The sequence below is a fragment of the Perognathus longimembris genome, chromosome 2 (assembly GCF_023159225.1).
Source record: "Perognathus longimembris pacificus isolate PPM17 chromosome 2, ASM2315922v1, whole genome shotgun sequence".
Lineage (NCBI taxonomy): Eukaryota > Metazoa > Chordata > Mammalia > Rodentia > Heteromyidae > Perognathus > Perognathus longimembris.
In genome coordinates this window covers 93,859,251-93,925,069 of record NC_063162.1, presented here as the reverse complement: position 1 = coordinate 93,925,069, position 65,819 = coordinate 93,859,251, and the positions used below count along the sequence as shown (strand labels likewise).

The following is a 65,819-nucleotide window of genomic DNA, read 5'->3' as shown; positions in this document are numbered from 1 at the left end:
AAATTCTTAGGGTAGGAAGCTTCATCACTTTGTAAGAAAGGGCATACAATCAGCCAATAATTACCTTCCTCTAAGACAAAACTCATCAGATCTATAGGAACAGAAGTAATATTGATGTCTGTTTCCCTGAGAAGAAATTCTGCAAGCTGCTCAAACCAAAGAAGAAAAACACAACATAACCTGCTTCCTTAGGGTAGGCATGAGCAATTTATTTGGGTAAAGAAGCATTTCAACAGAAGAAAGGTAATATAAAAAGTGATACTATAGACTGGAGGCAGGGATCAAGTGAAAGAGCACTAGTCATGAGCAAAAGAAGCTGAGCAAAAGCAAAAGGCTTTGAGTTCAAGCCTCAGTGTAGCAGTGTAGGCACACACAAAAAAGTGATTTTCTCAGTTTTGCCCTCTTTTCTCACTGGAGACTTTCAGGGCCACTCTGAAATTCAACCAGACCTACAAAACCCTGTTTCCTCATCTGTGAAATACAATCTTATCTATCCCATAGGACTCTACAGAGGACAAAGGGCTTGCTCAATAGTGGGACCATTATTTTATATTCAGAGCAGAACAATATAATTCATTGTTACATTTCTAGTATCTAGATTGGAACTATAGGTTACTATTAAAGATAAACTGATGTAGCCAAACCAAATGACAAAAGAAAACAGACAATATGTTTCCAGCAATCCTTCTAAAAGCCCTGACATTCAGGAAGGTATGGGTTGTGTTTGTGTTTGGTTTTTGTTGTTAGTTTTGTTTTGCAGTACTGGAGAGCGAACTCGAGAACTCCTAAGTGCTCTACTAAATGCTCTACTACTTGAGCTATGCCCCAGTAATTCTAGGTTTTAATTTTCAGATAGGGTCTCTAGCTAACTTTACTTGGGTTAGCCTTGAACCTACATCCTCTGACCTCTGCATTCTGTGCATCTGGGACCACAGCTGTATGTCACCAAGCTCTGCCTGTTTTTTGAGATAAGGTGTCCATAATTCTTGCTTGGTCTGACTTCCCCAGAAATCTTCATGTCTGTACCTCAGAAGTAGCTGCAATTACACATGTGTAATACCATACTCTGTTTGTTTAGTACTTTGCAATACAGGGCCTAATTCATGCTAGGCAAGCACTCTACCAAAGCTACTTCTTCAGCTCTCAGGGCAATTTAATTTAAATAAGTTATTTAATAAAACCCCACAAAATGGCTGTTTTAAGGAATTTATATCTAAATTAAGGATTAAAAATGATTTGGTGGTTGGGAATGTGGATTCGTGGTAGAGTGGTTGCCTATGCATGCATGAAGCCCTGGGTTCGATTCCTCAGTATAACATAATCAGAAAACACTAGAAGTTGAGCTGTGGTTCAAGTGGCAGAGCACTAGCCTTGAGCAAAAGAAGCTCAGAGACAGTGCTCAGGCCCTGATTTCAAGCTTCAGGACTCGCAAAAAAAAAAATGATTTGGCTTCATGGTGGCTATAATAAATAAGTAAATAAATAAATTTTACAAAGATATTTAAGGTACATTTATTAAAAATAATTTATATGTATAGATTCTTCTAAAACAATCATAGAAAGCCATACATATGTTTAAAAACTTTCAGGTTTCTAATGACAATATACATAAACATATATATGTAGTAGATTGTGTTGTTTCTAAAAAGTCTTCGTGTCATTGTCCATAAAGGGGAGATTAACATAATCAGCAACCAACCCCATACAGGGATTCCCAGAATTGCTCAGAAGGAACATGCAGAGGGGAGGAAATTGACCCCTGGAGCCCTGTGGTTCAGATCGGGCTGGCTGATGCTTTCCTTCCACTCTGACAACCATGTCACACTTCTGCTGCAGTGAGAAAATGTCAGGAGGAACGACTGTCCTCATTCCTGCATTTTCACATGGAGAACTTAGGAAAAAGTCACCTGCACATGGAAGCATCACCAAATTTGAAACCAGCTCTGCTTCCACAGAGAAGCACCATCCCACAATACTCTCATAAAGCTATAGCATAAAATTATTGTACAGTTTATCAAGATTAAATGTATGAAGCCGGACACCAGAGGACCATACCTCCTAGATACTCATTGGGCTAAGATATGAGGATAATTGTTTGAAGCCGGCCTGGGCAAGAAAGTCCATGAAATTCTTATCTCTAAAAAGCTAGACATGGAGATGTGGCTCAAGTGGTGGAGCACCAACCTTGAGCAAAAAAGCTAAGAGATAGTGCCCAGGGTCTGAATTCAAGTCCTAGTACTAGCATTAAATAAATGATTAAATGTAAAAAAAAAAAAACCTGTAAAGTGCTTAGAATTACTCATGGCTTGTAACATGATTCAATCAATGTTAGGTGCTGCTATCTTCTCATATCTTCTGTATTTTCTTGAGAGAATGATGATATCCACAGACCTTCATTTGTCAATACATGACATATTGTTCCCACCTTGTTTTTTTCATTGGCCCAGGGCCAATTAAAGTGATGAAACACAGCATAACCTCATTCCCCAAGTGGGCCCACAAGTATCACATGCTAATGAGAGCTACATGCATATTGCTTGGTTCTCTTTCATTTCATCTTCGGAATAAAACTGGTGGATGTCTCAGAATACATCCACTCACTTCTGTTTTCCATTTCCAAGACCTACTTTGCATGTGCATGCATGTAATGCCACTACTGGAGTTTGAACTCAGGACCTGGGCTGTCCCTTAGCTTTTCCACTCAAGGGTGCTGTACCACTTGAGTCACAACTCTACTTCCGGCTTTTTGATGGTTTATTGGAGATAAGTATCTCCTAGCTTCACACTATGATTACAGGTGTGAGCAACTGGCACTCAGCTTCAGAGACCTATTTATATAACTATCACAGTTTCCACTTTTAAAAGAATATATGACAGATGTGGGCTATTTAAAATAAGAATTTTTATTGCTGGTGGAGGTGAATTCTATGTTGTGTCTTTTTTGCCCACACAGTAACTGGTACATGACTGAAAGTTATATATCTCTAAATCAAGTCCCAGAGTCACCAAAGGCAGGGAGAATTAACCAGATTGGCAGTATTGAAAGACTGCAACACCAAATTGTGAGAACCATGAAATAAAAACCTAACCCAAAGCTCCAGAATTCCAGGTAAAGAGCATTTATATAAATCTAACTGTGACTGAAAATTGAGATCTGATTAAATGGCTCAGTTCATTACCTGTTCTGCTCAAACCCGATTTTTTTTTTTACAGTTAGATTTTCTTGTTATTAAGAAGAAATTCACCTTGGCCTCAGGATTTAGTTGGGTTTGACTACTTGGAAACAAGACTAGAAACTGCTGCAATATCTGGCCTCTGCATTTTAGGGTGATGTGATGTGATGATCTCAGGAGCAAAGCCTGAACTCAGGAACTGGGCACTGTTCCCTTACCTTTTTCACTCAAGGCTAACACTCTACCACTTAAACCATAGCTCCACTTAGGGCTTTTTTCTGGTTAACTGGAGATAAGAGTGTCTGATTTTTTACCAGGCTGGCTTCAAACATGATCCCGACATCTCAACCTCCAAAGTAGCTAGAATTACGCGAGTCACTGGCACCCAGATGTGCTGTGGCTTTCTTATTCTTAAATTTAAAACAATCTCATTGCCACATGCCAGTGGCTCATGACTATGCTACTTAGGAGGCTGAGGGCTGAGGATCCCGGTTGGAAGCCAGCCCAGACGCCTGTGAGACGCATCTCTCCAACCAGCCACCAAACAGCCAGAAGTGGAGGTGTGGCTCAGGTGGCACTGGGCTAGCCTTGAGCAAAAGAGCTCAGGGAGAGTACCCTGGTTCAAGCCTAAAGCCCAGCACACACGCATACACCCTCACACAATCTGCTTAATCATGCCTGCAGGCCTCAGCATTCTCATCCCAGGGCAGGACAGCGCAGAGGCTTGAGGTCACGCTGATGACACCTGTGCCAGGTAACAGGTAATGGGATTCTGCGGGCAACTCCATGGGGAAGTCCACTCCGGGGCTGAAAGGAAAACATGGCTCCTGGCTCCTTCGGGCGGTTCCTTTCCTACCAACCGGCGCGGCGGAAGTGGGGCAGGCGTTGCACCGAGGAAAGGAAAGCACCAAGGAGCAGATTACTAGAGAGGCGGTGTAGCCAGAGCCGAAGGGTGGATGTGGAGGTGTGGGCAATTCCCTAGCCTCTCCGCAGGTTCCTAGCTCCGTCCCCCTCCTCCCCCACTCCCGGAGGCCCTGGATGTAAAAACCTCCAGGCGGCAGATTACAGACCTAGTTCTGTGCCCTTATAAAGAACACATCTAGCCAAGCGCTCCCGCCACCCCAAGTGGGGGCAGGGAGCCGCGAGAACTCCAGATCTTGCGGCCTCCGGTAGTCGAAAAGCCCGGTGGACCCCAGCCTAAGAACCCGAAACAGCCAGGCCTCCAAAGTGGGTCTCCAAGACCCACCCTACATTGGAGGAGTTTTAGAGCATGCACTTTACAGAGACCCACAACCTGGAGACTTTCATCATAACCGGAGAGGAGGAGTAGAAATCTACATTTCAAAACAGCTAATTTAGAGGACAGGCCTCAGACACCTCGGTTCCAATCCCAGCAATGTGTCTTCTATCTCTCCCGCCCTGCAAAACTAGGCCCTGGACCAAAGGGAAAACGTATTTCCAGGTCTGAAGCTCATTCTAGGGTCACCAGGGCCTGAGGCTTCCCCCACCCCAATATTCGCCACGCCCCCTAGCCAGGTCGGCCAGGTCCTGGTGGCTAACCCAGTAAGCCCTACCTTTCCCGATCACTTCCAGTAGCTCCTTTTCTTCCTCCGTCAGCTCGCCTTTCTTTATGTGAACCATTGCTCCCGCCAGCTTGAAGGTTATTTTGTTTCTTTGGAAGTGTTAAAAGAGAGTGGGAGAGAGAGAAAAAGAAAAGGTGTGTCTGCGTTAGAAAGTCAGCTGCAATGTGGCAACTTGAGAACGGGACACAGAGTAGCCAACTACGGAAGCAATAGACTTTTCCCCTAGCTCCCGCAAGCCGGCGGGCTCCAGGCGAGCTCGAGCGAGCCGGGCGGGCGGTCCCTGCAGGCCCAGCTGCGAGACACCGCCCCCCACATGCCATTGGTCGGGCTCGGAGGCGGAGTTGCAAGAAGAGTCAGCAAGAGACTCCAATTGGAGTATCCTAGGAGGACATAACCAAATGGAGAAAAGTGGAGGGGGGAATTAATTTATTCTTATATGTGCTGCCCTCTCGATTCTATCCTGTTAGGATATTTTCGTACACATAATATTCTTTCTTTCAAATCTGTAACTTTGTTGCCCGGGTTTAGCTTCTGGGTGGCGCGCAGAGGTCCTCGGATGTCGCCGTTTCTTCGAGGACAACCCCCAAGCAGGGCGCATTCCGGGAGGCGGGAAGGGCGGGTGGATGGGGCGGCGCAGGGGGCGGGGCGGAGCCGGGTTCCGTGTGTCTATGTCAATGTGTCTGTCCTTCACTCCTCCATTGTCTGCCGCCGCCACTGCCGCCGCCTCCACTGCCGCTGTAGGGACCGCCGCAGCCCCCAGCCCCGCGCGTCGTCGCTACCTCCTCGGACAGGTAAGACGTCGGCCCAGGTGAGGCCGAGACAACTCGAAAGGGCACCGGGACCGCAGCCTCTCGGGGTCTTTCACACAGAGCCAGACGTGGCGGGGAGGAAGCATGTGCCTCCCTGGGCGGCTGCCTGCCTCTCGGTGTGGAAGTGCCCGCTCCACCCCAACACTACCATAGACACGATCTCCATGTGCTCCCACAATGAAGACCCCCCACTCCTCCCCGACTCACCACGTTTGGCCGCCCGCGGAGACCCTGGGACCGCGCGCGCGAGGAGGGTGAGGGGATGGCCACGCGGTGGGGAAGCGGCACATGGTCTCGTGCGTGGCAGTGCCGGAGGCCGCCTCTTGGAGGCCGGTGCTGGGGCTCTGGGGTAGAGGTGAAGGGGAAAAGCACCCCCTTGCGCGCCAGGGGAACGCACGAGGGGAGGCTCTGAGAAGCTAGTTTTCTTTGGGCAAGCCCTCTCCTTCCCCCACCTCACCCACTGAAAACCGCCCCCTCCCCCCAACTACTTGTCATCTCCTCTTGGCCTCTGGTAGCTATAGACGAAAACCGGACCGGATTGCCCAGTGGTTCCTGTTAGGGATGTTTGGGAAGCAAATTACACTTGCTCTCATACTTCGTTTAGGAGAGACAGCCTGGAGGAGGGGGTGGGGAGGTAGGGCCTCTTCGCTCCGCGAGAGTTCCCAGCCTCTTTGTAACTCAGATCTTGAGATTTATGGAAATCGGGAGGGGGAGTGTGGAGAGGGCGGAGATTAAATTGGTGTTGCTGTCTATATATAGTCTTAGATTAGCCTCTTAATCCAACCTTCATTCAGCTGTGCGGCTTCAGGGTTCCACCACAGGTAGATGAGGGATAAATATCAGTGTCCCCTCCTGTGATTCAGGCGTGCTTGTTAAAATGTGTAGGTCTGCCCTTCATAGAAGCACTTCCACCACATATTTGCATCCGCCTTGAAAGCTTTTTTAGAAACTATTATTTACAGTTGCATTGTTGTTTCTCTACAGGCTAGTATTGATGTTTCTCTGGAGACCCATCTGTGTCAGAGAAATATTTGAATAATTAGGTAGATGGTTTTTGTTAAACATTTCCTGGGCCTCTCTTTCACAATACCATATATAAAGTGAAATGTATTTTTCCTTTTGCCTCCAGCCTTCCTCCTTCATTTTACTCAAAGCCTTTACTGGCCATTCTGAAAAACACAGGGAAGGTGTTCTTTATTATCTCTTGGTTTTAATTTTCTTTTTTTAAATCTTCCCATCAGCTTCCCATCTCCCTCCCTGCCCCCAACCCCAGCTTCAGCTTTGGGAAAGGGAAGGGAAGAGCAGATCTTTGCCAGAACATTTCACATGAAAATGGATTGAAATTATTCATCTCAATGTATAACAAAGCAACTTTTGTTTGATGATGCTTTAATAATGAAGAGGCTGTTCAAATCAGTAATGGGGCTTTAGAGAGTGACCAGTATTTTGTAACACTTAAGACTGCTTATACTACCAGGATTACAATTGATATATAATGTATCATGCTAAAGGAACCCACAAACCTAAGAAAAGGCTAGAGGAGTAACCTCAGCATGTGATTTAATAACATCTAACCAGCTGAGGCATAGGCAGCATTGAGAACTTTACTGCCAGTATTTCCATCTCTAATGCCAAATCTGGGCCATGGTTATTTGAAGGTCACACCTGTTTGTCTCACTGGGGTTATCAGTTCCTAGAGGATAACAACTTATTATCTATTCCCTTGGTGCTTTCTTCACACCTGGTTGGTATTCAGTCTTCTATGCATACAGTGACTTCAGTCAAGTTTGCGTCAATGACATTTAAGGACAAAGGAAATCTTTTGCCTAGAGATGCAGATAAATCCATGTGTTGTTTTTGGATTTCTAGAAGCAAATTCTTAAAGGATAGTAGTGTTCATCAAAGGAATTACATGAACTTGTACACCGTAAATATTTAATGTAGGAATCAGATTAGCTAATGAGCTTATTAAAATGTATTCACAGCAAAGAAGTTTTATTGGTAATAAAACAGCTCATCATATTGGGTATTTAGTCTGTTACAGATACTCTACCAGATGCCTTGCGTAGAATTAGTTTAATCATTTGTCTTAATAACCCAAGAATTAGCCAACATTATCCCTATTTATGAAAATAAGAGAAAAAAATAAAAAATCAATTTGCTCACAACCACCCACAGTTAGGTGCTGAAATTAGAACCTAGATTGGCTGTATTTAAAACCTTTTGTCTTCCACTGTTCTGACAGTAAGGGGAGATCATACATTCTTCTGACTGGCAAATGTCTTTGTAGCATATATGTAATACTTCTGAGTATTTTTAACAGAAATGAGGATGGACATATTAACATATGCATAATAGAAATTGAATTATACACTCTTCTGAGTCTTTATCTTTCAAAAAATAATTGTTTTTGGAACGTCTGGAATATTCTTACATGTGTCTTGTCACCTCTTTTTCTACCAACACCATCCTAAACTTCCCCTGACCTTTTGTTGGGGAGATTCCTTAGTACCCTGGCTTCTCCCTCACATCTCCCAATTGGGACTAGTTCAAGGAATTCAGTAAACACTGCACCCATCATCCTGTGAGTAGTCTCCCCTGGCCTCTGGCCCCTTGGCCTGGGAAGGGGCTCCAACTGTGGTCCCCTCATGCATTTCCAGTCAACCAGCCCCTCCTACACTTTGTGCCCTAAGGTCACCACACCGCTGCTTCCCTAACCTGCCAGTAATTTCCACCTCTTTGTTCCTGATTTCTCTTCCTGGAAAAACCTCCCTTTTCTTCCTTCTCCCAGCTGATAAACTAGTCATCTTGCAACATTCTATTTAAGTGTTGGGGACTCATTCAGATTTCATGCTCACTTTTCCCACCCTGTCCAGTGAAGAGGGTAGGGGAGATACGCTAGAAAACACATTTATTTGTGGTTCTCAACAAGGACAATCTGCACAGGAAATGATATTAACAGTATTGACATACATCCTGCTTTCTTGTGGACCCTGGCCACACACACCCCCTTACACTCCAATTAACATCATTGCTTCTGAATTGCTTCTGAATTCCTAATATAACAAAGGTACCTTTCATATCATATTCCATTGGGGTTTTTTGCTTATTTTGGGGGGTCCTTCTCATTGGAGACTTACAAATAACTGGGTTGAATTTATTTCTTCTCACAATACAGCCGTTTGGTGAATTTAGTGTATCAGGCAGTGCCTGCTGAGTTGTAAGCATTTGATCTCTTAAGTTATTTTAGGTGAATTTATTTGTCATCTTGACTAATCCTTCCTGGCAACGTGAGATGATGTGGCACTAAGCACATTCAGCCATAACCAAGGGCAAAAGTTGTGAAATGTTTTGAATTTCAAGCTTCTTGATTTTTTTTTTCTAATGAGTGCTGTCAAGCAAGAAAAAAAAATAATCGTATGACATATGTGAGAATATCTGCATATTACTCAGTTTCCTGCACTGAAGCTCCTGGTCTCCAGCTCCCTGCTTTAAGAGAGTACTAGTTCCTTTTTATTTTAGAGTTAAATTTTATTTTATTACTATTACATAGTTGTATAAAAGTAAAGTTCATCTTTGAGGCTCGAGTATATCTTTTAAGGTATTATTTTTCTTGACATTTGACTTTGACTTACATTTAATACATCTGACTGGAAACTTGGTGATGTTAAGAATCTTGAAAATAGTTTTATACATTTTTGTATCTTCAAAAGGTCTTTTAACAGAGATATGTTGTGAATTATTTCAGAACAGAATATGACATTTGAGATTCACTGTAATATAATTCAGTGACATTAGGGGACAGAAACGAGTAAGAATACAAATGAGATACAGTTGACTATATTGTGAGTGTGATAGCTTCGTTATACTATTCTATTTGGGCATAAGCTCAAAATTTTCCATATGTTTGGTCTTTTCCATAGGCTTTTAAAATGAAAATTTAGAAGTATTACAGCCCCTTAAAATGTGTTTTGTGTGTTTTATATAACCTACAAAAACATGAATACAAATATTCTTTCTTTACACTTAGAGTTTAGCTTCTAATATACAATTATTCATTTTAGCAGTAACACAGTGATACATAAATCTACAAAGGATTATCTTATGAACAGTGAATTCCCATAAAGACATCACATCACATGTTAATTTCTAAACACAACTAAAAGCTAGGTGGCCTTACCTAGTGCCTGTTTCATAGGTTTGACTATCAACCTAGCAATTGCTTCTCCAACTTTTTGGGAAATTGACAAAGTAATTTGTAGATAAGTCTGAAGACAATATGCAACATGTCTTGGTTTAGCTGAGACAGTCAAGATGTGAATACAGTGCTGGTACTGATTTTCCTATCACTTTGTCTAATCAACAACTCAGAAGGCATTCTCAGAGGAGTACAGATCTATTGTGAGCAAAATCAGCATTGTTAGGATAAGAACATGAAAGTGTGACTCAGTGGTAGAAAGCTTACCTAGCATGCTCAGCATGCTCGTAGCTTGGGTTGGATCCCTAGCACTACCTCAAGCAATTATTTCATGTTTTAGATAGTTTCAGCATTATTTTTCACATGTCTTTGTGTAAAGAGTTCTCAGAGGACATTATTTAATACAAAAATCTACCTATGTAAGCAGGGCATTCTCAAGAATACTCCCATTGTCAGCCGTCCCTGCTGTCCCCACATTGAGGCCATAGACATCGTCAGCAAGATCTTGTGGGCAGTTAGTTAGGTGCCACATGGAATGATTTGGCTTGTTCTAAATTTGGCATGTGTTGAGTGAAGAGTGCCAGGAATGCTCAGATAGTCATATTTGTAAGCTATCTGCTTTGAAAGAAAAATAGATTAAGATAGCTCACTGCACCATTCCTTTTTCCAATACGAGAGACAAAGTTCTCATGTTCCTTCTTGATTTTTATTTAATATTAGGTGTTCCTTGAGATTTTTCTGTTTATATCAAAAACAAGGAAAAAGATAATGATGTTATAAATAAGGACGTATCATGTCCCTTGTTTGTTTGTTTTGGCTGATCATGGAGCTTGAATTCAGGGCCTGGGCTCTATCCCTCAGCTCTTTTGTTCAAGGCTAGCATTTTACCACTTTGAACCACAGTGTCACTTCCAGTTTTCTGGTAGATAATTCGAGATGAGAGAATCTCATGGAGACTTTCCTGCCCAGGCTGGCTTTGAACTGTACTCCTCCGATATCAGCCTTCTGAGTAGCTAGGATTACGGGTGTGAGCCGCCAGTGCCTGGCCAGGATTACTACTTTAAAACATTATTAGATATACTGTTATTTTTAAGCAAAGCCCTGGGCTACAGAAACACTTAACAGTAAGTCACTATAGAGTGTCCAGTTTTATGATATGCTATTCTATAGTCATCCTTTCCTATTTGTATCATTATATGAAGGGCTTTGATGCTTTTCAGATCCATCTGTACACTTTCCTTGATTTATGGCCCTTTCTAGGAAAGGGGGGGGGAGCATGAATGTTTTTCTCTCTATGTACAAGGTAATTGAATGGGTCAATTATAAACAGGAAAGGGGACGCCAAGTAGATAGGGCAGAGGAAACTACTGGCTAGAGAAGAAAGGATGTAGCACTGGTGTTTGAGAATGTGAAGGTTGTGGTTTTGTTCATGTTGAGCCTATGCAGGAAATAATTTAAATAAAAATGGAATCCGACAGTGTTACAGCAATCATGGTGCCATAAATTTCCTAATATTTGTATGCCCCTAAGAGACAGTATTTTAATTAAATCCTTTCACTAAAGTTAAGTGGCTGCTTTCCTTAATAACGCTTTATGGAGAGCTATCAGTATTTCAGAGGCAGCATATGCTAATTCAATTCATCTAAGTGCTGAACTAGACCTTGAATTAATATTTATGCTCTACTCTATCTAATTCCAAACTACAAAAATCTGTGAAGCAAATAATGAAAAGGCTGCCTTCAGGAATTGTATAAATAACTTTCCAAGACAGTGAAATAACTTGGGCTCTTTCAAAGAGCGCTGAGTCCAGACAGTGCGTCAGGTTCTGGCCCGCACTCTCCCATCTATGTCATTTTAATGGGCAGGGGTCTTTCTGCTTGCATCTCACCTGTTCCACCAGCTCAAAAACTAAGTGCATCACCTCAAACAAATGGTTTGACTTTGCCAGTCTTTATCTGAGGTGTCAATTTGACAGCCTAAATGCAGGACAAAGTTTCAAAGTGCTCCATTCTTTATGGGTGTTGGTTTTAATTACAAAAATAAAACCACATGGTTATTAAAGCATTATTAATAAACACAACTGCAACTCCAATGTGTGATGGGACATATTCTGACATATTAGAGATCATTCTGCTTATATCCTCTTGCTGCCATTTTTGTTGTTGTTGTTGCTACTGCTTTGGACAAAATTTCACCTTCTAGAAAGTAAGTGCCACTGGGCACCAGTGCCTCATACTGCAATCCTAACTCAATCAGGAGTCCGAGGTTTGAGAATCATAGGTTGAAGCTAGCCTGGGCAGAAAGTTGTGAGATAAGAAGATCTTATCACCAATTAGTCACCAAAAAAGCCATAAGTGGACCTATGACTCAAGTAGAATAGCAAGAGAGAAGAAACAGAGAGCAAACACCACGAAATTCACCCGTTTTGGTTTCTGTTGTTCCTAGCACCAAACCAGATGTATTTCACAAATAATACCTTGTATATTTGAATTGTGTTAAAAATGTGAACAAGTTTTAGTACTCCACTAGTCTCATCACCACCACACACCTTTAAATTGAATTTGTAGAATATTTATAGGATCTACTCCTATGAAATGGTTTCAGAGAAAGTAGTCTCTTATTATTGGTGGGTGCACCCCATTTAGTATTAATTCATGTTCTTATTGTGCAACATGTATGGCGTGTGTGTGTGTGTGTGTGTGTGTGTGTGTGTGTCTAGCTTTTCAAGTCCAGTTTCCTTTGCTAAACAGGCTTGAGCAGGGAGGATGGAGCAGAACTTTATTGGTTGAGAGAACTAATAAGTGAGTAAATGTTTGGACTCGTGCCCCTACCACCATTATTGGGCTTTTTGAAAATCTATTATCATGGTCTATGGATTTGAGTGAGTTTTTTAAATTATTTATTTGTTTGGGGCTTTTTTTGTTTTGTTTTGTTTTGTTTTTGGTGCTGATAACTAAAATCCGAGCTCCACCTTGTGCATGCTAGGAAAGTATTTTACCATTTGAGTCATCTCCATCTCTTTTTTACTTTGGGTTATTTTTCGAATAGGGTCTCAGGTTTTTCCTTGGACTACTTTTCTCCCACCTGTGCTGGGACCACAGGGATGGCCTTGAACCCAGGATTTTCTCTGATCCTCACCTCTTGAGGACCTGAGATTAGAGGCATGGTCTACAACCATTACCATGGGGTTTGTTTTATTTTGTTTCTTCCATTGGTTAGAGTGTAGGACTTTTTTTCTTCAGAAGATTCCATTTTCCTCTCCTCTTTAGTCAAAACCCTTCTTAGTTTAATAGCTTGTCCTCTGACTTCCCAATTGAACCAAGATACCATATTAATGGAATATTAGAACTGATAGGTTTTTTAAGTAATTTTTTTCTGTTTGTACATATTTCCCAAAGAATGGGTTTTCATTTGTAAAGCAACTATTCTCTCTATAAGTGTTTACTTTCACATTGTTATAATTGTTGGGGCTGGGAATATGGCCTAGTGGCAAGAGTGCTTGCCTCCTACACATGAAGCTCTCGGTTGGATTCCCCAGTACCACACATATGGAAAACGGCCAGAAGGGGCGCTGTGGCTCAGGTGGCAGAGTGCTAGCCTTGAGCGGGAAGAAGCCAGGGATGGTGCTCAGGCCCTGAGTCCAAAGCCCAGGACTGGCCAAAAAATAAAAATAAAAAATAAATAATTGTTAAGCATTATAATTAATGAATTATATAACTTATTTAATGAAATAAACCCACACAATAAATGCAGTATACCCAGGTTCTTGGAAGATATGAGCCCTCAAGTCAGCACTTTGTAAAATATGTGTTTACTCTATTGAAACTTTAACAATACACATACTTGAAATTGTTTTTGAAAAGTGTTTATTACCTTTCAATGTCATATATGGAAGACAGTCTTCTTGGTTTACAGTCATCCATCATTTTTTATTAAAAGTACTTAACTCTGCTCGATTACTTACTCTTGCTTCTTGTCTATATTTTTAAATAAATACATAACAGAGCCAGGCACTGGTGGCTCATGCATATGATCCTAGGATACTCAGGAGGCTGAGATCTGAAAGACCTTGGATTGAGGCCAAGTGAGGGGAAGAAAAGTTCAATAGATTCCATCTCCAGTTAGCAGAAAAATCCAAGGCTAGAAGTGAAGGGAAAGAGCTTCAGCCTAGCAAGCATAAAACCCTGAATTCAGACTCTGGCAAATACATAAACACACACACACACACACACAATAATGTGTGTCTGGAGATAAGATATAATTGAATGTAGAAGTAGAGACACCTCTTAGCCTCAAAATGAGTACATAATTTTTCTTAATAGATTTTACTCATAAATATAATTTCCTAAGACTAAACCCTCACACACTGATATTCTCCTTTTGTGATCACCATCAAACAGTGATTAACTTAAATAGCAGAAGTTAGAATTCTTTTTCTTTAAAAGCCTCATGTCTTATTTTACACGAATACTTTTCCCCCACTTTGACTTCATTCTTTTCATGAAGTTTCATTTTTACATTTCTCTATGGACATTGAACTGTGGAGAAATAGTTCCATGGCAGGAATAACACAGGTGGTACAGAGTGTGGATAAGCCAATCATGGTTGGCTAACACCAGGATTCAGGTAGTTTAGGGGTGTGTGTATTAGGTTAAAGAATCTCCTTTTTTTTTTTTTTGCCAGTCCTGGGGCTTGGACTCAGGGCCTGAGCACTATCCCTGGCTTCTTTTTGCTCAAGGCTAGCACTCTGCCACTTGAGCCACAGTGCCACTTCTGGCTGTTTTCTTTCTTTTTTTTTTTTAAATAAAACAAGAAATCTAATTGTTTTTATACCTAATGTTGTTTCAGAGTAAGTACAGCTATGAACACACTTTAATAAATGGATGTTGTATTGGTGGTACATTGGCCAGTTTTTCCTGCATTCTGCTCATGTGTTACAGAGAAAATATCCTGTCTGGCTGTTTTCTATATATGTGGTGCTGGGGGATTGAATTTAGGGCTTCATGTATATGAGGCAAGTACTCTTGCCACTAGGCCATATTCCCAGCCCGAATCTCCTTTTCTGATATAGCAACAAAGGCATTAAGTATTCTTTTTTCCTTGTGTAAGGAAAAATAGAAGAAAATATGTTAACCAAAGTATTTATTACAACCAGGTTCATAGAGTTAATTTGCTTTTTCCTTGAGTATGTTGCCACATAGCTGAGTTATTTCTCACATTACAGCTAAGCCAGTTCTGAGGGGCTTGGAGAGTTATGGGGTTTTATTTCCTGGGCTTTTCCTGTTCCCTAAATCATTCCTCATGTTAGACTTAATTCCCTAAAATGTCTCTTGCTTCCTGTGTTTGCCTTTGCTTCTTGACTATATACATACATACATACATACATACATATGTTTAATTTCTGAGCAATTTGAGATTAGGTTTTATATAATTTATCTCCTGTTTTAGTATGTGTTTCCTCAGAATAAGGTACTTATACAACCACAATTCAACAATAATCAATATATTTAATATGTAGACAGCATGGTTATATTAATTATGTCCTTTGGGGCCATCTTTTAATTTGAAACAGTTATTTAGTCGTGTTGTTTGTTTTGGTTTGGTTTTTTTACAACCATTGCCATTTTTGAAGAATACAGACATATTGATTGGAAGAATATTCCAAGGTAGACATTCATGATTAGATTCAGGTCTCATGTTATTCCGTGTGCTTTATCATATATCATGTTCTTCCCAGTGCAGATCCTTTGAAGATATCTGAAGATATGAAGTCATTGCCTCTTAAGTAAGGGCTGATCTTGTCTCTCTAATGTGTGTTGTTTCCTTTCCTAGCTTGTAGGAAGGGACTTTGAGGCTATATAAATATCCTCTTAGTTAACATGCACTTGTGCCCTGTGCTGGTTCTTCCAGATTTAGCATAAAGCTTGCATGAATCATTTTTTAGTGTGATAATTGCAAAATGACAAGTTTTTTAATTCATTATTGCCTCTTTCTGTTAATTAGTTGGCTTTCTTCTGAAAGAAAGGCTTTCCTTTCTCTTCATTTACTGCTCTTTGTGTAGTGATAAGCTGTTTTCTTTAAATCTGGATTCCATTACACTTACCCTTCTTTTCTAGAAATGACTAAAGCTGCCTGCAGACATTGCCATATGGTCCTTGGGGGTGAAATTATCAATTATATTTGGGTGAGACTACTGTTTACCTGACCAATAAAAATACTGTAAAATATGCATCAATAAGTATATTTAAGCCCCAGCTGGACATTTAATCATTGAATAATTGCTTGTTTCTTGGCATTGTTTACTCATTTTTCAGGCTTTACTACTTCAGTCATAACAATGTTACAAGGTAGACAAAGGTTCTGAGGGTCTTATCTAGGGCCAACGTTTTCAGGGCTTTTTAACATCAAAATTCACTCATTTAGTTTGAGGAATAGGTTGTCTAAATACCAAGGATTCAGTGATGTGGGTGTTGTGTGGGTTTCAATGTTTACAAGTGTTGAGAAACAGAAGAATGACTTGAACAAGAGGGGTGTCTAGGAGAGTGAATGGCTTGGTCCTGCTGGTAGGGACTCCATCCAAGGAAAGAGTAAAGACTGGAGAGAGTGTGCACCCTACCCTAAGCGTATTCTTACAGATAATGAGGAGTTGATTGGTTAAGTAAAAGCACAAATTAGGAATTGAGTTATAAGCAATTTTTTTGAATAATGTTTCATTGGAAGCAAGCAAGTGACACTGTGTAATTGCCTTGTTTCTGTATCTGAAGATTTTACACAGATTATTTTTTTGGCCAAACCTGGGTCTTGAACTCCAGGCCTGAGCACTGCCCCTGACCTTTTGTTCTCAAAACTAACTCTCTACCACTTGGACCACATCTTCATTTCTGGCTTTTATTTTTGGTGTGCTTCAGTGGAGATAAAGAGTCTCATAGACTTTACTTCTCAGGCTGGCTTCAAACCGAGATCCTCAGACCTCCACTTCCTGCGAAGCTAGGATCACTGGTGAGCCACATGGAAACTTTAAGGAACTGTTGAAATGTTAATTATATCATTTTAAATAACTCCCCCCCCCCAAAAAAAACATTCAGAACGTAGGTTTATTAGGAAATGGTTTGGAAACACGAAAATGCACGCTTTGTCTTGATGTGTATCTTTTCTTAAGAGAGATTTAGTGTAATGTAATTTTGTGTTTTTTTAATATTGTTTTTATAGCCAGATCAGAATTCCTTTTTTTAATTTAAATTTTAGTAGAACATAGCTAGTTCCCTTGGGCTTAGGTTTAGATAGTCTTTCCCTTATAAGGTAATGTGCTTACACATTTATTTAAAAGTCCACCACTGAAAAATGTGTTTGTGAATTTTAGAAGAATTTATTAAATTTCATACTTTCTAACAAAAGTATTTTTTATTTTCTATTAATAAGGATAAGAATGAAAATGTGAATGTAGCAGCAATATTTTTGTACTAAAGGCTTATTGAGAGTCTTTCTTAAAATGCTTTTTCTTTTTTTTTTTTGGCCAGTTCTGGGCCTTGGACTCAGGGCCTGAGCACTGTCCCTGGCTTCTTCTTGCTCAAGGCTAGCACTCTGCCACTTGAGCCACAGCGCCACTTCTGGCCGTTTTCTGTATATGTGGTGCTGGGGAATCGAACACAGGGTTTCATGTATTAGAGGCAAGCACTCTTGCCACTAGGCCATATCCCCAGCCCTGCTTTTTCTTTTAAACCTAGACTATCTGCTATTTTAAGTCTGAATTTTTTCCAATACTATAACTTGAATAGAACTTGTTAGGATATTTGATGAAGCTTTTTGCAGAGGCTAGATGATTTTGATTATGAATATGCTATCATTTACAAAATCATGATAAAGACTTTAAGCAAGTTAATACACTGTATTAATATGGGCAACACCTTGTGCTGTGGTATTATAGGCAGATATTTAATTGATTGGTCTAGAGTGTTAATAATTTAAACCTTTAGTGCCAATATCATTGTTTTTATTTCATTTGAGAGAACTTGGCTCCCAGAGGTATCCTGGATCTGACATGTTCTGTAAAGGATTTCTTGATGCTTATTCTGGCAGTTTTAGCCTTAATAGAAAGGAGAATTGCTTATAATTATGAGTAATTTTAAGTTCTTTGTGTGGTAAGTTGATTCACTCATTTAGAGTATGGAATAAAGAGTTCTTGAAACTTGCTGCTGAACACAAAGTATTTCTTCAGGGAATGGCTCATTATTTGTTGAGCATCTGTGTTGGTGAAACATGTTCTACCTTGGCCGTAATGAAAAAATTCCTATTAACTGATCCTGGGGCTTTACCATGGGGGCTTGAGTCGTGTCCATGAGCTTTTTTGCTCAATGCTACTGCTCTACCACTTAAGACAGCTCCACTTCTGGCTTTTTGGTGGTTAATTGGAGATAAGAGTCTCATGGACTTTTCTGCCTGGGATGGCTTTGAACCACAGTCCACAGATCACTGCCTCATGAGTAGCTAGGATTACAGGTGTGAGCCACCAGTGCCTGGCCAGGATTACTACTTTAAAACATTATTAGATATACTGTTATTTTTAAGCAAAGCCCTGTAGTAAGGGCTACAGAAACACTTAACAGTAAGCCACTGGAGTGTCTAGTTTTATGACATGCTATTCTATAGTCATCCTTTCCTATTTGTATCATTATACGAAGGGCTTTGATGCTTTTCAGATCCATCTGTACACTTTCCTTGATTTATGGCCCTTTCTAAGAAAGAAGGGAGGGAAAGCATGAATGTTTTTCTCTCTATGTACAAAGTAATTGAATGGGTCAATTATAAACAGGAAAGGGAACCCCAAGTAGATAGGGCAGAGGAAACTGGTAGCTAGAGGATCGTCTCCTAGATGACATATGAAGTGCTTAAACCGAGGGGAAGGGGTTTGTTTGTTTGTACTAGGTCCTAAGAACAAACCCTAGCACTGTTGATTATTTGCCTGCTTGTTTGTTTCTGCTGGTCCTGGGACTTTAATTCAGGCTCTAAAACCACAGCTCAACTTCCAGCATTTTGGTAATTATTTGGAGATAAGAGCCTCATGGACTTTCCTGCCTGGGCTATTTTCCAACCATGATCCTCAGATCTCAGCCTGCTGAGTAGCTAGGATTTATAGGTGTAAGCAACCAGTGCCCACCTACTTACTTTTAAGACAGGGTCTCACTAGGTAGCCCATGGAGTTGTTCCATTTTGGTGGATTGGGAGGTTATGTAGTTTCCATGTGTTTAGTGCACAAGGTGTTTTTTTTTTTGTTTGTTTATTTTGCATTACTGTTTAAAATGATATTTCATCACTATTAGTAGAATGTTGATGGGTTTACCATTCCATAAGTCAGGTAATGAGTACATTTTTTACTTAAAAAAAATAGGTGCCAAAACATGATAGTTTATACTCCAGAAGAATTTATCTTTAAGGATTTGATTAAACGCGGATATATAACATATGAGTCTTTACTTAGTTTATTTTAAATTTTAGTGCAATGGAATAAATACAAGTTCTTGACAGTGGCCTAATAAAATTGTCTTGATTAGTGTTTTTCTTTGTTATTTTTCAAGGCTTTATCTAGCCCTGTTTCTATTATTATTATTATTCAGATTGTCCTGGCTTCTCTGAGGCCCAGGCTTTTATAATGGCTCAGTAAGGACCTTATAAAGGCTGACCCTTGCTGGAACAGATTACTATGTAGTGTGGAGAGCTAAATTTAGAGGGAAGCTGTGCCTCTGCCCCAAATAGTAACAGCTAAACCTTAGGTACTGTTGGTGAATAGATGGTCTTCATTTAGTCTTTACATGATGAGTTTTTTTGTTTTTGCTTCAAATTTTGTTTGTGTTAAATCTTTGCATTTATATTTATATGTTATTATACTATTCTTCACATAGAGTATATGAGAATATGAAAAGTAAGCCCCTGTAATTGAGCTATGAAAAAAAACTTTTGCTTTTCCATCTGAGGAAGTATAAAAACTAAAGGTTCTCTCCCATAATGTGGTGACATTTCTGCATTAAGTTTAAAAAGAGAGATGGAGAAAAAACAAGGCAGACAGGTAGAGTTAATCAGGAAAATCTGAGTTAGTATTCTAGATCAAAAGCAAAAGTTTTAAAGAGATCTCATATTTGAATTCCATGGATTTTTTTAAATTTTTATTGTGAAAGTGATTACAGTGGGTAAATTGAATTCTTTTTAATTAATTGGGAGGGGGGAACCTTTTGCAAACAGTAACTGCCTACATTTGTCCACAGAAGCCATGCCTGGTTGTTTGGACTCTGTTTTGCTAAAACAATACCTTTTTGTGGTATGGACATATACAAGGCATCACATTTGTACCAAGTAAACATATTTTGGATTTGGGTGTGTATATTTGTGTGCTAGTCCTGAGGCTTGAACTTCAGGGCCTGGATACTGTTCCTAAGGTTTTTTTGCTCAAGGCTAGCACTCTACCATTTTAGCCACTTCTGGGTTTCTTGGTAGTTAATTGGACTTTCCTTTCCCTGCTGGCTTCAAACCCTCTGCCTCCTGAGTAGCTAGGATTAAATACATGAGCCCCTGGTGCCTGGCTCACTTTTATACGAAGTAAATGTTTACTGATCTAAATGTGACTGATGAAAACGGCAACAGGAAAAATTTTCAATAAGTGTTGCAATATCTGCATTTGTGGTGCATACATATAGAGCCATCACTTTTTCAGGTCTTGAATTGTGATGATTTTATTGACACATGTTTTCAGGGTGTTGATTCTGACGTCAGTATCTCAAATCAAGATGTATTAAATTTATTTTACTTTGTAGTAAACTCAGCTAGTTAAATTACTTTGATGTTTGTCACTCTATTTGTAATTGCCTTCCATTTTAAGAAATGGTTAGGGGCTGGGGATATAGCCTAGTGGCAAGAGTGCCTGCCTCGGATACACGAGGCCCTAGGTTCGATTCCCCAGCACCACATATACAGAAAACGGCCAGAAGCGGCGCTGTGGCTCAAGTGGCAGAGTGCTAGCCTTGAGCGGGAAGAAGCCAGGGACAGTGCTCAGGCCCTGAGTCCAAGGCCCAGGACTGGCCAAAAAAAAAAAAAAAAAAGAAATGGTTAATTTTCCAATGATAGAGCATTGTATAGTTTTGTCTGGGGAATAGAGTCCAGGGCTGTGAACAGGCTAAGCAAGTACAGTACCATTGAGCAAGGTCCCTGGTCCTGGAAAATAAGATTGGTTTTATAAACTGAATACTAAGCTTTGAGAAGCAATGAAATAATTTATTTGAATACAGCAAATTTTCTTGATGGTGTGGTCTTCATAATTTAAGCAATCTAAATATATTTTCAGTTTATAATATTTATACCAACAAGCTCAATTGTCAAAAGGTACATCTTTCATCTGTTTTTTTAATTCTTCTGAAATTTCTTTGCAGAGTAAAGCATAGTATATATACCCCCAGGCTTTGCCAGAGCTATAGTTTCTACTCTTTATACAAGTTGTTTTTGTCCTACTAACTGTGTGCCATCTATCTATCTATCTATATCTCCTTATATATCAGTGTGTAATTATTAGATATTTAATGAATTAATCATTCATTAAATGCTTAAACTTCTCATAGATTTTAGATGTTAAACATACATAATTGAGTAAAACCTGCAAAGTTCTTATCCTCGTTAAGGTTTACACTCTGGTAGAAGAACTAGACAAGCAAAAATAATAATAAAATGACCTTCAGTGCTAAAGGCTATGAAGGAAAAGATAGCTACAGAGAGAGTGGCAGATGGTAGTACTATTGGCACAGTCAGGGGACCTCTCTGCAATGGAGACATTTGAAGGCAGACAGTAAGTCATGTTTACAGGTGGGGAAAAATCCATCCTGAGAGAGATACAGAACCTCAGAAACTGAAACTTGCCTGGACTCTTAAACAAGACCAGTGTAGCTAGAACTCAGTGAATGATGAGGAGAGATCTGGATATAATAGACACCTAATCAGAGGTAGAATCTAGGACCAGAAATGCAGTGCAGTTAAATTAATTCTTTTGTAAGGTTGTATTACAACTTACTTAGCCCAGTGCACTTGAGTATTTTTTTTAAAGACACTAGCAATAGGCTCCTCAAATCTAACCTCTATCAAAGTTGATGTCTGAGATTATTTTCTCTGTCATTTTCAATGCTGCTAGCTCAGTATTTTAAAAGTTAGTTTAGCTGTGCACTGGTGGCTCACACTTGTAATCCTAGCTACTCAGAAGGCTAAGATTTGGTAGAATGCTATTTGTGTATTCTTTTGGATGGGAATCGAACCCAGGCCATTGCACATGCTAGGCAAGTGCTCAAGCACTTGAGCTACCAGCCTCGTTGCTTATGTTTTGCTTTTGAGTTAGGGTCTCCCTAAGTTTGCCCGGTACTGACCTCAAATTCTCTAAATGTATACTTTTGTTTTTCAGAAATTTTATGAATAAGCATCAGAAGCCAGTGCTAACAGGCCAGCGGTTCAAAACTCGGAAAAGGGGTAAGTTGTAAAGGGTGTGGGTGTGGGTGTGGGTGCGAGCGCACACACACGCATGCACTTAAAGTTGGATTCTTTTGTTGTCTTTTAAGTAGTTGTACAGAGAGGTTTCATTTCAACATGTCAGTTTATGAGTACATTTCATCTTGATTAATGTCACCCTTTTCATAATTCTTCCCTAGCTCTTTCAACTCTACTCTTCTCCTCAATTTTCCTGAGTTTTAAGGTTCTGATCAAAGTATAATACTGGAGTGGGAAAATTCTAATATTCCATATTTAACCTCATTAATCTTTTGTACTCTGTAGAACCTAGTCCTCTACTCCAGCAATAGAGCTAACTTCCAGTTGCTCAAGTATTCAATGCCATTTAGCCTGAGTTATGTATCATTACCCCTAAAGTGAAGGCAACTAATAAAATAACTTGCTGTTAAAAAAAAATACAGCTAGCCATAGGTCGCTCCCGCCTATAATCCTAGCAACTTGTGAGGCTGAGATCTGAGGATCATGTTTCAAAACCAGCCCCAGTAGGAAGGTTCGTGAAATCCTTACCTCCAACTAACCATCAAAAAGCTGGAAGTAAGCCAGGCACTAGTGGCTCACACCTGTTATCTTAGCTACTCAGGGAGCTAAGATCTGAGGATCGATCCCAGTTCACAGCCAGGCAGAAAAGTCTATTGAGACTCTTGACTCCAATTAACCACCCAAAAATCAGAAGTGGAGCTGTGGATCAAACCAGTGGAGTGCTAGCCTTGAGCAAAAAAGCTCAAAGGCAGTGCACAGGCCCTGAGTTCAAGTTCCATGAATGACCAAAAAAAAAAAGCAAATACAGAAAAAGCTGGAAATGGAGCTAAAGCCCAAGTAATCTTGAGCAAGAAACCAAGAAACCTCAGGGACAGTACCCAGGCCCTGAGTTCCAGAACAGGAACCAAAGAAACAGAGAGAGAAAGAGCAACACCAACAAAACCCTAGACTAGTTTTTAACATCAGCGTTTGCTGATATTAATGGCAGAAGTGGCAATACTAAGAACAGTACATTAGGAAGGGTGATGGTAAAAGGTTGTTTTGTTTATGTGGTGCTGGGGAATTGAACCCAGGGCTTCATGTATAAGAGGCAAGCCTCTTGCCACTAGGCCATATTCCCAGCCCACAGGAATATTTTAAACATGTGTTTGTGTTAAGTCACTTTTGCAAAAATGCATGGTTTGCACAAACAAGTGCTTTCTATGTTAGATAAAGTACCATCTTATATTGTGAGTTTTTCATAAGTATGTTTTCTGGGATATAAACATATTAGGGAAACACTTTCAAGAGGAAACATGAGACAAAATTTTAAGATGATTGATGTTGAGACTGAAAAGTGTATGAGAAATAAATGTTGTAGATAGTCCCAGGTGAGAATCTGTGAGTGCTGAGCTATTTCATTGATAACCCCCATTCTGTGAGCTTGGCATTACCAGTACTGAGGCAGCCCCTGCAGCCCATGTTTCATGCCACTTAACATAGAAAGTCTAGTGCCATAGTAAGACCCCAAAACAATTGATGCATTGAATCAGAAGTGCTTTTGAGTTACTAGGTAGCAGTAAGACTGAATTTAACTTTTTCCTGTCTGCTGAGAAAAGCTACATGTGCACAAATCATGAAGACATTTGAAAGTTAACCAGATATAGTCGCTCCATACCCTCTCTCTTTTTTTTTAATCCCTGGCTATAAGTGCAAGTGCAGTTATGCCACCTCTCTCTCCCTTTGGTTACACTTTGTGTGAATCTCCCAAATTGTGTCCTTACTGCAGTTCCTTGTTGGGATTTGGAAGCATATAGTAAGGTGGTCCAGCATACATATACATTCTCATTGTTCAAGGCAGTCTTCAACAAACACACACACACACACAAAGGCAGATGAGTTATGAAGAAGTTATCAGGAGTGAGCAATTGAGTTCCAAAACCTTATTGTATGAAGATTTGGGACAGCCTAATAAAATAAGTAGGTGATCATTCCAGACTTGGTCTCCAGAACGATCCTCAGACAGTTTGGTGCTGATTGACTGTAATGTAACCAAACCTCACAATCTTGCCTAACAGCAGGCATGATTGAACAAGCGAACCAGACCTTGCCATCGTGCCTTTAGATTGGCATGAGAAGGCTTTTCTCTAATTATGAACAGATTTGCCTCTGATTCATTTGATGGTCAAAATTATGCCCCAAGAGTACTTAGAGAGCATTAAGGAGGAACTATTTATTTGCCAGTTCATCTGAGTTCATAAATCTCAGATCTGCTGGGGGGTTTAAGCAACACTTCAGCCATTTTGTGCCAAACTGCTGACAAGGAGGAAAAAAATTGTGTGAACTTCATATTCTGCTCTTCATTCTGGTGAATTTCCTCCTGAGTATTTTGCTTTGGCTTTTCTCTGCTGTTATAATACACTCTGCTGTTACAATGGGGTAGGTTATTGTGACCTGGGAGAACCTGCATGTTTGAAGATTCCTCCACTGGCCATTGCTATGCTTTGCTAAACAAAGTACTTAATAGCTGAAATGGCTTCTGTGGTTTTTGTTTTAGAGAAATTGCATCAAAAACCAGGAGAAATAGGAAAGTAAGGGAGATGAATAATAGCAGACATCCAAAGTGACCATTGTACTCAGATTAATTTCTGAGGATTTTAACTCTGTGCTTTTGGTTTTAAATCACTGGTAGATTTCCAGGGCTGGGGTATGACTCAATGGTAGAGCAGTTGCTTACCATTTGCATAAGACTCTGTTTAATTCTCAACACTGAAAAACAAAGATTTTTTCACTAAGTGGTGTTAGGAACTAATTGGGAAACATGCGTGTGTGTGTGTGTGTGTGTAGGAGAATATGAGTTTATACTTAGGAAAATATGAGTTTGTTTACTATACCTTAGTGACCTTTTAGAAGTTACAGGTTAGGTTATTTATCACTTTTATTAGTAGGTCAGACAAATCATTTACTAACCAGTTATTTAGTTCTGATATTAAGAATGTAGGTCAGGGGCTGGGGATATAGCCTAGCGGCAAGAGTGCCTGCCTCGGATACACGAGGCCCTAGGTTCGATTCCCCAGCAACACATATACAGAAAACGGCCAGAAGCGGCGCTGTGGCTCAAGTGGCAGAGTGCTAGCCTTGAGCGGGAAGAAGCCAGGGACAGTGCTCAGGCCCTGACTCCAAGGCCCAGGACTGGCAAAAAAAAAAAAAAAGAATGTAGGTCAGTAATGCACAAGTGTAGTTGAATATCAGGAGCAGGCCAGTTTCTCTATGTCAGTGTAAGGGCTATTATGATTAATGATTCAATGTCACATTTGTGACTCACCAACACAGTATAAATGTGAGACCCTAGCTATATTTCTCCTAATTCAAGGGAGTTTTGATTTGCCAAATTGATACAGAAGGGGGCATGGCATATTGTTTTAGGATGTTAGCATTTCAGCTCTTTTACATTTAAGTGAAGAATACAAACAACAGGAATACATTGTTGTTTCAAATGAAAAGGAATCTTTAATTGTCAATCTGTAAGTGACCTAAACCTCATTTGACCTGATGAATGCATCACTGTTGAAATGTCCTAAGTCACGATGGTTATCTTTCTGCTTTTGCCTTTCCTTTTTCTTGGCATTCTCTTGGAAAATTATAATAGAAAAATGAAGGCCTTTTTTTTCTCTCCACAAAGACAAATTTTTAAGTTGTCTCAAATTCAAAACAAAAAGTCTTCTGCATGGATTCTTGGCACAGCCGAGACTTTTCCTCATTTACCAATTCATATTTCCCAGTGCTTCAGCTTGTAATTTTCAAATCATCAAAATCTGATCTCCCACCTGAGTCAATACTCAACTATGTAGTAATGTCATGGTGGAGATGGCCTCAATTGAAGCTGGTCACAGGACTTGTGGTCTTTTGATTTCCTGTGTTCTGGTATTACAGGAAAGACAACATCTTTTTCCTAGGATGAAGAATTACCCTTTGGCTAAATCCGGAGGATAAAGTTTTCTCTGCTTACCAGAGGGTTTCTATAGCTTAGAGATATATTTTCCTTCCTACAGCCCTCTCTAGAGTTCTTAGCCATTTCCCTTCCCTCTCTACCCAATAAGACCCTAATTATACTATTTTATCCTGTTGTGTTTTGTTTGACTGCATGATGTTGTGTTTATGGAATCAAAAGGACTTTTTCTCTCTTTGTGGCGATTATTGTTCTAGTTAGTTTGTGTATGTCTTTATCGTATCTTAAACCCTGTGACTCCAACTGGTACAAGTAATACCATTCTCCTTGGTTCTGAAGCTGACGTAAGTGGTGTTAACTGCTTACAGCCCATCCTGTCTGTTAGAAAACTGCAAGCCGTCAGTCTGCACAAACCAGACGGTTTGGTTTTAAAATGTAGTTTTAATTTTATCAAAATTATGCAAGCACATGGTTTAAATAGTCAAACAGTTCTGCAAGACGTGTTCTAACAGCAGCAGGTCTGTTCCTCCACAGACTCTTTCAACTCTCCTAAGTGCCGCTTTTGATTTTTACATTTGTGCAGCCAAAAAACATTCTTGTATGATTATTTCTTGATCCTCAGGGCTGGGAATATGGCCTAGTGGTAAAGTGTTTGTCTCATATACATGAAGCCCTGGGTTTGATTCCTCAGCACCACATATATTTCTTGATCCTTTGTTGAGGTACTAAAGACACACTTTGATATCGGGAGTTGAACATTTCAGTTCCCTTTTTCCTATCACTACTCACTGGCATATTTCCTGTCCCAAGACCTGCTGTGTCCTCTCAGCTTCATCTAGACAAGTGTAAATAGTTCATATTATTATGACTTTGTACATGCTTTTCATAGTTGAGCTCTTACTTATATCTTCCTGAATATCATTTTGTAATCCCTGGATTAAACTAAATTAAGTTATACAATTTATTATCTTTGGACTTTGTTTTCTATGCCTGGAAACTAGTCAATGTTAGGTTGGCCCTTCCTTATGTAAATCTTATAAAGAAAAGCACCGTAGGAATTCTAGCACGGAGATTATAGGAATTCGTAGAGCAGTATATCATGTCACGTTTTATTATTGTATTGAGTTGTCATGGTCTGGCTACTGTCGAGACCTGCTGTTGATTTGAAATGCTGGAAATACCCTTTCTCATCATGCACAACAATACTCCTTGCCCATCTCTTATGTTTTTGTTTTTTTGTTTTTCTCCTCTACCCCAGCATCTCATGGCTAACTCCCTAGTTATTCCTTACTGTGAGGCTCAATATATGCTTACTTTGCTTTGATTCTTGTTAGTATTTTGGCTGAACATTAGAATGCTAAATATTTTCTTCAAAAGAAATTTTCTGTTTCAAGAATTGGAATAATTCATGTTATTCAGTTTCTTAATATTTTTTGTTTGCCCCATATCTTGTTTCTGTTTTCTATATCATTAACCTTTTAAATTTTTGTTTCTAATTTTTAACAGGTATACTTGGCTTTCTCTTTCAGTTCTCTCTCTCTCTCTCTCTCTCCCTCTTTCTCTCTCTCTCTCTTGTTTCTCTGTGATATTTTACATTTCTAAGACTTTCATTTTTTGGCTTTAGAATTTCTCATTTGACTTTACCTCCTCCCCCTCACAGCTAGATGCTCTACAACTTGAGCTACAGCTCCACTTACAGCTTTTTACTGGTTAATTAAGATGTTTGAGGATTTGTCTATCCAGATCGCCTGAAGACCAGAATTCTCAGATCCTAGCCTCCTGAGTGGCTAGGATTATGGATGTAAGCCTTTGGCCACCAATGTTAAGAATTTGTTTTTATCCATGAAATGTATTTATAGTATTCTTCCATCCCTCCACCTATGTCATCCTCTTCCCCTTTATCTTCTCTCCCTCAACATCTAGTTCCAAATCAACCTGACACAAAGATTGTCTCTAGAGTCAAGACCAGAGCTCCTTCCATTCTCTGACTTTCAGAAACAACATGCTACATCACCACATTTGCATATGCAACTCATTTATACATTTAATGAATGCTCCTGTGGTTCTGTATTTATCTAACCAATTTTGTCTGAGGATAAAAAGTTATCCAACATCTCTTTTCTCTAAAATCCTCCGAAGCGCTTTCAGGTGATCCACAAAATACTCCAAATATTTACTGTTTTCCCATATTCTTATGAGTTTACAGTAGAGATTTCCAGATCTGTTGGATGTGTGCTACTTCAGCAGATTGAATGTAAGAAGTATGAGAAGTTGACTTGTATACTCACACACCTATACATGGCTCATGCCTATAAACCTCACTCAGGAGGCTGACATCTGAGAATCAAAGTTCAAACCTATTTCAGACAGACAAATTCATAAGACTCTTAGCTCTAGTTAATCAGCAAAAAGCCAGAAGTTTAGATATTGCTCAAGTTGTAGAGTGCAAACATTGAACAAAAAGCTAATCAAGAGCAAGAGGCCTTGAGTTAAATCCAAGCCACAACTCAAAAAACATAAAAAGATTTACATGAGTGCAAAAGAATACTACTCTTCTCACAATTCTACTATTTTTCACGGTTTTTAACTTAATAAATAAATATTCTAAAATATTCTATTTCTAGTAAAATCAGTGTCCATATGTGTAAACCCCATGGACAAAAAGCTATTTGGAATCATCGGTTGAAGAATGTTAGAGGGCCAGGGTTCAGAAAGTTCATATCATCTGCATTGAGGCTATAACTTCATGTATATAATCTGTAACGTATGTTTTATATTTAAATAATCTAGAATAGTATATCCTATAAAACAGCCATCCCTTCTTAATTTCTATTTCTCAACCTGCATATATATGTGTATACTTGAAGAATTACAGGAGAAATTTGGGAAATTGTAGGATCTCTGAATCATTTTCTTTTGTGGGTAGAGTCAGTAGATTACATTGGCCTACTTATAGTTGTCATAAATGAGCAGTCTTGAGTATATTGGTTAAGATATGCTTATGTTTCCTTTGAAGGGAAATATACTATTTACTTGACTAAGTGTTTAAACAAGGGTTTTCAGGTTATGGAAATCTGATAGGAACACTTACATTGTCCTTGTGCTTCTACACAATCATACCAAGTAAGGACCAATGAGCAACAAGAAGGGTACCTGATCTCTATAGGGAACATTGATGTATATATAAAGGACTAATTTTATGAATTCTTTTTTTACATTTCAGATGAAAAAGAGAAATTCGAACCCACAGTTTTCAGGGATACACTTGTCCAAGGGCTTAATGAAGCTGGTGATGACCTTGAGGCTGTAGCCAAATTTCTGGATTCCACTGGCTCAAGATTAGACTACCGTCGCTATGCAGACACACTCTTTGATATCCTGGTGGCTGGCAGTATGCTTGGTAAGCCCTGTAATAGAGCATCTTTTAGCAGATATTTCAATTCTGTTGTGTTATCTCCTTATAAGAGAGAATCTGTATAAATTTAGATTTATTAGACTTATCATAAATAAAGATAGGAGGAGCCTACTGTGAATAAAGGCATGGAACTGGGCATTTTGTTAACATTCATAACACCATCGTCCACTTCGCTGTAGCTAAAACAAATATGTCCCCAATCCTTGAATACTTTAGAATAAAGCTACTCTTGTTCAGGAGAGTATGACAGTTGGGCACCTGTGGCTCACACCTGTAATCTCAGGAGACCAAGATCTGAGGATCAGCTTGAAGCCAGCCAGGCAGGAAAGTCTGTGAGCTTCTTATATCCAAGGAGTCAGCAAAAATCCAGAAGTGGAGCTGTGGCCAAATGGTGGAACAACAGCCTTGAGTCAAGAAGTTAAGGGATAGTGCCCCAGGCCCTGAATTAAAATTCCAGTGCCCAGTATGGAGACTCCTCAGAAGGCTAAACATAGAGCTCCCCTATGACCCAGCAGCCCCACTTTTGGGCATCTACCCAAAAGATTACAAACAAGAACACACTGAATCCAACAGCACAACAATGTTCATTGCAGCACAATTTGTTATTGCTAAAATATGGAATCAACCCAGATGCCCCTCATTTAGACAAATGGATCAGGAAAATGTGGCACATATACACAATAGAATTTTATGCCTCTATCAGAAAGAATGACATTGCCCCATTTGTAAGGAAATGGAAGGACTTGGAAAAAATTATACTAAGTGAAGTCAACCAGACCCAAAGAAACATGGACTCTAAGGTCTCCCTCATAGGGAATAATTAGCACAGGTTTAGGCTAGTCACAGCAGAGGATCACAAGAGCCCAATAGCTATGCCCTTATGAACACATAAGATGATGCTAAGTGAAATGAACTCCATGTTATGGAAACAAGTGTTATATTACTGTTGTAATTACTTTCAACATGCCATGTGAAACCATAGCTTCTTTTGTTGATGATCCTCTTGTATCCCCTTCCTGTGGTTGTCCCCGCACTACCACTGTATCTTATCTAAGTACTCTGGATAGTGTATATACTGGTATTAGAACTAGGGAAGTGAAAGGGAATATCAAAGTCGAGAGACACAGGATAAAAAGACAAACGACTCCAAAAGTAATACTTGCAAAACCATTTGGTGGGTTGGGAATATGGCCTAATGGCAAGAGCGCTTGCCTCCTACACATGAAGCTCTCAGTTCGATTCCCCAGCACCACATATATGGAAAACGGCCAGAAGGGGCGCTGTGGCTCAGGTGGCAGAGTGCTAGCCTTGAGGGGGAAGAAGCCAGGGATGGTGCTCAGGCACTGAGTCCAAGGCCCAGGACTGGCCAAAAAACAAACAAACAAACAAACTAACAAAACCATTTGGTGTAATCCAACTGAATAACTCATGGAGGGAGAGGGAAAGGGGGAGGGGGAAATAAGAGAGGAGGTAACAAATAGTACAAGAAATGTACCCATGGCCTTACGTATGAAACTGTAACCCCTCTGTATATCACTTTGACAATAATTATTTTTTAAAAAAAAACAAACTCCAGTGCCAGCACAAAAATAAGAGTATGGTAGCTTTTTCTTTGAACTTGTTCCCTTTTCTGATACTTGGAAATGCAACTTCCAATGAAATTAAGTAATTTAACCCTTAAGTAATGACATAACTAGGAAATACAATTTTTAAAAATCATTTAAGTCGAGCACCAGTAGCTCACCCCTATAATTGTAGCTACTCAGGAGGCTGAGATCTGAGGATCACATTTCCAAGTCAGGCCAGGCAGAAAAGTCTGTGAAACTTATCTCCCAAGTAACTACTCAAAAAATTGTAAAAAAAAAAAAAAAAATTAGGCCATGCAGAGCATAGGCATCAGATTAAGAGCTAGTCCACATGCTTATTACATATTATAGCCAGTGTTTTTCCTCTCATGGTCCTTCTTACATTTGAGTTATTTTGATTGGTTTCTATACTAGCCATATATTACTAGAAGTTCATTGTCCTGAGTCTGTGGGTTTCAGTTGTCTAGGGAACATGTAACACAATGCAAAATTCCCCTGGCCCTGGTATGTGTTCCCTGTTATGCATTGCTGACTTCACTAAATGCTGAGTTAATTGTGTTGTTTATGCAGGTCACTTATCACCAAAGGTACTTCAAGTCTAAGTATAAAAGCTATAAATAGCATAATCAAATCTTAACCAGAAATAATCATTGTTAATGTTTCGGTTCATTCCCTTCTAGTATCTCTTATAATTTTGAAGAATGGTACAATACTATACAAATACAGTACTATGCTTGGTAATTTGTATTTACTCACCAATATATTTTGTGTATTTATACCCATAAATATTACACTTGGTGATTATTTTTTTAAGAATTGCAGTTGGGGCTGGGAATATGGCCTAGTGCCAAGAGTGCTTGCCTCGTATACATGAAGCCCTGGGTTCGAATCCCCTGCACCACATATATAGAAAACGGCCAGAAGTGGCGCTGTGGCTCAGGTGGCAGAGTGCTAGCCTTGAGCAAAAAGAAGCCAAGGATCAGGCCCTGAGTTCAAGGCCCAGGACTGGCAAAAATTTTTATATATATGTATTTGTGTACTTAGCAAATGATTAATGTATTAGAGAATGAAGATATTTATACTCATTTGAATCTACCTGAGAGAAAAAGTAACCCTCACAAGGAATGTTCTAGACTGGAAGCATGGCTCAAGTGGTAGAGTACCACCCATGAGTGAAAACACTGATAAAGAGCTCAAGACTCTTGAGTTCAATGTCCCATACCAGCACCCAAAAAAAAAAAGTTCCAGTTAATACATGCCAAAATTCATAAGTCAATTTATGTTCAGCTTCAGCATTTTTTTTGTTTTTTTTAGATCTTTGTCAATTAAGTGATAGATATTTTTCAGCTAACAGTGAGATTGAACACTTGCCAATCTGATTATTTGCTCTTAGTGTTTCATTAATTGTAGTGTATTTTTTTAATCAATTTACTATCAGTCATCACTAGTCAGTCATAGGGGATCTTGTTGTTACTGAAGTACAACTGTACATAATATTTTCAGTTCGGGTGCACTTTGACTGTGTGGTCATTCTTGAACTATTTTTATTTCTTCCCTCTCTTGAGCCCACTGAGGGTTCTTCGTAGCTCTCTGGGTGTCCCTTCTAATGATGCCTGCTTTTAATTGCTTCAATATATTATAACTGAGGTCCTAGGCCAGAGGCCAAATTCTGGGGATTCCACAATGTTAGATTGAGCCACTTAGCCCAGAGAATTTTAATGGAAGTAATGGTGGAAAGGCAAGAAATGAATGATAAAATCACTACAGGTAGGTTGGTTGGGACAAGGGAAAAATAAGCATTTTTCAGCTTATCTTCATGATTTTTACATTGGCTTTAGGTTTAAACAAAGGAAGATTTGGAGCAGCGGTCAAGGTATTTATGTAGTTAGTCCGCCTTGGTCAAAGTGTGGCCTAGTTGTTCATTATCTCAGTTTTGGTTCCACTTAAATCGTGATTGCTGTCATCACCTGAGGGGAGCAATCTGGTCTCTAGGAGATGGTTCAACTGCTGCAGGGTCCAGCTTCATGTTTACTACCATAAGTATTTTTCCTCATTTGGAAAGGTGGTCTGTCCTGCTAGGCTTTCTGTTACTTCAGGGTGGTTTCAGTCACAGTTGTTTGTGATCAGTCCTATCTATCCCACAACTTAAGAGAACTGTAAGAGAGAGACTCAAAGCAAAATGGAGGCCTACATGTTACTTTTATCCTGCATTGAGTTCACAGTAGCACAGTTGAGGAGTCAGATTTACAAAAGCAGCTTCTGAGTACTTGTTATACTTTGTTAAATTACCTGTATATTTTGCTTTGCTTATTATAATCAGGAGAGTTATTTCTGCAAAGCAGATTTCACTCCTTCTTGCTGCATCTATACATTCAGAAGAAGGTAGGACAAAATGTTTGGCACAACCTACTGAGCACAGTGACCAGCCCTAGATGCCTACTGAGTCCAGATTTATGATGTAATTAATGAATCCAGCCAAGCGCATTCTTTACTCTAAGCCCTTTGTTCAGTATGTAGGATTTTCAAACCCACAAAATAAATTTACCTTGCTCTGTGTTCTGGAATCAACAACTATATTGGACTTTCAGTTTTACCTTTTACATAATATATGATAGCTATAAGAAATTTGTTGTGGTTGTTGTGGTTTATGCCAGTCCTAGGAAGGAAACTCAAGGCCTAGGCCGTGTCCCTGATCTTTTGTGCTCAAGGCTAATAGTGGTCTACCACTTGAGCTACAGCTTTTGGTAGTTGTTGGGAATAAGAATCTCATGGACTTTCCTGCCTAGGCTGACTTCAAACCTCCATCCTCAGATCTGACCCTCTTAAATAACTAGGATTATAGCCATAAACCACTGGCACTCAGCTTATAAGAGATATTTTTCTTTTACTTTTGCTTAGACAAAATAGCTGGCCCCCCTAACCAGCTTAGAAATGGCTGTTAATACTTGGTACTATAATATTGGGAAAAATATTTTACATGCAAGATATGGCACAGTATTATTAATAGGTAACAGGTGTTTTCACTGTGATAAAAGAATGCATTTTTTTAACTTCAGAGAAATGACTATTGTATCACAACCAGACTTCTCAGTTATGTAATTTTTATCAGATAGGAATTAGTCCAGAGATTTTAGAAGATTATTTGCTTAATATAATTTTGTTGTAGGTATTTATATTCATTTAAAATGGCTAATTAAATCTGGCACATGCACTAATTGAGAATGGACTCCTGAAGGAGCTGACTTCTCTGAAACTAATTTAAATTAAAAACTATGAGCTGGAGTCCCAAACCCATACAGAAAAATATAACTGAAAGACAGTATAATAAAAAGGGGGGAGAAGGCAAAAATAAACCCACACTAAAGTTATTTTAAACAAATAGTAAATACAAATTAAAGAAAAAAACAGTATAACTCAGTCGAGTTTTTGTTTACCTCAGTTAACTAACAAAATGGCTGTATGTGGCCCTTTTCATGGAAGATCTGAAACCACAAGGTAAATAAAGACAGAGACTGAAATACCCAAATAAATAAATAAAAGGAGTGGCTGATCAGTCTTTAACCTGTTTGTCACTCAGCGTTGAACACAGTTTTGTTGTGAGTACCTAGTGCAATTATTAATATGAGTACATGTGCTACAAATACTTGTCAAATATATGGAAACTGTTACTCTAACTTGGCTTGCTCAAGCCTTCTGTCCCAAATGTAATGAAGCAGAACCAGAAAACTTGATGTTCTGTACCTAACAGTTCTTTGAGTGGCCAGCCCTGGAACATTAAAATACTTACTTTATTCTTTGAATAAGAAAAGGTGAATGATTTAAGTGGTAATAAAAATGGCATTCTTCTGTTTTAAATCCATTTAGACCAAAGATGAGAGAATAAAATAGCTAACAACACAGCTGCTGGGTGGTAAAATACAAATGTTAAGGAGTCAGAGTACATACTATTCACTGTTCAATTGTGATTGGGATAACAAAGGGCACAGTTGTAATACCTACCTAACAGAATGCGTAAAGGAAGAAAAGATAGGATTGGCTCAGCTTGTAGTTGGGAGGTGAAGACTGACAGGAGACTCATGTGTTACTATGAGAAACATCAAAAGCTGTACTGATAACAACGCAAGTAAGTTCACCGAATGATGATTCTTCTTTAGATTCCATGATATTCTTTGGAAAGGAAGCGGGTTTCTAGTTCTAGGCCCAGTGAAGGTGAGAATATGGACCAAGATTACACTCTGTGTTTGGCATTTGAAATGGCACAAACTATTGGTATTTCTACGGGAGACAACTATATAGCAATGCGACTGTGTTCATACACGCATGTATTCTATATTTTATGTGGCTCGTATTTTGAATACTACTTGTATTGTTTTTCTTGACATGAAGATCTTGGTATGTTCTGTAAATGCCCTTGACATTTCAATATTGTCCTAAACATAATATCTTTACAGCCCCTGGAGGAACACGCATAGATGATGGTGACAAGACCAAGATGACCAACCACTGTGTGTTTTCAGCAAATGAAGATCATGAAACCATCCGAAACTATGCTCAGGTAGAGCCTGGCTTCGAGTTAAATATTTGGAATGGATTAAGGGGAAGGAAACTGTAGCATTCTTAAGTAGGGATGTTGGGTAACCGTTAAACATTAGAAAAGATTCTTAGTCACGCTCATAATAAGGCAATGGGCATTAAAGCCACAGATGATGCCACTTTTTTTTTTTAACATCTCACCTCTAAGGGACTTGGATAGGGTACCACATAATTATAGAAATCACTGATGGGAGTGAAAATTGGTTCGATGTTTGTGGGAAAACAATTATTCTCAGTTTCCCAAAAACTACAATTCACATTCCCCTTGGCCTAGCAATTTTGGACATCATAGTTTCTCTGGTGAGAACATCAAAGAATGAAAACAATATAAAAATTGATAGAAGGCTGGGAATATGGCCTAGTGGCAAGAGTGCTTGCCTTGTATACATGAAGCCCTGGACTCGATTCCTCAGCACCACATGTATAGAAAGCGGCCAGAGGTGGTGCTGTGGCTCAAGTTGGCAGAGTGTTAGCCTAGAGCAAAAAGAAGCCAGGGACAGTGCTCAGGCCCTGAGTCCAAGCCCCAAAACTGGCAAAAAAAAAAAAAAAAAGATAGAAGTGGTTACATCAAATTTAGTAGTTCATATAAGAGGTAAGATGATATTGTTAATGCATAAAACCTATGGAAGATTCACATCTAGGTTAAGGAAAGAACTGCAAAGCAGGAGGAAAAAAATGAACAACTTAATGGGATAGGCATGGGAATTTCAAAGGAGAGGCAACACAAATCTCCTTAAAAATAATGAAGAAAATCTAGGTGTCATTGGCTTGCACCTATAATCATAGCTACTCAGAGGCTGAGATCTGAGGATTACAGTTCAAAGCCAGCCTGGGCAGAAAAGATGAGATTCTTACCTCCAATTAACCACTCAAAAGTCAGAAGTGTAGCTATGCCTCAAAGTGGTAGAGCACTGGCCTTGAGCAAAAGAACTCAGACAGTGCCCAAGCTCTGAGTTCAAACCCTAGGACCAAAAAATAAGTGCATCAAGACAGCGTCAAGCAAACTATGAGTATTATTTTGCTTATATTAGTTTAGTGAAAATTAAGAAATAATTATTCCTAATAAGAGTCAGAAAGTAGTTAGCATGTAAAATAGAACAACTTAGTAAGGCTAATCATGCATTTGTTACAGATAGGTAGACAAGACATTATGTGTTCCTGTTCTGATTCTATTACTGACTCTTCTTAAAAGTTAACTTAAAGGGGCTGGGAATATGGCCTAGTGGTAGAGTTGCTTGCCTCGTATACAAGAATCCCTGGGTTCGATTCCTCAGCATCACACATATAGAAAAGGCCAGAAGGGGCACTGTGGCTCAGTGGTAGAGTGCTGCTTGAGCAAAAATAAAAAGAAGAAGAAGCCAGGGACAGTGCTCAGGTCCTGAGTTCAAGATCCAGGACTGGCAAAAAAAAAAATTAAAGGTACAGTATAAGGTATCTGCATATCTGGAATTAGAACAATGAAAAATCCTTGTGAATTATGCTTATTTTTAAGGGGGTGGAGGGGAGAGGCTGAATCCTTCCTGTAACCCTAACTACTCAGGAGGCTATGATCTGAGGATCGCAGTTTGAAGCCAGCCTGGGTAGAAAAGACTTAAGACTCTTACCTTCAATTAACCACAAAAAAAAGGGCCAGAAGTGGAGCTGTGGCTCAAGTAGTACCAACCTTGATCACAAAAGTTGACAGACTGCACTCGGGCCCAGAGTTCAAGCCCCAGGACTGGCAAAAAAAAAAAAAAAAAAGAAAGAAAAAAAGGAAGTCAGTAGTTATTACCAGCTAAACTACTAAGGTAAGCCCCAAGGAAACAATTGTTAACACATATTTGAGTAAATGAGATGAAAAGCCATGGGAATTAACCACAGGTAAGTGGCTGAACCTTTGATGGTAAAACCTCTTGTTTGTGGATAGATATTAAAACATCTGAGGCCTACTAAGCTAGGTAATTTGGGATATGAAACTTAACCATTTAACCATTAGAATATTTTTTAAATTGCATACTATTTTAGCAAATATATATATATATCCCTTTTTACATATGAAAACTGTTTGACAGATTTAAAACACGAAGGAAATCGTTTATAAATGGAACAGAAGATTCCACATAGGTTTGAATGAGTCAGACTCTAACCTATCCTCTAAAAATTTTTGCTTCTGTAACGGTTATAAATACCCTGAGGTGCAGAAGAATATTGCATTCAAATGCTTAAGATGACCCACTCAACTGCATAAGGACAGGACAGTTCACAAAAGTAGTAATTTCTAAGTTGAAATTTCTGCTCTGATGCCTGCTAGCAGTTTCCTCATTGGGCAAATAATAATGCCTCTTCCATTTCCCATGGAATATTTTCAAGACTAAATGAATGCAATTACAAGGGAATTCCAATGAAAAATGAAGATAAGGTCTGTAAGAAATTCAGTACAAATTCTGATGAATGTAAATAATAATGGAGTATGTGGTTATTTTGCTTATTTGGTCTTAGTGGTATTTAGACTCAGGACCTTTCATTTGTTTAGAAAGTACAATTGCACTATGCCTCTGGCTCATCTTTTAAAAAGACTTTAATTTTTTATATAGAATGGTAGTTGAAGAAGGCACATTTGATATTTTCTACTTTAAAAATTACTGAATATTTACAGATTGATAGAAAATCTAGCCAATGGCTTGCCTAATCAGAAAGAAATTAAGTGGAAGAGGATATTGGAGCTAGAGATGAATTTTATAAGCTAGATTAGTTTATTTGCTTTCTAGTTAGACTTTTACCTTTGGAGCTCTGTTTCTGAATAAACAGAGCTATACTTCCTACTAATGATAATTTTATGGAATATGTGAGTTCTAGTATTAAACTGGAGCTCAAATTTGTAGGATTTAATGACAATTTTATTTTTCTTATAGCTGTCAATTCTCTGGGCTACTAACCTATAATTTTTGTTTGTTTGTTTGTTTGTTTGTTTATTTGCCAGTCCTGAGCTTTGGACTCAGGGCCTGAGCACTGTCCTGGCTTCTTTTTGCTCAAGGCTAGCACTCTGCCACTTGAGCCACGGCACCACTTCTGGCCATTTTCTGTATATGTGGTGCTGGGGAATTGAACCCAGGACCTCATGTATACAAGGCGAGCACTGTTGCCACTAGGCCATATCCCCAGCCCCCTAACCTATCATTTTCACCCTTAAGCTAGATTGTAATTCATTAAGTAATATGGTAAAAAAAAAAATGAGTGTATCATGTGAATATAAGAAAGGAACTACATTCTGACAATGTTTCCACAGCTATTAAAGATAATTAATATTTACTATATCTTTGTTTAATTAAAAACATAATTTCACTTCAAAACAGTCTAGAATCTGATGGGCAGCAGCAACCCTGCTTCAGAGTTCTAAGTGGATTGTGGAGACTAGTAATCCTTCATTACCATCAAACGCTAATGGTTTTTTGCTCATCTGACAAAAACATGTTTGCTATTCCCTAGAGAATAATCTGCCCTAAACTTTGTCCTCTTCCGAAAGTCGTGTTATTATATATTTCCAATCTCTTCATCTTGCAGATTAAAAAAATCCTCTTCATTTTATTTCCACCAATATTCATTTAGCTTTCTCAACCTATTTTGTCTTTGAATGAATTTGATTTATCCTAATGTGGGTGTTTATTCTTTACCTAGTATGTAGTTACTCTTGTGTAATATAATTGTAGGTAGTTCTGTAATTCCTTTGATCGCTTTTGAAATTGTTTATATACTGTATTTAACAATTCAATTTTATGTTTAGGTCTTCAATAAACTCATCAGGAGATACAAGTATTTGGAAAAGGCATTTGAAGATGAGATGAAAAAGGTAAACATTCAAACATAATGTTTTCCTGTTTATACTGACAGAATAAAAGAAGTTAAAGTTTGTACAGAAGGGGGAAAAACGTGCATACACAATGGTGTCCAGATGTGCTGAAACACACTGGCTTTTTAATAAATGTTTGTTGAGTCAAGAATTCGCTGACAGGGTTAATAGATAAAGCATGAGATATTTGAGTATTTGGGACTTTTTTTTCATTAATGTTTAAAACAGTGTTCTTTGTTCAATGAGAGTAATTTCACAAATTGTGATCTCTAATGTCACAAAGATTAGCATGAAAACTAGAGATCCCAGATACAGAAGAAAAATAAATACATTGTGTCGCTTAGTGAGAGGGATCTATTTTGAGAAATGAATCATTAGGTAATTTCATCATTGTGTAAGCATCACAGAATGTATTTATACAAACCTAGATGGCGTGACTACACTTAAGCTATATTATAATCATATGAGAACATTATTGTGTGCATCATCCACGAATGGGCCAATGTCATTTTAACACACACTAGTGTGTGTTTAAAAAAAAAATCCAACAACTTGTTTTAATAAGTTATAAAGTCTGTGTGAGAGCAGCTAACAAGCAGTGATATCCTTTAACTTTATGGCTGCAATGCAGCAAAGCAGTAAGAAAAATAGCAGTAAAATAGCTGTGTATACCTTACCACCTTACCTAGCTGTGGGAACCAATAAGGTAACATATGGTGATTGACAGCCATTGGTCTCTAATAAGTCCCCAAATCAACAGTAGCCAAGTTCAGCTTTTCAGTAAAGTGCAGTAGTAACTTGTTCCAGCTTTGTGTGTTGCTTTGCCATTGTTTCTATACACTTGCCTAAGTTTAAAAAAAAAAAAAAAGACCACATGAAGAAATCTGCCTTAACACAGACTTCTTTGCTACTTTATTAACCCTGCCAAAGTGATTCTGTGTTTAATATTGAAGAATGCATTAAAATAACTTTTTAAGGGGCTGGGGATGTAGCCTAGTGGCAAGAGTGCCTGCCTCGGATACACGAGGCCCTAGGTTCGATTCCCCAGCACCACATATACAGAAAACGGCCAGAAGCGGCGCTGTGGCTCAAGTGGCAGAGTGCTAACCTTGAGCGGGAAGAAGCCAGGGACAGTGCTCAGGCCCTGAGTCCAAGGCCCAGGACTGGCCAAAAAAAAAAAAAAAAAAAAAAAAAAAAAAAAACCAATAAAATAACTTTTTAAAATTATATAATTTCACTGTTCCACTTACAAGAATTTTTCAGCCCTGATATATAATACTATATGATCCAGGAAATAGCATGTGTGAATCTCAATATTTTTAGAACATTAAGAGCTTAGGAGATTCCATGGGTGCCATTGACTCATGCCTGTAACCTTAACTGCTCAAGAGGCTGAGATCTGATGATCAGAGCTTAGAAGCCAGCTCAGTAAGAAAGTACATAGGACTCTCCAAGATTTTCTCAGCAAAACAGAAAGAAATGGAGGTATGGGTCAGACACCAGCCTTGGGTGAAAAATCTAAGGGACAGTGCCCAGGCCCTGAGTTCAAGCCCCAGTACTAGCAACAAAGAAAATCAATGAAAGATGAACTTAGGACCTGATTTCTTCTCCCTCAGTACTCTTGCTTTGAACACTGTTTTATGCTATGAGCTCAGGAAAGAATGTATTACCAGAAGCTTAGCATGGACTCCTATCCATCTTATTTGTTTTTTACTTTGTTTGCTATAAAAAGTTCTATTCTACCCCCAGGAAAATGGGTTGGGTATGCAGAGGATAGACAAGTTGCTCACCCAGAGTGAAACAGTGTGAAAGTATATTCAGAAAACATTTATGTTCATGTGTGTGTGCTTATACTTTTATCATGCGTGAATTTTTTATCTGTATATACACTGTTCTCCACATGTCTCTTTGTGCCACCAATTCTGATACTTACAAGTGTGTGTGAATTAACTTAGAGGAAAGGCCTGATAATTTGATTTTCCGTGGTGTCTGTTTATACTTGCATATGCACGTGTTCAGTGTTAAAGAACTAGGCTCTGCATGAGGCCTTTTGCTTTTGCATAAGTTGGCTTAGATGTACATTCTTCTTGTTACTTCCTACTCGGTCCCTTGCTTTATAGTCATGGTTTCTTCTGTTTGACCCACAGCTTCTCCTCTTCCTTAAAGCCTTTTCTGAAGCAGAGCAGACAAAGTTGGCAATGCTGTCTGGGATCCTGCTGGGCAATGGCACCCTTCCTGCCACCATCCTCACCAGCCTTTTCACCGACAGCTTAGTCAAAGAAGGTAATTGTGTCCAATGGAAACAGAAAAGGGAAGCCATGGAAATAGATATATACCTCTTTCTCAGCATCCTCTATTGCTTGTTCAGAGAAACAGACAAACAGGCAGGTAGGGAGGCGGTTTAACATAAAAAGAGTGTGCATATACATTGAAGGAAATTAAAAGAAAAATATGCACCACTATGGAGTCACTTAGAGTCTATTTATAAACTAAGACCTTAAGCTGATGACTCAGTCCCTATGTTGGATACTCTGAAATTAAACAGATCCAAACCATTTCTCTCAGCAGAAGTGTTGATGGAAATCTTTGGACAATGTTCCATTGTGCGGGAATGTTTTGTGCAAAATAACTTTTTAAAAATCTTTTAAAATGTCCCTCAGATAGAACCATCCTTCTAAAGTGTTCCCTCTCAAGATCTGGGCAATACTCCTTAATGTTCATTTTGGGCATACTTTACAAACATTCATTCTTGGCCTAGCACCGGTGTCTCATGCCTGTAATCCTAGCTATTCAGAGGCTAAGAGCTGAGGATTAATTACTGTTGGAAGCCAGTCTGGGTAGAATAGTTCGTAAGACTCTTTATCTCCATATTAACCACCAAAAACCAGAAGTGGAGCTGTGGCTTAAAGTAGTAGAGCACAAGCTTTAAACATAAAAGCTCAGGGACAATGTCCAGGCAATTAGTTCAAGCCCCATTACAAAAACAAAAATACAAAAAAAAAAAGATATTCAGTCTTTAAGAAATTATCTTTAAAATTCTTTCTACTGCTACATTAGAAAGAGCTTCGTCTTAATTTTAAGGCATTATAAGTTTGACGGGCATGCATATAATGACTTAGTTATAGAATAAAACAACAGTAGGCTGTTTTCTTGTAGGAGGATAATGATATTCAAATTAGAATATAACACAAAACACAGTTTTATTTTCCTCAAAAATAAAAGATCCTTTGTGAGAACATCTGTTTCTTCTGAGCACTTAAAAAATTTTCCTCCCACACATATATAAAGTCCTAGCCTCATTCATGCCTGTTATGAAAGAAGATATAGTTTTCTTATAACTAATGGGGTAAAAAAGTAAATCAACGATCAGATGATATTGTTCAGACATTGTAGTGTTTGGCTTAAAATAGCTCAGATTTATGACAGTCCAGATTCTGTTCATGTGAGTGTGTCCTTAAGATTGAGATATTTGGAAGTGCTTTTCTGAAGAGAATTTATGGTGACTTATGCATCCCACTTATATTTTTCAGCCATTTTGCACACAGAAAAACAACATAGAATTTAACATTTGAACATTAATGATAATTGTATCATCTAAGCTGTCATAAAAAAATTACCTTTCTCATTTTATTAAAAACACAAGTAATACTTGCACCTTCCTTTGAAACATATCCCAAGATTAGTTTTTTGGGTGAACAAATAAGTAGCTGTGTGATAAAGTCAACATAGTAAATATTAACAGTTGTAGAAACTACATAGTTTTAGGAGATTTCATTATTCAACTTTTCTGTATGATCAGAAATTTTTATAGTAAAACAGGGAAGGGAGAAATGCTTTTGCAATGGATGTGACACAGTGCCTCCTTGAAATATATTTTTTTGCTCTGCCATCTTTATAAAAACTAGAGGGTAAAATTCTCACTTCCTGACCTAAGGGCTAAGACATTATAACTGTCCTCCACTACCCATCCAGGAAATGTCCAAGAGGGTCATCTTACTAAATAGAAGGATACTGACTACAAAAAAGTTTCCCAAACTGCACCAGGATCCAATTCCCATGTAAACTGATAGACTTAAACCTATGCTGAGTACTAGTTTCAAGCATAAACCTTCATTTTTCTTACTTACTAAACAGATGACAGCATAGTGTTAGACTGAATTACATTATATTACTGAATTATATTACATTTCATTTCGATTTTCTGAAGTAATGATGATGCTAAAAATGTTGGCTGGGATATTGTATAGTGGTAGAGTACCTAAAATAGTATATCTAAGAGTTCTGGGTTTTATCCCCACAATGACTAAAAAAAATTTTTTTTGTTAAAAACTTATTTCCAGCTTATAGTGCATGTCTTATTATCAAAGCCAGAATTTTTTACCTAGTTCTTGTGTTTATTTAGGTGAAGAAAGTTTGGCAAATTTGGTGGCTTTGTAAATTATAGATCTGTTGAATGATTTTGCTTGCCAGTAACTGGAAGCTATGAGTCAAATTGATATAAAAGCATATATATTTCTCCTGTAACAATACATATAAAAGTAGGGCAGACTTCATGGTGATTAGTAGTATCATTCAGAATTCAAGTGGTTTACTGCATTATCATTTGTGGCATGAACTCTATCCCAAGGATTGTCCCCTACTATTGTGTCTGCTGGTATAATTATAGTACATGTTTCTTTTCTGTTTGAGTACAGAAGCACTGCTCTTAAATACAGGATGATTTTCTATCTTCATCAACTGGTTGACTGGCCCAAATCACATCATCAGAATAGGCCTGGTAATACTACTCTTTAAAGGGATAGAATGGGTTGCAAGAGTTTAGTCATGAGATCAAAGTTAATCATACATAAGGAGGTGATGCCAGCACTCAGACCAATCAGATGTTAACTCACCAAGGATTCTCTTAGAACGGCAGCAAGGAGAATAAATAGAAGGTGCTTAAGTCACTAACAATGATGAAAACTTCAATTCACAAAGACAGTTAAATATTTCCAACTATATCATATCTCTTAAGCAAATATATCACAAATTTATAAATTTTTGATTGTTCACAGAACCATTTACTGTCTGCTTTTGATTTTTAAATAAATCATAATGTAATTGTAGTTATGTGATTGAGTGGTTTCCTGATTAACACAGCTACATAAATAAAACTACTTAGAAATCCACAGAAGAGTTTAACGTAAAACTACCCTTGGTATCTTTGTAAGCTTAACTCAAGAATTTTAATTTTTTTTGTTATTATAAACTCAGGTACCAAGATTCCTTTCAAATACTTTTCCAGGAGAAATGTGAAGTAAATTGTGCATATTTGTATATAGCTATGCTTATTATACATTCCTACTTATCTTCCTTTGCTGACATCATTTTCAACAAATTAGTTGTCATGTTGTATCTCATGGACTATGCTTGTGCTTCAGAGTCACCTTTGCTCTTTGTTTCTTTTCACAAATAGGACATTGTGTTTGTTAGTACTTAAAGTCTGAGTTTTAAACGGCTTATTAGACCTTTCCTCAGCACCGGTAGCTTTTCTAGACCTGCACCCTTCACTATGAATTCATATATTTTCCAATTCTAATTTGGGCTTTTCAGTATTTACTCTTATAGTGTAAATGTGAGAATCCATCCCAGCCATCCCAGGAGATCACACAGAGACAGTCACATACAGGAGGAGATTTATAACGAGGTTTACTGGTGAAACCATCTTCCTATGAAAGAGGGAGAAATATGGCACCTTTCCAGGTGGTAGCTTGTAACACCAAGGCTAGTGGTGGGAAGTACTCTCTATGTGAGCAGCTAGGTCTAGGCAGAGAGTAGGAGTGCCCACCTATCCTGGAAGGAGTTCTAGGGCAGGGTGGAGTTCAGGTCTGAGTGAGGGGCCTTCTGCTGATGCAGCTGGGGGCTACAAGCTGCTCCTGGAAATGTAGTGAAGGGCTGAGGACCTGACATGGAGGAAATGCTAACAGTAAGGCTGTCATAAAGAGGCTAATTGGACTGGCACATCTGTCCCAAGCCTTTCACAAAGATGTTTGGAATCAGTTTTTGACCAAATCTTTGAATTATCCATATTTCTTGGGTATGATTTCCATCATCTCAGTAAAACTTTTGGTGCTAAGTGCCAGAGGTCTCCTGTATCTCATTTTTGCATTTTAGTAAAACCAACATAACAGATGAAATATCTACAACCTTAACATCAGCATGAGCTTTAATCGTGGTCTGCCATTTTTTGACATGGAACACGTTTTATCATAGGTAAGGTCCATGCTACGAAAGCTAATGAGGCAGTTAGTATTTTCCCTGAAATTCCCAGTAATTACCTTGAGTGTTCTAAGTTCAACTTCATTGTTCTGCAGATCATCAAGGTTCACCTCAAAAACCCAAAACTTGGAATCATCAGATACAATTTTGGTTTCTGAATCATTGTGACTAGCTTTTCCCAATGTTTCTCATACTGAATACAGCTGATGCTTTTACTTTATGCCAGTCTTTCTGAGAAAAATGGATCTACCACTGTCTTTCTGGGTCCATTTTCTATCAGCTTTTGTAAGGTACTTTTCTTATGAGCAACCATTATGATGCTGCTCAGAAAGCCAAAAGAGCAGATGAGTATTGCAAACATAAAATACTGATGCACCACAGAATGAAATTTAGACAAAAGTAAAGGCAGTAACTATTTATTTGATCAGAGGAAAAGTAAATACATAAGCAGCTAACAATTAAAGCAGGTTGGAATCAGAAGTTCAGTTTCACAAAATATTGTAACTTTTTCCCCCTTCTTGTCACACATACTCTTTGAAGCAATGAAGCAAGGACTGTGCCAACAGGTCTGCCATTTTTCCTTTTTACCAAACCATTTACCCATTTCAGGAAACTTGTAAGAAATGTTGCCTTGTACATCATCACAAGTGGTTTTGCTCCTATAAGGAATGAAATTCTGTTCTTTGTTTTATTTTGTGGTTGTTGTCCCCATAGGCATTGCAGCCTCCTTTGCTGTCAAGCTGTTCAAAGCCTGGATGGCAGAAAAAGACGCCAACTCTGTTACCTCCTCTCTGAGAAAAGCCAACTTAGACAAGAGGCTGCTCGTAAGTGTTTTCTTGCCTTAGGTTTTATGTGTGATGGTTTCGTTGTGGCCTTGACAAGAGCCTGAGATGACAGAGCCTCTACTACCTGAAATTGTGTTCCTCTCTCTTTTGCGTGCTTGAAAGAAACTAATTCCATTGTAATTTTTAGGAGGTAAATGGCCCAAAATGCTTACATAATCATACCAATCATAGGTAAAAATAGATTTTGAAAGCTGGTTACCCATGGCTCCCTCTTGCTACTAAGGAAGTTGATGTCTAAGGGTACCAGTTTGAAGCCCAGCCCAGCAAGAAAGACTGTGAGACTCAGCTCCATTAAGCCAGAGGTGAAGCTGTGACTCAAGTAGTAGACAGCTAAACTTGAGCAAAAATGCTCAAGCCCTGAGTTCAAGCTCTGTGACTGACAAAAAAAAAAACAACTTCCTTTTATAGCCATTCACTCATAAGCAAACCTAAAATTTTAATGTGATCTAAAAAATGTCCCATTAATTTCAAATAGAGATTAAGATTAGTAGTAGAGTAAGATTAGATTAGTAGTCTAATCTCTATTGATATTTGTATGAGTTAGACTATACTGTTCTCAAACACATGGTAAGTAGTTAGTTGACAACACAAGTATAAACAAGATTTCTCTGGGGGCTGGGAATATGGCCTAGTGGCAAGAGTGCTTGCCTCGTATACATGAGGCCCTGGGTTTGATTCCTCAGCACCACATATACAGAAAATAGCCAGAAGTGGCACTGTGGCTCAAGTGGCAGAGTGCTAGCCTTGAGCAAAAAAGAAGCCAGGGACAGTGCTCAGGCCCTGAGTTCACGGCCTAGGACTGGCCAAAAAAAAAAATAGATTTCTCTGAAAAAAAATTTTTTTTAATTTATTTTTGTGCTAGTCACGGGACTTGCACTCTGGGCCTGGGTGCTATTCCTGACATTTTTTGCTCCAAGCTAGTGCTCTACCATTTAAGCCACAGCTCTACTCTCAACCTTACATAGAGTGTCATCGACTTTCCTGCTCAGGCTGTCTTTAAACCCCAATCTTCAGATCTCATCCTCCTGAGTAGCTAGGAGTATAGGTGTGATCAACTAGCCCCCAACCCTGGAAATTCTTAAACAATTGAAGAAAGCAAACTAGTTATAGTTCATTTGAAGTCTTGATGATCACAACTGCTGATTATTATTTCTCCCATTTTTGTACTTCTCAAAGAAAATTATTTTCTTCTTATAATTGCTATTTCTCCCTACAGTGTTTTTCTGTGCAGATAACAAACATTTCTCAATGCAGAATTACTTTTTATAATTCTAAGACAAAGTCTAAAGTCAAAATGCCCCTAGCAACTTCTCCCTATTACTTAAAATAGCCCTATCTGTGCCGTTAAAGTGTTTATATCATGATAAAGAAGAAAAATGAATAAACCTGGAATCTAATTCATTTCTGCTAATGAGAATAATTTTATTTCAGTATATATTTATTGAGGATTTATTGTTGTGGGCATGATCTTAGAAGAAGCTATGGGGCCAGAAGCAAACAAAATAGAAAAGTACCCTGCCCAGGTCTGGTGGACTTAGTGAAAACCCTTGTACAGAGGAACTCAAGAAAGAGTCTTAAAGGAGAAAAGAATAATTTTCTAGGGAAGGTGAAAATTCATATGGAGGGAACATATTTCTTGCCCATGAGGGTGTGAGTGGAATAACTATGTATCTTAGCTAGGCTCAATTGGATTCTATAGATATTTGAGTTCAAGACCCCATCTGAGGCATTCTATAATCAGCGAGGATAAGAACAGAGAAGGACAGAATGAAAGCCATCAAGTGCAATGAAGACTTACCTTCTGTTGGACAAAGACATTGACAAGCAAGGGGTGGTAAATTCAGTTCACTGAGTAGCTACTTGTGTACCCTGCTCACCCTGCAGATAGCAAGGAAGGGCTTGATGTAGTATTATGTTGACAAAGCAAAGGTAAGTGATTGGGAACAAGGATAGAATCTATTTCAACTTGCCACAAGACTCAATTATTTCTTTTTTTCTTCTTATTATTAAGTAGCTATACAAAGGGGCTTCAATTTCAGAATTCAGGTTATGAATACAATATAGCTTCACTGATGTTACGCTATGTTATTCTTTCCCATCTTTCCCCATCATCTTGAGCCTTTTTATTTTTTTGTCAAACTGATGTACAGAGAGGTTACAGTTTCATACGGTAGGCATTGGATACATTTCTTGTACTGTTTGTTACCTTCTCCCTCATTCACCCCTACCCCTTTCCCTCACCCCCCATGAGTTGTTCAGTTGGTTTACACCAAACAGTTTTGCAAGTATTGCTTTTGTACCCGTTTGTCTTTTTATTCTGTGTCTCTCGATTTTGGTATTCCCTTTCACTTTCCTAGTTCTAATACCACTATACACAGTTTCCAATGTACTCAGGTGAGATACAGTGATAGTGCAGGTACAACCACAGGAAGGGGATACAAGAGGATCATCAACGATAGAAGCTATGGTTTCAAATGGCATGTTGAAAGTAATTACAACAGTGATATAACAGTCATTTCCATCACATGGAGTTCATTTCACTTAGCATCATCTTATATGAGACTTAATTCTACCATCTAGAAAAATTTCTTTACACAGTTGTTATAAGGAAAGAACTAATACCATCTTGATTCGTGAAAGAAACTATGTAAAATTGAATAACTTTCCTCTCCTAAATTTGGAAGATCTTAAGTGATAAGCGAAATATTAGTTACAAAGTGTCAGTCTGGTATAAAATGTTTAACACAAATTCAGGTTTGGTAGGTGCTCTCACTAACCCTGATCTGACATTTTGAAACATATGAATTAAGATGATTAAAAGATGGGGATTACTGAATTAGGTATTAGCAAAGAAGCTGCTGGCTGTATGCATTGCACATCTCCACTGAAATTTATATTGGAGTCATACTGCCTTTAGCTCTATATATGCAGATATAACCAATACTAAGTTTAGGTATATTTCTTTAGACTTGACAGCAGCTTGAAAAAATGTGAAAGCTTTGAAAAGTGCCTTAATTTCTTAGTTGGGTGTTGAACTCACACAGGATTAGATCATGACTAAGTGTTACTGAGATTCTGCCAAACCGTGTAGGGCAAAATGAAGTGAAATAAAAATACAAAAGCAGCTCTGGTGTTTTGCTCTTTTCTTAAAAGTAAAAAGTTCCATCAAAATTATATAATCAACTGAAAAGTTTCTTAAGTTGAGTTTAGTTTGTTAGGTCTTACCATGAATTTGAGAACAGCCATCAGTAGTAGATATGACAGATTTTCTTCATTGCTCCTCAATTCATATTTCTGAATAATCACGACATTTGCTCAGAATCAGAATAAAGATTGAGAAGAAAATGGTTATGTTATTCTGTATTGTCCTCTATCCTTTTCAACATCACTAAAATTGACTTGTCTAAAGGAAACAGTATAAATCTTTAGTGATTTCAGTATTCTTTCCAGATTAAAGTATTAAAATAGTATTCAGTTATTTACGTTTCTTTTAGGAGGCAAGCACTCTTGCCACTAGGCCATAGTCCCAGCCCTTTACTGTTGGACCTGGGTAACTGCAACCATAGTCAGGACATGGGGGATGCAGAGGCGAGTGGACCAATGCATATTTTATTTCAGGAGGGCCAGGGTTTATATACTGTATTAGGGATAGGGTCGAATGAAGTTCAAACAGAAAGATATACATTGCAGGACAAGACTTATCTAAACATGGTTACATCTGCCAATACATCATAGGATAGATTTACCTAAGCATGGTTACATCTGTTAATACATTATAGGATTAGACCGGTCAAGGCAAGGCTACATTTATCTCCTAAATGCTTGTTTACACTAAGTTAACTATCTTACCATAAAACTCCCCACAGACAACAAAACCCTCTCCTCGTGTTAATGTGTAAATAAATTTTCCAAGGACCTCTCTTATCAGGGGAGGAATGTCTCATGATCAATTGGTTTCTTTTAGCCATCAAACACAGAACATTCCTTAACGGAATTTTCCCCTATTAGTTTGTTAATGGGCTTCGGAAAGTTAGTGCTGAGGCCGAGTCCTCCACAGATCAGAGAATCATTCTCCCACACTTTACGTTTCTTTTAGCAAATTAACCTCTGTACTTACACATGCAATCATTGATTAAAGTAAAAGAAAGAGGAACTGGTAGATCAAAATGAATAAAGTGAAGCTATCTGAGCTATCTGATCTAAGTTGCTGACAATTCTCTTTCTGAAATGGCTTGTTATAAAAGGTGTAAAATTCTCTAGATACATTAGAGATCTATTCTTCTGAAAACATGACCTTGTTATTCTCTTCCAAATATGGGATGTCTTAAGTGACATGTTAAATATGAAAGCTCTATCCTTTATGCCTTGAAGTTTGCTTTTAATTTAAGAGTCTTTCCCCTTTTCGTCTCAGGAACTCTTTCCAGTGAACAGACAGAGCGTGGATCATTTTGCTAAGTACTTCACTGATGCAGGGCTGAAGGAGCTCTCAGATTTTCTACGAGTTCAGCAGTCCCTGGGCACCAGGAAGGAGCTGCAGAAGGAACTCCAGGAGCGTCTGTCTCAGGAATGCCCAATCAAGGAGGTAGGAGACCACAGGCAGACACCCCTGCAACACACACCAGAGAAGGGATAGGGAAGTCACTCCATTTTAAACAGCTTGACCTGGGTTCTAATCTCAGTATAATAGAAACATACACTCACATGGACATGGATGTGCATATATACACATATACATGGACATGGATATATATATGCACACACACAAATGAGAATTAATTGTATAGATCATATGCCATAAGCTCTCCTTCCCTTAATAATTCCTTCCATGTAGCAACTACCCTTATGTTTGCTGCTATAAACCTTATTCCTCGGTTTCTATCATTTAAATTAACTTACTAATTTCAGAATCTATTTTACTGCATTTTAGAGCATTCCACAAATTAATGGGTGATTTTGCCATGCTGTTGTACTGTACATTTATTTGACCTTCCACAATCAGAACACCCCGTAGTACCTATTTTTTTCTATTTTGTTGTAGATTGTCTAACCTGATTAAATATTTTATTAGTGTTTGGAATCCATATTAGAGTCAGTCACTTAGTATGGTTATGTAGATTTTATTTGTTTTTATTCTTTGTGACTCTGGGGATTAAACCCAAGGCTTCACATATACTCAAGAACTCTAGCCCTGAGCCATAATCTCAGCCCATAGGCTTTATGTTTAAAGAAGAAAAGACTGAATTCATATCAAGAGAAAAGACCAATTGGACGTGCAACATGTTTGATACCATTCACAATAGCTGTGTATAATGTAAAAGCTACATTTATTTTATTTTACATTTATATCTATGTACATGCATAATCTAGATAACAACAGTTCCTATGACTGTAATTCTGTCTACTTTTTACATACCTGGAGAAAGCTTCCTCTTCACACTTCAAAATCAACCTTATAAGCTGAAAATTAAAAGTGGAGAATCTTTCCCCTAAATCCCTGCCCCTAGCCATTCTCTACCATGCTTGAAGCCTCTGCAAGGCTATTTTAATGCTTGAAGGCTGGAAAATTTCAGGTTGATAACCATCCACCAGATGGAGGTGTTGTAACAGCAAATACTCTCAAATCTTATGATGTTAAAGTCAACAGTACATTCAGTGACATTTCTTTGAGCCAGAGCTTGTATGTGTCTGATTTCCTATGGGCAACAAAAAGCTGTAACAAAAACCATTGTGACGGTTTGAGATGCAAGGCTGTCCTCCTTCTTTGTGTCGTCCCTCACACAGCCAGCCTGGAACTGACCTTGCCCAGCCGCTTCTCATCTCAAGGGTATTCAGCCCACTACCGCACTTTCTACTGTCCAACCTAGAAGTAATAGAAGTAGTGTCTTTTCACTTAAAAAGCACAGAAGCAGATGGAAAGAATTGTGCTACTACACAAAAATATTCTCGAAATATATGAGTTTAAAGGAAAAAAAGCACTTCAGATAAATTTGATACAAAATACATCATTAGGCAGTGCTACTTCTTATATCATGAGAATTGAGAATAAATTTAAATGTTTGTACATATTTGGAAAGGGGGAAATAATCTCCTGAGTTTAGCTGAATTGATAGTTACAAATTTTGAACATTGCCTTGCACTGTGTCATTTACCTTCCAAATTTACTTTTCATTGCAATGGAACCTGAGAGTGAGCAAAAGTAATAATTAAAGGAAAAATTGAAGAGAATAGACATTATCCAATAAGAGGTTTAAAGTTAAGACGTGGAGGTAAAAAAAAGTCACAGCTCTGATGCCGTTTTCAAGTTCTAAAAAAGCCAGATTGGCTCAATTGTCCCTGTTCTGTTAGATGGTAATAGAGTCCTCCGTGCAAAAGCACAATCTACAACACAGTTCTCTTTCATTCTAGCTATCCTGCAGCTCCTAGCTAGAGCTATACCTATTAGTTTTGGAACTAAAAATAAGTGTACTCGGAGAACATAAGCTTTTCCTTTCTTTGGTAATTTGTGATCTTTACTAGAAATGTGGGCGGAGGGGAGTGCTGAGCAGACTGTACTATTTCTTTGTATCTTCCCCAAACCTTTCTGTTGGCCAAGCAGTGAGAGGGGGAGCACCCCATCTTCCTGTTGCATTCTGACCCCCTTTCTACAAAATGCAGGTGGTGCTTTATGTCAAAGAAGAAATGAAAAGGAATGACCTCCCTGAAACAGCAGTGATTGGCCTTCTGTGGACCTGTATCATGAATGCTGTCGAGTGGAACAAGAAGGAGGAACTTGTTGCAGAGCAAGCCCTCAAGCATCTGAAGGTAAAAAGTCTTCCTAAGAAGCTGTCTCAGCTGAAGGCCACCTGAACCTCTGGAGTGTGTCAAATGATTTCTAGTTGTGACTTTCCCAGAGTCAAGCTAAACATATACTTAGTTCCTAATACTTTTCTTTTTCCGGTTTTTCCCTGCCTAAAATGTTTCAGATAGAAGAATATATGAAATATCCTGAGATGAGTTCTTGTTAAAAAATATCCCAAACTGGGTGTTGTTGACTCACACCTGTAATCCTAGTTAGATTGAGATCTAAGTAAGGATCATGGTTTGAAGGCAGCCCATGCAAGAAAGTCTGATTTTCTTATCTCCAATTAACAACCAAAAAGCTGGAAGTGGATCTATGGCCTAAGTGGTAAAGCACTAACCTTGATCAAAAAAGCTCAAAAACAATACTCAGGCCCTGAATTCAAGCCCCAAGACCAGCATTTTTTTTTTTAAATGAAAAAGCTTATCAGAGAAATTACAAAAATCATCTTACACAGTATTATATATTAAATATGACCTACCTGTTGTCATTCATTCTGTTCTATGTGACAGTTTATCAAATGTTTTTATTGTTTCCTCCTTACAAAATTATATTGAAGTGTAGAGTTAGATCCTATCTTTAATTTACACTTGAGTTGGGAAGTCAAGGTCAGAATATAATTCATAGAAATAGTCTCTACCAATTACCTGTGGCTTATACTTGTAATCTTAGCTGCTCAAGAGGGTGAGATCCATGGTTTAAAACCAACATAGGCTGAAAAGCTTATGAGAGTATTATCTCCAATTAACCAGCAGAAGCAGAGCAATAACTGCAGTGAAGTGAATCCAAGCACATTTGGTATTAAAGAAACAATAGGAACGAAGCTGCCCAGATGACCTGTGAAGAGTCTGGGGTATCTGGGGACGGAGAAGAGAGTCCCACTCTTTATGTTGATAGAGCCATACTTTGAAGTAATGAGTAGTTTAAAGATGTAATTTTTACAATATCAGTTACAAATAGTAGACATGCAGTTTTAATATAGGAACATTCTCATTTTGGGGCTCATGTTAATAAAAAAAACATGAGGGAAATCTAAAACACTCCAGTAAAAGCAATTCATTTTGGTTAGACATAGTATGATAATAGGAAGATAATAGTCCTAACTATGAACAAATGTATTTTAAGCAGACACACAGGTCATTAATATTCCACCAGTGTTGACTCCTTACACCCCAGTAATTGCATTTATTCTGTTTCTGTTCTAGCAATACGCTCCCTTGCTGGCTGTGTTCAGTTCCCAAGGCCAATCGGAGCTGATCCTCCTCCAGAAGGTTCAAGAATACTGTTATGACAACATCCACTTCATGAAAGCCTTTCAGAAGATTGTGGTTCTCTTTTATAAAGGTAGCTGTCCATCTATGTGGCTTCAACCCTTTGCTTCAGTGTTTTGGTGAGGCCCCTGAAGGGTACAGCAGGAGATTAGGGGTTTCTGTGCCAGAGGGTAAGAGTGCCCCAGAAATCATCATCTGTAAAAGTTGCAGCGAGGCCTGGTGATATGGCCTAGTGGCAAAAGAGCTTGCCTCCTATACGTGAGGCCGTGGATTCGATTCCCCAGCACCACATATACAGAAAATGGCCGCAAGTGCGCTGTGGCTCAAGTGGCAGAGTACTAGCCTTGAGCAAAAAGAAGCCAGGGACAGTGCTCAGGCCCTGAGTCCAAGACCCAGGACTGGCCCCCCCCAAAAAAAAAAAAAAGTTACAACGAAGTAACCATGTTATGCAGAGAGAAAGCACACTGCATTGGACTTTGCCTGGGAACCCAGACTAGTGAAACTCATAGGTACGTCTAACCAGGGGAAGTTGCCAAAAGACAGGGTGAGGGTAAGCTGGATATTGGAGTTGTGTTTTGTTTCGGTTTTTTTCAGAGATGGTGAAAGAATGTAATTATATAAGATAATTGGGTCTCCTTTAGCACTGGAACAATTAGCTGTAATAACAATGATTATCAAAATGCTATCTATACTATGTTCAGACCTGTTGAGGTACCGTAGAGCTGACTTAAAAATTACTGAAATAATTAGCCTTTTTCACTTGGCATTTTAGTTATTTGGCCCAGCCATTTTATCTTCCAAGGCAATGGCTATTTTTAGGCTTTCACATTTACTGTCTTCTCATTGTATTTTATAAGGCTTAGGTTGCCATGACGACTGGCACTAAAAATGAATGCTAAGGGTTTTAACTGAACTCAATCTCTGTACCTACAGCATAAAAAAAATATCATGGGATGATTTTTTTTGGTCCAGATTTATTATGTAGGCTTGTAAGGGGAGGAAGGAGCACTTAAGAGAGAGATTTTGAACATTATATAATGCTAATTAGAAGTTATATTACTAGTGTAAGTAGCATGATATCAGAATAATTAGGTTATAAAGTAATTCCAGTTAATTTTCCTTTTGGCATATTATTAGAATCAAGTTTGAATGATGCCTATGAAAGTTGGAATATTAAAAATTCACGTGATTAGTCACCATTTTAAACTAATTAAATTTATGTCCTAGGCCTGGATTCTTTTTGCTCAAAGCTAGCACTCTACCACTTCCAGCCTTTCCTGTTTATGTGGTGCTGAGGAATCAAACCCAGTGCTTCTTACATGCTAGGCAAGCACTCTACCTAAACTACATACCCAGCCCTTTTACTTCCTTTTTATAAAACAAAACAAACAGGGGCCGGGGATATGGCCTAGTGGCAAGAGTGCTTGCCTTGTATACATGAGGCCCTGAGTTCGATTCCCCAGCACCACATATACAGAAGACGGCCAGAAGTGGCGCTGTGGCTCAAGTGGCAGAGTGCTAGCCTTGAGCAAGAAGAAGCCAGGGACAGTGCTCAGGTTCTGAGTCTAAGGCCCAGGACTGGCCAAAAAAAAAAAAAAAAAAAAAATCTTGTGATAGCCCCCAGAGGAATCCCTCCAGCTGTCGTGCTCTCATCACCAGCCTGCAGTGATTTCTGTTCCCAGATGTGTGATCTGCTTTCATGATGTGCTTTTCCTTCCTGCCTTGGAGCTTTCTTCAGGCTCACTATGGTGCCTTCACCATGTATGTGTGACCTGTTTATCAAGTGGTAGAGTGCTAGCCTTGAGCAAAAAGAAGCCAGGAACTCAGGCCCTGAGTTCAAGCCCCAGGACTGGCCAAAAAAAAAAAAAGAAGAAGAAGCAAACTTGATAAACTAGTTTCTCAGCTGCAGTTTGCTTTCTTGTCATACTAGATAACCCTTCCAGCTTCTTACCAGAATTTTTCTAACCTAAGCACAGTTGAGCCTCCTTTTTCAGGAGTTACCCTAGTTCATTGTACCCTTCATTCACTAAAAAGTCAACAAACTGCTTGTTATCAGTAATGACTTATAGATGGCCTATGAAGTACTAAAATCCTTCAAATTACTCATATCTAATCGATAATAGCATCTTTCCCCTCTATGCTGCTTGTAACAGCTTCTGACAGATAGTAAAACTGAATTTGAGTTCCTGCTTCTCAGTACCAAATGCTAAGAGATAATGACCAGAAATTGAAAAATGTGGGCACGAGAAAGGGAAGAGGTCTTCTATAGGCCATTCATTAACTAGATAATCAGCTTTTAGATAACCTAAAGTTAGTGAGAGCTGTGACAAGTTTGAGCAGGCCCAAGGGAACATCTATTTTCTTCTGCTTATTTTTTAAAAGAAATTTTTCAAAAACTTAAAAATGGCAATTTATAAACATATCCTTGAGGTGCTAAAAACTAATCATTATTTTCTCGGTAATCTGATCATCTCCCACACATTTCTTTCTTTGTTTGTTTTGTTTTTTTGCCCGTCCTGGGTAGAGCTTGAACTCAGGGTCTGGGCACTGTCCTTGAGCTTTTTTGTGTTCAAGACTATAGCACTCTACCACCACTTTCACCCACAGCACCACTTCCTTACCTATGCACACACATCTTCCCAAAGATTTCCAGGACAAGAGAATATCAGAAATTTGATTATATCATTAACCATGTCCTTATAATTAATGCTATCCAGTACCATTATTTTTTAATGATTTAAAATTTTTTATACAGTGGAATAAAAGTAAATGAATTATAAGTAATGTTTATCATCAATGAAATGATGAGTAACATCATTTTACATTTAACAAAGGTTTAACTCTTTATTTCTAAAAAATCTACATTTTTATATGTTTAAGACAGTAAGAAAAGTAGCAAATCAAACCAATCAATTTCTTTTCTTTTTTTTTTGTCAGTCATGGGGCTTGAAATCAGGGCGTGGTGGGTGCTGTCCCTGAGGTTTTTTTAATTCTAGGCTGTTGCTCTATCACTTGAACCACTTCTGTACTTCGAGATTTTTGGTGGTTAACTGAAGATAAGATTCTCACAGCCCAGGCTGCCTCAGAACCATGATCCTGAGATCTCAGCCTTCTGAGTAGCTATGATTACAGGTGGAAGCCACCTGCACCTGGAATAGAACAGTCTTTAAAATCTTCTTAAAAGAAGATGAATGCTCTTCTCAGCAAATATTCCTAGAACTCTTAGGGGAAATTATCTTTCAGTTGTGTCCCTATGTGAGATATCCTCAATGTACTCTAACTTTCCTAAGTTTTAGGTCCCATAGTTTTAAACTTAATTACCTAAGCTTAATTAACTGACATTTTGGAAAACTAGAAATTCTCACCCTATTTTTATAGGTTATGTTATCTCTTTGATCCTCATAGGCTCCAGATTTTAAGCTGGAATTATATAAATTGAGAAATACTCCATTTTTCCTCATCAATTTAGTTCATTTGTATTTAATACAATGTATTAAGAATGTACTGTATGGCCAGTCTTATGTTAAATCCTGGAAATGGAATGAATCAAGTGGCATGCAACTTTCTGAATTTCAGGTATAGAAAAAAACCTCCTGATATCAACTGTCAACAAGGACTCCTTGTAGAGAATTTCTAAAGTGGTAGGATGATGGAGAGAGCAAGGGAGGGCACTCAACATGAATCTGAATCCAATGTGGAGAAGAAAAAGAGGCTTCTCAGGGGATGCAAATATTTCCATGAGACATTCACAAAGTTGGCCAAGTGGAAGGAAAGCAAACACATAATCTGAGAGAACTTTTGAGTCCACCAGTAGGGTATCTTCAGTTCTTAACTGTGCTTTCACTGGAATTTGGTATTCCTGGTAGGCACTCCTGGAAAATCTCAACAAAAACACAGTGGTCTCCAAATTTTAATGAACCTTTCTCTCCTGATTTTAAGCAGAAATTTAAAAAGAAAGAAGCTGTCTCTTTGTTCCCCAAGAGTTTCTGCCTTTGTAGATTAGACTTCTCACTAAACAGAAATTAAATTTCTTAATGGCCTGGTTGTAGAAATTTGGTCTACAGGCAAATCTATATAACTAAATTGGGTTCTTAATCTCTAAAGGCTCAGTTTTGTGCTATTTATCTGGTTAGGTAGACAGTACATTCACTTAGTATTCATTTTGTAAGTACTGTCCCTGTGGGTTTGCTAGGCAAAGGCATGGCCCTTTCTGGCCTCTGTGGGGCAATAGAGCACAAGGATCAGCTCTCGGCCTTCCCAAGGAAACCTCAGACAGGGAATATGGCCTAGTGGCAAGAGTTCTTGCCTTGTATACATGAAGCCCTGGGTTTGATTCCCCAGCACCACGTGTATAGAAAATGGCCAGAAGTGGCACTGTGGCTCAAGTAGCAGAGTGCTAGCCTTATTTTATAACAATAATTTATATATAGAGAGAGAGACATTGGGCATGCATCGTCAAAATTGTCTTACTGCTAAGGATGCCTTATCAAAGCAGTCTAGAAATTACTGGTCCAAATCACAGATATCTTAAAGACAATTGACTAGTTACATAGAACTGACTAAAAGCTCTCATTAGCTGGGTGCCAGTGGTTCACTCCTGTAATCCTAGCTACTCAAGAGGCTAAGGTTTGAATACTGAGGTTCAAAGACAACCTGGACAGAAAAATCTATGAGACTCTTTTCTCCAATTAATCACCCTGGAGCTGTGGCTCAAGTGCTAGTGCCAGCCTTCAGTGAAAAAACTAAAGGACAGCTCCCAGGCCCTGACCAATACTAGCTTAAAGGGGGAGGGGCGTCAGTAATCCATCTTAAAAGCTGAAGATGTTCAAGTGGTAGCAATTACCTAGTAAAGTAAGAGATCCTGAGTTCAAACCCTACCACCTCTACCCCTCAAAAAATCCCTAGAGTTCTTGAAAAGCTTTTACAAGGCAGTTTTGCACAGTATCAGGTAACTTCATGAGGCTGTAACTCCCTGCCTTTTTCTCCTTCCCACAACTAGCTTTGTTGGCTGGTGGAAATTTCATTGTCTCAGAAACTTCTTTCATCATTCTGAGGAGAGAATGAAAAACTGGAAATAGAAGCGGCTTAATTAAGAGACTAAAGGATAATAGTAATAAAAGTAATTCTTTCTGTAGGACTCTGTAACTCTTATTTGGCCATGAGTAAATGCAGTCTTGTTTCCTTTGCAAAAATGTAGTTTTTTTAATGACAGAGAGACAGAAAGGGAAAGGGATGGGGCACAATGATACACCCACAAGCCTAGCTTCTCAAACAGGAAATAGCCAGGTACTGGTGGCTCACACCTATAATCGTAGCTACTTAGAAAGCTGAGATCTGCGGTTCAAAGCCAGCCTGGGCAAGAAAGTCCCTGTGAGACTCTTATTTCCAGTTAACCACTCAAAAACCAGAAGTGACTCTGTGGCTCAGAGTGGCAGAGCACTGGCTTTGAGCAAAAGAGCTCATGGACAGCGCCCAGGCCCTAAATTCAAGCCCCACAACTGACCCCCCCCCCCAAAAAAAAAAAAAGGTGGAATAGGAGGATTGCTGCACAAGTCCAGGAAAAGCAAAAAGTTATCAGGACCCTTGGACCCTATTGCAAAATTGAGATGTGGTGGTGTACTCCTGTCAATCCAGCTACTCAGGAGCAAAGATGGAGGATCTCAGTCTAAAATGGCCCTAGACCAAAAGAAATTTGAAGCCTATAGGGGAACTGGAAAAACAAAGAAAAACTTTCATTTGTTAGAAATGGTTGGTAATGTTTTAAATGCAAACACTATCAAATCACTACTGTCATTTTCTCAAGTTAGAATTATATTAAACCATAAATGTGTCTGTCATTTGAGTGATTCACAAACATCATTGCATGGATTTATCAGTAATGGTAATGGATTTGACATCACGGGACAATTATATCTACTTATTATCTCTTATTATTTCCTAATCTAAAATCACAATAGGCCATTTTTATATTTCCATTTTTTTTAATATTAAGTATTCCCCATAGTATTGGGCACATGAAGACACACTTGTATTGTTTAGAGTTTGGGGTGATAGATACTTCACACTTTTTGTGGACATCTGTAGGAAATTCTGATCTCTGTTTTTCCTTTAAAGCAGTATAGAGAAAGCAGAGGGGCAGGGGAATGTGGCAGGTGGGGGGAAGGGTCTTTAGTTTAAGGAGACTGTTTGAGATTATCAAGACTCCTCTAAAACAAAATACAAACAAAAGGAATGGGGACATGGCTCACCTAGGTGAGAATTTGCAAGTACTAGCCACGTGTGTACACACACACACACACACACACACACACACACACACACACACACACGAGCATTTAGTGTATGGTACTATGTGTTTGGAATGAACCGAGATCTTCTATTCAGGAACATTGCAGATAGAAATTTATTTTTCGCCTCTTGACACAACGCTTATGGGATACAGGCCTCAGCATTGCCATCTTCTTTTTTCTACCTTCTGAGTGGCGGATTGCAAGCATGTACTGCCACGCTCAGTGTGACTTTCCTTTATAGAACTTTTAATGTTAAAAGAGATTGCTTCCCTAGTAAGTTCTAGGACCTGAGGGTTTTAAAACACAAGATTCATGGGGTAATTTTTGAAATCTTTGGTGTATGATTGCAGCTGACGTGCTGAGTGAAGAAGCAATTCTGAAGTGGTATAAAGAAGCACATGTTGCCAAGGGCAAGAGTGTTTTTCTTGACCAGATGAAGAAATTTGTTGAGTGGTTACAAAACGCAGAAGAAGGTAATCATTGCATTTTATAATTTTGATGGTCACTTAAGCAAGTACTTTTTCATATTTTAAGGGATGTCTCCCTGCCCCCCCCCATTTTTTGTGTTGTGTTTTGTTTTGTTTGCATTCTTAAATTTCACATTCTTCAAGTGCCTTCTATGTCAAACATTTTGCCTGCATCTTAGTGCTCACTTTCTGAAGCCAAGTAATAAAAAAGTCTATATACTTACCAAAAAGAAAAAAAAAAAAGGAAAGAAAATCTTTTGTTATCCATTCTAATGATTAAAAGAGTATGAGGAAGAAATAATAGGTAGAAGATAATAGGTACAAGAAAAAAAATCCATTTGGTTTAATTTTATGTGGTGGACCCTGTAGGTGTTTTTATAGCACCTTTACCAGTTAACTGGTATTTGCGATGAGAAAAGAGGGTGAAAGAATAATAGATTGATGAGAGAGAATCTAGATATGAATGAGGTGACCGACAGAATGAAAGGGTTATTCTCCATTACCATGGGTCTGTTTAGTTTTTAGGAGAACATTGCATGTGGAAGTGAAAAGGAGTAGTATGTGCTGTGTACCCTCATAAATAACAGTTTTGCCTAATATACAGTTGGTGCCCTGAAATAACAAAGTTGGAGGAGGTGCCTCGTGATCTTTTTTAAAGGTATCCTGGGGGAAATATCTGACTTCTTTCTTCCTTCTCTCCTAGAATCTGAGTCGGAAGGTGAGGAAAATTAACCAGCTCAACAAGCACAATGATTACCCTATACCACACCACACTTTTTGATTGGGAATGCTGAACCATTTGGGAAGAAAAACTTGGCTTCTGTTTTCAGAAAGGAAAAACACAATAGGATAGGCCTCCCTGTGTGGAGAGGAAATGGTTTTCATTTTCTGTTTTATTTTTAAATGGAGCCCTGAGGCATCAGCTAATACACTTGGGACTCTACCTCTCACTATATGCTAACTTAAAGCCATTCAACCAGGAGTCCAGTAGGAATCTGAAAATGAATATTCAGCAGACTCCTTTTTTTAGCGGTATTTTTCAGGTACTGTGTGGTGGATGCCCCACTGGTGTCTATTCCAGGGCCACTTTGGTAGTTGTGTATCTGCTCGTGTATGTGATTTGACAAACTCAGTTTTTTTAAAATAAATGGCTTTTTAAAAATCTGCTTACATTCCCAGAGTTTTTATTTCTTACTTTATGCTTTGCTTCTTACAGAGATGGTATTTGTCTTTAATGTTAGGTCGTTTTGTTTTCAATCTACCAAAGCTATTCTGTTCATCTGATCTTTGGTAATAAATTTCTGTTCTTTTCAGAATGAAATAGAAAATACACATGAACACTTCCATTAACACCATAATAATTACTATTAAATGGCTCCTATAAAAAATATGTCCTCTGTTTCCTCAACTCTATTTCTTCTTTGTGCAGAGAACTGAAAGATTGCTAAATCAGGCAAGGTGGCTCATGCATATAATTTTAAATACTCAGGATGCTAAGATCTGAGGATTACAGTTCAAAGCCAGCCCAAGCAGAAAAGCTCATAAGACTCATCTCCACCAGAAAGCCAGAAGTAGAGATGTGGCTAAAGTGGAAGAGTACCAGCCTGGAGGGAAATAGACAAATGAGAGCATGAGTCCCTAAGTTCCAGCCCCAATTCTACCAGAAACAGTTCTTGATATTTTCTATAGCCTCATGATTTTATTCCCTTAATAACCCATTCTCAATAGTAACAATGAGACATTGGCCATGAAGACAGTTTTATTCTGTAAGTTTAAGTCTTAAAAAAATCTAAGGTACCACATTTTCTTGATCCATTCGTCTACTGAGGGGCATCTGGGTTGGCTCCATATTTTAGCTATGACAAATTGTGCTGCGATGAACATTGTTGTACTGGTGGCTTTAGTGTGTTCTTGTTTGTGGTCTTTTGAGTAGATGCCCAAAAGTGGGGCTGCTGGGTCATAGGGGAGCTCTATGTTTAGCCTTCTGAGGAATCTCCATACCGCTTTCCAGAGTGGCTGAACCAGTTTTCATTCCCACCAACAGTGAAGTAGGGTTCCCTTTTGCCCACATCCCCTCTAACATTTATTGTTAATTTTCTTGATAAAGGACATTCTTACTGGGGTGAGGTGGAATCTCAGTGTTGTTTTGATTTGCATTTCTTTTTAAGTCTTTAGCCCACTTGTTGAGGGGGCTGTTGGTTCTTTGCAGTTTTGTTTTGGAGGAATTTAATTTTTTTAGTTCTTCATATATTTTTGATATGAGGCCTTTGTCCACTATCAGAAAGAATGACATTGCCCCATTCATGAGGAAATGGAAGGACTTGGAAAAAAATTATACTAAGTGAAGTGAGCCAGACCCAAAGAAACATGGACTCTATGGTCACCCTCATAGGGAATAATTAGCACAGGTTTAGGCTAGTCACAGCAGAGGATCACAAAAGCCTAATACTATGCCCTTATGAATGCATAAGATAATGCTAAGTGAAATGAACTCCCATGTTATGAAAACAACTGTTATTTCACTGTTGTAATTACTTCCAACATGCCATGTGAAACCGTTGCTTCTATCGATGATCCTCTTATATCCCCCTTCCTGTGGTTGTACCAGCACTACCACTGTATCTCATCTGAGTACACTGGTACTGTATATACTGGTATTAGAACTAGGGAAGTGAAAGGGAATATCAAAATCTAGAGACAAAGGATAAAAAGACAAACGACTACAAAAGCAATACTTGTAAAACTGTTTGTAAGCCAACTGAACAACTTATGGGGGGAGGGAGGAATGAGGGAGGAGGTAACAAAAGTGTAAGAAATGTACCCAAGGCCTAACATGAAACTAACCTCTCCATACATCACTTTGACAATAAATAAGAAAAAAACAAAACATAACTAAGGTACTGCCCCTTGCTATTAAAGCATTAGCAAAAAGGGAAACACAGCTGGGTACCAGTGACTCACTCATGTGCTTCTTCTAGCTACTCAGGGATTAGAGTATTGCAGTTAGTTCAAAGCCAGCCCAGGCAGGAAAGCCTGTGACATTCTTATTCCCTGTTAACCACAAAAACCCAGAAGTGATGCTGTGAATTAAGTGGTAGAGCACTAGCCTTGAGTGAAAAAGCTCAGAGACCGCTTTCAAGCCCAAGGACTGGCAAAAAAAAAAAAAAATTATAAGGGGAGGGGCCATGTTAGGAAATGAGTTGAAACAAAAATATACCTTGGTAACTAATCCCTCACAAAAGTATGTGAAAAATCCTGTTAATGTTGAGCCATCCTATACCAAAAGATGCCACACTGCTCTGCCATGCACAGAGAAACACCAGTTTGAAAAAAATCTGAAACCTCTGTGGTTGTAATTACAGAGGAAATAATGATAAGCAACTCTTCCCACACTGCGGAAATTCATAGAGACCTTAGTCACTATGTCACTTAAGTGATTAGGAATAAAAAAGTTGAACTCCTGAATAAAAAACTTAGGCTTTTTTTTTCTTTCCCATCTCCCATCTCTTTCTTTATAAAGGAAAGTAATGTGCCCATCCCATCCCATGATGGTACACTGCCCTTTGTACAGTTCTAGAACATGCTCTTCTTGGATTGTCTCCTGACAGAAAGGCTGAGCACTGCTGAGAGAGGTGTTTGGCTTTATCCAGATCAGACTATGTTAGTGGCAATTCTCCATTACCTATCTACCTTAACATTTTTCTGAAATTAGAATTACAAATTTATAAGGTAGTCACATAGCAGTGTGTATTAATTTGCTTAATTGAAGTAAGTGCGTGTGTGTGTGTGTGTGTGTGTGTGTGTGTGTGTGTATGCACACATGTGAGCTGGTCCTGGGGCTTGAGCTCAGAACCTGGGCGGGCACTGTCTCTGAGCTTCTTTTGCTCAAGGCTAGTATCCTAACATTTGAACCACAGCTCCACTTCTGGTTTGGGTTGGGTGGGTATAATATTAGCCTTAAGAGCTTCACAGACGGGCTGGGGATATGGCCTAGTGGCAAGAGTGCTTGCCTTGTATACATGAGACCCTGGGTTCGATTCCTCAGCACCACATATACAGAAAACGGCCAGAAGTGGCGCTGTGGCTCAAGTGGCAGAGTGCTAGCCTTGAGCAAAAAGAAGCCAGGGACAGTGCTCAGGCCCTGAGTCCAAGGCCCAGGACTGGCCAAAAAAAAAAGAGCTTCACAGACATTCATGCCACAGCTGGCTACAAATATTAGCCTTCTGAGAG

General features: G+C 38.7%; 1 protein-coding gene across 1 annotated transcript; it reads left to right on the top strand.

Annotated features, from left to right (window-relative positions):
* The first annotated feature begins 5,392 nt into the window (after positions 1–5,392).
* LOC125346854 (eIF5-mimic protein 1) lies at positions 5,393–62,753 on the top strand. The gene is made up of 12 exons (XM_048339744.1): positions 5,393–5,546; positions 22,190–22,254; positions 29,424–29,600; positions 35,653–35,756; positions 39,555–39,620; positions 41,768–41,903; positions 46,593–46,702; positions 51,135–51,305; positions 53,378–53,524; positions 54,767–54,905; positions 61,473–61,595; positions 62,293–62,753. Exons 2-12 carry the CDS (start codon positions 22,197–22,199, stop codon positions 62,319–62,321), a joined length of 1,260 nt encoding a protein of 419 aa, XP_048195701.1. The 5' UTR covers positions 5,393–5,546; positions 22,190–22,196; the 3' UTR covers positions 62,322–62,753.
* The last annotated feature ends 3,066 nt before the right edge of the window (positions 62,754–65,819 follow it).

Bases quoted from the DNA above. Each gene is read 5' to 3' on its own strand.
- LOC125346854 (XM_048339744.1), top strand. From the start codon at position 22,197: ATGAATAAGCATCAGAAGCCAGTGCTAACAGGCCAGCGGTTCAAAACT. The intron at 39,621-41,767 runs GTAAACATTCAA...TTTGACCCACAG, and splicing joins TTGAAGATGAGATGAAAAAG to CTTCTCCTCTTCCTTAAAGC. The intron at 53,525-54,766 runs GTAAAAAGTCTT...TTTCTGTTCTAG, and splicing joins AAGCCCTCAAGCATCTGAAG to CAATACGCTCCCTTGCTGGC.